The sequence below is a fragment of the Papaver somniferum genome, unplaced genomic scaffold (assembly GCF_003573695.1).
Source record: "Papaver somniferum cultivar HN1 unplaced genomic scaffold, ASM357369v1 unplaced-scaffold_21, whole genome shotgun sequence".
Classification (NCBI taxonomy): domain Eukaryota; kingdom Viridiplantae; phylum Streptophyta; class Magnoliopsida; order Ranunculales; family Papaveraceae; genus Papaver; species Papaver somniferum.
The window spans coordinates 11,441,856-11,502,803 of record NW_020631041.1 but is presented as its reverse complement, the minus strand read 5'-3'; the positions used below and the strand labels follow the sequence as shown (position 1 = coordinate 11,502,803).

At 36.5% G+C, this 60,948-nt stretch overlaps 2 protein-coding genes, 2 long non-coding RNA genes and 1 pseudogene across 5 annotated transcripts; 4 read left to right on the top strand and 1 right to left on the bottom strand.

Moving 5' to 3' along the window:
* Positions 1-5,133: 5,133 nt before the first annotated feature.
* Positions 5,134-7,292, top strand: LOC113340283 (zinc finger MYM-type protein 1-like). 2 transcript variants are annotated; one of them, XM_026585490.1, is made up of 3 exons: positions 5,134-5,281; positions 5,714-6,772; positions 7,019-7,292. In XM_026585490.1, the coding sequence occupies exons 2-3, from the start codon at positions 6,264-6,266 to the stop codon at positions 7,077-7,079; spliced, it is 570 nt and encodes a 189-aa protein (XP_026441275.1). In that variant the 5' UTR covers positions 5,134-5,281; positions 5,714-6,263; the 3' UTR covers positions 7,080-7,292. The 2 variants fall into 2 exon arrangements, with proteins under 2 accessions (XP_026441275.1, XP_026441273.1); XM_026585488.1 differs by having other exon boundaries at positions 5,714-7,292.
* Positions 7,293-10,533: 3,241 nt separating this feature from the next.
* LOC113340397 lies at positions 10,534-10,633 on the bottom strand (annotated as a pseudogene).
* Positions 10,634-22,219: 11,586 nt separating this feature from the next.
* On the top strand, positions 22,220-23,557 carry LOC113339396. Its single transcript, XR_003355069.1, has 6 exons — positions 22,220-22,353; positions 22,656-22,774; positions 22,882-22,887; positions 23,004-23,078; positions 23,217-23,339; positions 23,430-23,557. It is a non-coding gene; the product is annotated as an uncharacterized LOC113339396 (long non-coding RNA).
* A 908-nt stretch (positions 23,558-24,465) lies between these two features.
* LOC113339907 lies at positions 24,466-25,174 on the top strand. The gene is made up of 3 exons (XR_003355182.1): positions 24,466-24,575; positions 24,780-24,848; positions 24,954-25,174. It is a non-coding gene; the product is annotated as an uncharacterized LOC113339907 (long non-coding RNA).
* A 27,458-nt stretch (positions 25,175-52,632) lies between these two features.
* LOC113339592 (probable 2-oxoglutarate/Fe(II)-dependent dioxygenase) lies at positions 52,633-53,159 on the top strand. Its single transcript, XM_026584833.1, has 2 exons — positions 52,633-52,830; positions 52,929-53,159. The coding sequence occupies exons 1-2, from the start codon at positions 52,633-52,635 to the stop codon at positions 53,157-53,159; spliced, it is 429 nt and encodes a 142-aa protein (XP_026440618.1).
* Positions 53,160-60,948: the final 7,789 nt, after the last annotated feature.

The following is a 60,948-nucleotide window of genomic DNA, read 5'->3' as shown; positions in this document are numbered from 1 at the left end:
ACAAAATGGATCCCTTTGATTAGGTTCTCGAATATCAACAGTCCATTTTCACAAACACCAAACTATACCCAAAAATTGGAAAAAAAAATACCAACCATATACTATAGACAGAAATGATCATACTAATGAGTTTTACTATCATTAGTAGTATCTATTATTAAAACAATTATGGTCTTAAACATTAGCGTTACAAATTTAGCTAGCACCAGTCATTCTAAGTACTGGAAACCTCATGGCTAACCTGTCCCTCAATCAGAACCCAAACTTAAACAACACCTCTTAACTCGTAACTTATATAGTTATATTAGAACATTTTTTTCAAAGAAAACAAAATATATAAATGGCAAAGCATATCCATAAAACGGGGTTGTAGGGTCCATCCATAAGGAGACCACACTTCAAAAATTAAACTGAAATGATGAAATACTCTACATATTGTACCTTTTATAAAAAGCTTCAAGCTTACCATTCAAATTGTCGAAAGGAGTCTGGTGCGTGTTATAGTGAAGCAGTTATGTCTTCTTTGTGGGGGTAAAAATACTTTAGGAAAACATATAGGAGATTTGATTTTAGTGAAGTTGTTAGGCCTGCAGATTTTACCTCATTTTAGTTGAATCTTCTATAGACATTTAGATTTGAGTTCAAACACAGGACACACATGAAAGAACAGACATTGAGCAATCTCATTACCTTTAATATATGGAGAAACTTGAAACCTATGATCCAGCTACTACTTGGTTTCAAAAAAAAATGATATAATCTTCATGACTTCATCCACAGAGCGTTCATCTCAAAGATATTTTCAAATGTATCACCACCAATATCGAAGATAAAAATTATCTTCGGATTAAAGTATTATACCTTGATGCTACAACTCTGCCAATGACTTGATTAAGAGATGCATGAATGACTGGAAAGAGAAACTCAGAAGTTAGATGAGTTCCAAATAACAAAAAAAAATGCCTTTCCTCAAACACTTTGTGTGCATGATCTGATGTTACCGCGGCAAGTTGAGTGTGTTCTCCTCAAACCGTTGGCATCGCACAAACCCATCTCCGACTCCATGACAACCACACAAATTAGGGACTCCAACATCGTATTCTTCCTCTTCCATGATAATCACTTCATAATTTTCAAAAGTTGTATAACAACAAACACAAACCCCAAAATCTAACTAAGAAAATACGATAAATTTCATGAAAATTCTGCAGGGACTCCAACATCATATTCTTCCTCTTCCATGATAATCATTTCATAATTTTCAAAAGTTGTTTAACAACAAACACAAACCCCATAATCTAACTAAGCAAATACGATAAATTTCATGAAAATTCTGTGAATAATGATTCCAGAAACGAAAAATACATATCATCATAACGAAAAAAAGAGAGAACTGTTTAAAGTTTACTTTATACCAGTGATTGAGGTCGGAGATTAATCGATCCTCCAAAACCCGTCATCAACAGCACCTAAGATTGGAGCAAACTGAAGAATAACAGAGGGTGATGATTATTCTTCCGCCATCGCTAGGGATTCCTATTTCTCGATCTCAATCAGCTCATGGGTTTTGTCGGAGAAGAAAAGTATGGCAACAGGAGAGCCTTAGATTTCTTCACGGATGTACTGTACACTTAACGGACGTCAGTAACGTACAATAAGTTTTTGGTGTAAACCAAGTATAGGTTATTATTTAGCTGTAAATCCTCACATAAGTGTTGAATACCCACGTTTTTACTAACGGTGTTAAAAACGGTCAGTTAAATACAGGGTGTAAACGGAGCGTAATTCAAATTTTAATGCTCCGACCAATAGAGTTCCGACACTTGTCCTTTTCAGAATTGCTATAGTTCAAAGCTTTTATCTCATTTAATTCGAGAGGGATGTCACATTCACCGTGCGACGTGGGAGTTTAAGAAGGGGAGGTACCAAGTTTATTGATCACATTTTTAGTGTCAATTCACCGACAATATTGGCTAAATATGTTTAACCATATGTACATTTAAAGTTATAAGCTTTCCAGCATCTTGTGAAACTCTTATGAGTCCAATAACCCAATAAATGTATTTTATAACACTACGATACTATGCAGTGACAAAGCCAGGTATACTGATCTGAGGTCAGTAGCTCCAGCAATTCTCTACTGGCCGGAGTAAGTCCATTTCTCTATGTACATTCGTGATTTTTCATTGGAAGGTGCAACATGGGACTGGTGGCCTCCAAGAGTTTTATGCCTTTTTGATCTTATGTGCAGCCACACAACATGATCACATGGGCATTAATTGAATCTTTATCACTGATTAATACTTTTATAGTACTAATGTCATCAATTACAACACCCCACCACCAATAAAGCTAAAAGCTCTATCTCTTTTTTTTCCTATCTCAAATTTGTGCAGTTATATAGAACTTAGCTATGTGTCTACTAGTCTACCACCTGCCACTAGCTAGCTAGCACTCATCAAAGAGGGGGCCCTAACCCTAGTTAGTAAGTTCGCGAATGATTCGCGAATCATTCGCGAATTTTTCCGTATCACGAATTTTACCGTCTTATTCGCGTACGTTTGCAACTCCGAACCCAAGTCGCGTATTATGTGGCATTCCCGAATTATTCGCGAACCGTTCACGAATTTTACGTATCCCGAATAATACGTCCGCTTAATTCGCCATAAATTCTTTAGCTTTTACTTTTCAAAGACTCCATTTTTTGGGCTTTACTGCCTCCCGAGCATACACGACCGAATATTAGACGTGTTGTGATTTTTATGAAACAAAAACGACTGAAGAGATTTGAAGGTGAAGGTGAGAGAGATCTCAAACTCACTAACCAAGCATCTAAACCACCATACGACGTCCTCTTGGATAACTAATGTTGTATATATTATTAATATCATCATATTAAGTTTATTTTTTCTTTAAATAACTCACACATATGCATAAAAATTGGTCTATGACCTTATAAATACAAATTATTTGTTATATATAGATACCGAATTTTCAGAGCCGAACTCACATTTATAAATCGAATCATACACGTACGTATGCCGTTCCGAATTACTGACGAATCACGTCCCGTTGACCGAATTTTAGACCGAATCTGAATTTTACAAAACCGTATAATACTCGTACGTTTGTCGTTCCGTACGTTTGTCGAATCCCGAATTGCTAACTAGGGCCCTAACTAAATTAGCAACCAAATCCGGTGGCTAATTTGGGTTTTGATACTGTTGATACTTATTTTCAAAGTGTAAAGGCACAATCAGTACCGCCCAACCTTAAATCACGCCTTGATTTTTCTTTAAGCTTTTTACATTAATTAGATTCGAATTATCAAATTTCCTAGAGAACTCATTCATAGTTTTAATCATTTCGATGGTAAATTACAAAAGAAAATGTATCTGACTGCTACAGTAACTATAATGCCCTTTAGTGATAGATAAGCTGCCTGAATCCACTTCCCAGTACAATGGGGATCCGCAACCTTGTGGGACTGTTGCTGAGAAAGAGGGCTAGAGTTTGATTTCTCTCGTGGAAAGGTTCTACCGAATATCTCGTAACTCTGTGCTCAGGGGCATGCTGTAATGACCCGTTCCTCTATCGATATTGTCCCCACTTAGCGGCAGTGTAGGATTTTAAACGGGCATCGCTGCGGTAATCTAACAGAAATTTCCCGGATGGTCACTCATCCCCGGATTACTCACCAAAGACTAAAAAAAAAGATCAAATTTGGATTTAGTCCGTCGTGTGGCGTAGAGGGAGAAGAGTAAATTTGGTCGCGCGTTAATATAAAGTTCGCCTGGACATCGAGCGTTGATAAAGTTTACGCCTGGAATCAGGCGTTGGTAAAGATAACGCCTGAAATGGGGCGTTTGTAAAGATTACGCCTTAAATCAGGCGTTAATAAAGATTACGCTCGGGGGAATTCAAACAAAAAGAAAAAAAAAAAGAAAAAAAAATGGGGCGGAGGTATAAAGCCCGCCCCATGTGATGTATCATATATTGCATCAAAGTATATCAACGCCTGGTAGAGGATCAAAGAATATCAACGCCTAACTAAGGGGCGTTAACTTTATGTACGTCCGATGGGGCGTACATTTTACCTACGTCTAGTACAGGCGTAAGGTATACCAACGCCCCTGCATAAGGCGTTAAATTTACGAACGCGCGGCTACTAGCGGACATTATACCTACGCCCGTTAGGTAGGCGGACATTATATAAACGCCCGACTATATTTGGGTTTGGTCTTGGTCGCCGACCAAATTTAGTCAGGGTTTTTGTCATTGATCAAATTTTGATCGATGGTCCGTTCCACTACGCCTATCCACTGGACCAAATATTTGGTTTTAGTCGTCATTGTAGACGCTGTAAAGGAGGCTCTAGCCCATCCCTAAATTTGTTTCCAAATTTTTATGGTATGCATATTGATTTTATTTTTGGTATTATCCCAACACTGAGCCCATGCTTAATCCATATCAATAAGTGTGAGTGGGAACCAATTTACTTGATACGTGTGAGAAATGAGATTCTTGAGAGCATCCACAGTGGGCGAGTATAACCAAAAATTTGGGATGAGATCGTAACACAGTGGGATGGAGTAAAGATCAAATCCCAACCAAAGATCAAATTCCAGACCAAATATGGTCGCGACCAAATCCCAAATTCTAATATAGTCGGGCGTAAATTTAAAGTACGCTTGTTGCTGGGCGTAAATTTAAATTACGCTTGTTAACGGGCGGAGATTTAAATTACGCCCGATGAAATTTTAATTAAATAAAAAAAAAGAATGAGGCGGACTTTTAAAGTCCGCCTGTTAAAATTTACAAAGAATGGGGCGGACTTTTAAAGTCCGCCTGATGAAATTTTAATGGGGCGGACTTTTAAAATCCGCCTGATGAAATTTACAAAAAATGGGGCGGACTTTTAAAGTCCGCCTGATGAAATTTTACAAAATAAAAATGGGGCGGACTTTTAAAGTCCGCCTGACAAAATTTTAATCATGTACCGTTGCGTCACAACACGGACTAAACCCAAATTTTGGTCTTTTTTTTTATCTTTGATCTTTGGTTTTGATCGCACCAGTGCAGTTGCTCTGAGGGTAATATAGTGGAAGTCAGATGATACTTCTTCAATGTTAACTCGTTTCCTTGTTCGAACTTCGAAGTGTTAGGGATTGCTTGTTGTTCCTCTCCTCCTTGTTAGTGGTATCTTAGGCTTTTTGGTCTCTACTTCTGTGAAAGATTACAGGGAATCAGTAATTCCCAATAATAAATCCAATTACTCAAGGTATTTATACTAGTTATTGTTTTCAATTTTTGTTTTAGCTTATCGATTTAGGGTAGGGTTTTTGTATTGGGGGTATTTGTTTTAAAATTTAGGGCTTCAATTTGATTCTAATTTTGTTATCTTGATTAATTGGCTTGGTGGAATGAATTGTTGTTAGCCTGTGAGGGTACTCTACTTCTCTTAATGCGTTTAGAAATTAGGGAATTTTTTTTTTTTGATTTGCTGAATTTTAGCGGTTTTCAATTTAACCCTACTTTCACAGTGTTATTAGATTGCAATTGATAGGGAAAGTTGGTGTATATGTTAATTACCAATTATGTTATTTAAGATCAGTTTACACTTTATTGTTGTTGATTTCAGTTTTATGCTGGGTATTTTTTATCAAGTGGTAGATTGTTAGTGTTTAATCATGTATCAGCTAATTTTATTCAGGTTACAATGTCGCTCGACCATCTTCACCCAACAGCTAAGAAGCTAAAAACGATAGAGTCGTTTTTCAAGCCGAAGGTGAAGGGGGGTGACAAACCAAGTGGATTGTTTCCTTCTACCAACGACGTTAACATTCCGACATCATCACACCATGAGCCTGGTACTTCTCAGCAGAAAAAGAACCCATCATATACTCAACCAACTATATCTAGTAAATCCAAAGAAGTTGTAGTTCAAACAAATGTATGTACTGTCCCTACGGAAGCCAATACTGTTTCATATGAGCGCGATCCAGGTCTACGACCTCAAATTTGTGAATATCCGGTGAATCAACGAGATGAGGTACGTCGAGCATATTTAAAACAGGGACTTTTTAAACTCAAACTTTCCAAATATCCTCCTTATTGGGATGGAAAACAGAATCATTATTTCCAGTATAGTTGGTTGAAAAAGCACTCATGTCTAGAGTACTCTATCGAAAAGAACAAAGCATATTGCTTCCCCTGCTTTATTTTTGAAACAGATCCACCACAAAGTCCTGCATTTACAGCAGATGGTTTCACAGATTTCAAGAGGATTGGTTCCAAGAAGAAAGTATTTGAATGTTCATTTGTTAAGCGTGTTGGAGATCATGAATCTTTTCACATGGATGTTGTTAGAAGTTGTGAAAATCTTCGGATCTATTACTCAACAAAGAAAGGAGATAATAGCAAAGAACATGCTACGATTAAAGACAATAATTGAGACAGCTCGAGTGCTGGCTCTTTATGCATGTGCATTTAGAGGTAATGATGAATCACTAGATTCGAGAAACCGTGGCAAGTTTATTGGTTTGATAAAGTATGCAGCTATATTGAATGATAAAATTGATGAAGTTGTCTTACAAAATGCACCTGAAAATGCAATGTATACTTCACCGAAGATTCAAAAAGAAATTTTGCATATTCTCGTTGACAAGGTCAGAGATACTATTCGTGCAGAAATTGGAGATGCTAAATTATGTACTCTTGTAGATGAAGCACAAGATTCTTCAATTCAAGAACAAATGGCTATTGTTACAAGGTTTGTTGATAAGGATAGTTTCATTAGAGAGCGTTTCTTTGCAGTTAGAAGTGTTGAGGACACCACAACAGTAACTTTGAAGAGGGAGATTTCCAAGTCTCTTGCTTCATATGGCCTTTTAATAGAAAATATATGGGGTCAAGGATATGATGGTGCCAGTAATACGAGAGGAGCATGGAATTGGTTGCAGGCATTGTTTCGTAAAGATTATCCATATGCTTATTATGTCCATTGATTTGCTCACAGGTTACATCTAGCATTAATAGGAGCATCTGCAGATGAGCAAGATGTTTATCTTTTTTTTTGAGAAGTTGGCGGTTATTGTCAAGCTTGTTGGGGCTTTTCCTAAGCGTCACAGTCAGTTGAAATCTGCCACAACATTAAAGCGTCACAGTCAGTTGAAATCATCACACGTAATTAGTCCAGCTGTGTAGCAGATGTCCCTCTCATCTTTATCTCTCTCCTAATCTTATCCAGCTGTAAAGCAGCGGACGCATCTTACAATGTTTATCTAACTGTGTAGCGGATATCTCTTTATCTAGCAGTGTTGCGGATATGTCTCCCTTTTCTTCAGTCAGCTTTAGAGCTGACACCTTTAATTTCTCTGGCATTCTAGTTACTTGGAGATAGGTTGAGAATATTTATGTCCTCATAGCTCTTTGGATACTTGTGACCAATTAGAAGTAATGGTTTTGTGGGTACACCTATGGTAAACCCTCCCGAGATTAACTCGGTTTTATTTATTTATTATTAGTTTTGCTCGAGGACTAGCAAATAATAAGTTTGGGGGTATTTGATAGGCGCATTTATGTGTCTAATTTGTCCTCAATGTTTCGTATTGTTGGTACTCGTTTTCGTCCTTATTATGGTGTTTTGTGTATTTTTAGGTATTTTTGGAAAATAAATATTGTTGGAAAAATCGGCTCGAAAAATCACTCGGAACACCCCGGAGGACACTTGGTATACGGAGCCCAGATTTGGTTAAGGGGCACCTCAATTACTAAGGGGCACCCCAAAAAGGCAGCTGCTATTCGTACCCTACAGCTGGTTAGGGGGACACCATCTTCTTCGTTTGAAACTTAAAAATTGGCGGGAAAAATGTGGCAGCTCTCTGAGAATTTTCGATCGAAATTTGAAGATGTTATAGTGTGATTCAATGGCTAAAACTTCATGGGAACACTTGACTGAGATATACTGGCGTGGTATGGGCTTCAAAATCATCCGGATTTGGTTGGATAATCGGCAGTGAAGAAAACAAGGTTGCTCGGGTTTTGGTTGCTCCATCACGAGTTCTGTGTAGTTGGCGTGTGGATTGATAGAGTTTTACTTCTGGTGGAACGTGAAAACAATGCCCTGAGAGTATATCGACATCAGCAGGCGTGTGAAGAGGAGAGAAAGGAAAGAAAATTTCCTTTATTATTTTTTCTTTACTGTCGAGATATGGGAAGATTTTCTGGTGTAATGAGCCAAGATTTTTAGTCCAAAGGTGTATAAATAGGCTACTGGGGTCGAGCAGAAGAGGGACGGAGAGATTGGGAGAGAAAAAGAGCACCACAGAGCGAAAAATCAAATTTGCAGAGCTGCCATTTCTATTGCTGCAAAACTGAAGAACACGAAGAACGGACCTGCACCAGCAGTCGTTTTTGAACAGTGACAGCGACTCATTCTGTGGGTCGCAGTTTACAGGCAGACTTAAAAACGCAACAACAACAATAACGGCTCTTTGTAACGGCTTTTGCAATAGTTATAAGCGTTGAAAACCCGATTTTTATTATAATTCTCCCTTATTCATCATTTGTAACCCTTTGAGCATAAATGAAATCAACTTTTAAGCGTGTTTCCAACATGATGAGCGGCTAATTCTGTCGTAACCAAGGCAATGGATGAAGCTATTCACACATGAACAATGTGTAACTATTTCATTTTTTCCAATATTTAATTATAATTCACTCAATCACTGCTTTTGCAGAGTTCTTAAAAGTTTACATAATTTTCTTCATTAGTTGTGATTCAATTAAATAGGTTATGCTTTGGTTAGATAATCTATGCTTAAGGGATACAATTAATTTTTGAGAATATGTTTGATTATTTGTGGATTAAGAAATAAAGGATTAAAAGGATAATTAGAGTTATGAAATATTTGACATCATTCATGTGTAATAGTGGATTCTAGTGTCTTGGTTATTTTCCAATCACTTGAAATCAATTTTGAGTTAAGTTTTCTATATTTTTAAGTTCTATTAAGTCTAGAATTCATTGCCTTCACAAGCCTCAACGAACTCTTTACTACAACATCATTGAAAATATCATCAATTTTTGGCGCCGCCGACACGGGCTTGTCTTTAGGATAGAGTTTTTAGATTTTTTTTTTTTATTTTTTTTTGTTCTTCTTTACGTTTTTGGGTTTTTGTCTTTTCCTTTCAGATTTTGGGAATTTGGAGAGAAAAAATTTTTTGCCAAAGCTTTTGGCGAATATTTAAAGACTTGAAGTAAAAGGAAAAGCGAAAGGAGCTAAAGAAGAAGATTTTTTTTTTATTTTATAGAAAAAGAGAGAAAAAAAAAGAGAGTGTTATTTTATTAGATTGTATTAGGAATTATTTTTTATTTTGTATTTTTCTTTTTCTTTTTGCAGTTTATTTTTTGGACCTTTCTTTTGGACTTTGGACATTTGGACATTAATTTTTTTAAACCCTACGGAAGGGTAGATTAAATATTAAAATGTTTGCAGAGAAGGACGATGATTACGATATCACCTCGGCCCCTCGGGTTCGTACACAACATAGGAGTTGTGGCCCGAGTCCACGACAACGGTTCATCCCTCGTCTGGAACGGGAGGTAAGTTTGTCGAAACACTCGCGAATCCCCTGTCAGCGAGTTACTGTATTCCTTCGTTTGCATATATGCTGAGGAACTGAAAACGGCTGCTTTAAATTCCTAGTAAAGGGCAAGGACTGACCATATAAGATAAGGGTTCGGATTTCATCACCGTTCTCTTCTTGCCTGCCTTAGGAAAACGAAACTAAACGCGAACCTAAGCTTTAAAATTTGGAATAGAACGAGACCTATAGGGTAACGAGCTTAGTAGGAAAGTCGTTCGAAAAATATTGGTTACTCTTTTAGCATACTTCGAAGTTCATGATGGTTTCTGTGAGTTGAATGCGTGACTGCGCCGCCTTGTGATAGCGGTGAGGCCTTGGGTATGCCCGAGGTCATTAGAGAACGAGCTTGGAAAAGAAACACTCTAGGTCGTCTGATTAGTGATAAACCTAGTAGTTCTTCTTGTGAAGGCGGGGATCTTGAAGGCTCTTCTTTAGAGAGCCCCGTTTTTGGAAACTTCAGTTTTGAGAATCTGCTTCTTTGTGAAGAAAGTACTCCTGGTCCTTCGGTAGTGCCAGAAATGGCAACTTTAAAAGCTTTATTGAAACCAACTAGGACCCCTCGTCCGTCTTGTATCAAGTTAGCTGAAACCGAGGAAAATTTTGAACTCAAACCTGGGGCTTTACAGATGCTCCCAACCTTTTTAGGAAAAGAGAATGAGAACCTCTATTTTCATGTTAGGGAATTTGAGGAAGTATGTAGGACTCTGAAAATTAAAAACCTTAGTGATGATGCGCTGAAACTTAGGTTATTCCCCTTTTCCTTAAAAGATAAAGCCAAATCTTGGCTGTATAGTTTGGATTCTGAGTCAATTGAAACCTATGAACAACTTACATCTGCCTTTATACATAAGTTTTTCCCAAGGCACAAAACATCGTCTATTAGGACACAAATTTGTACTTTTTCTCAACAAGAGGGAGAATCTTTATATAGGTATTTAGAAAGGTTCAATGACTTAATATCTCAATGTCCTCATCATGGTTTAGAGAAGGTTAGGTTAGTTCAGATCCTCTACGAGGGTTTAGATTATTCAACAACAACCATGGTTGAGTCTTTATGCACAGGTGGGTTTGAGAATAAAACTGTTGATGAGGCGATGACATTTTTGAATGAAATCGCCAATAAGACCCAACAATGGGAAAATAAAAAGGAACCCCAGAAAACAATTCTTCTAAGTAGAGGAAATGTCAATATGGTAGAAGGATCCTATGAGTCAGATGCTAAAATAGCAGCCATAGCCAAAAGGTTAGAAGCGTTGTAATTAGGTCATTCTAGTGGTACTAGTGGTAAAATAAAGCCTTTTTGGGAAGGCCATACTGTTGAAGAGCAAGCCAATGCTCTTTATAACAACACTAGATTCGATAATCGTCAGAAGTTTGACCCTTATTCAGAAACCTATAACCCTGGATGGAGAAACCATCCCAACCTTTCTTGGTCTAAGGGCCAGAATCAAGGTCAGTATAGTAACTCTTATGCTCCCCCAGGTTTTGGATATCCTAAGAATCCTTCAGCCACGGCACAGTTTCAGAACCCTTCGGATAAGAAGATTATGAGTTTAGAAGAGTCTCTTGCTTTGTTATCTCGTAACACTATGCAGTTTGAACAATCTGTTGCTCAAGGTATAGAAGAAAATAAGAGAATAGGTCGGGCTAACTCTCAGGCTATTTCCGAGTTGAAAACCCAAGATAGTCATATAAATGAGTCTTTAAGAGAAAGAGGTAAGTTTCCTAGTCAAACTCAACCAAACCCTAGAGGAATTAATGGAATAGGAGAAAGACCATCCGATCATGTAAATGCTATTAAAACCCTTAGGAGCGGTAGAGAGATAGACAACAAGGTTTCCATGCCTAATAGTGAACATGCTGTAGTTCACCCTTCTGAGCCAGAGAATGAGAAAACTGATAGAGTCTTCAAAGAGACCAATGAGGGTCCTGCTGAGCCCGGTTTTGTTCCCATGGCCCCGTTTCCCCAGCTGCTAGTTCCGACTAAGAGGGAGTCCAACTTTAATGATATATTGGAGGTTTTTAAGCAAGTTACTATCAACCTACCGTTGTTGGATGCGATTAAGCAGATTCCGGCTTATGCCAAGTTCCTTAAGGACTTGTGTACACGAAAGCGTAAGCTTAGTTTCCAGAAGAAAGCCTTCCTAGCTAGTCACGTGAGTTCCATTATTCAGAATACCACTAATCCTAAGTATAAAGACCCAGGGTCCCCTACCATTTCTTGCACAATAGGTAAACACCGTGTTGATAAAGCTTTGCTTGACTTAGGAGACAGTGTGAATTTACTTCCATACCATGTGTACCTTAAGCTAGGACTTGGTGAGATGAAACCTACCCAGATGACACTCCAGTTAGCTGATAGGTCCGTTAAAATTCTTCGTGGTGTGATTGAGGATGTTCTCATTGAGGTCGACAAGTTTATTTATCTAGTGGATTTTGTTATCCTAGATACCCAACCTGTCCCTGACCCAGAGAACCAGATACCGGTGATTTTAGGTCGCCCATTTTTAGCAACATCCAATGCGATCATTAACTGTCGAACTGGTATTATGAGTTTGTCTTTTGGTAATATGACTATTGAGCTGAACATCTTTCACATTAGTAAGATACCCCATGAACTGGACGACTCGAGCGTAGAAGAGGTGAACATGATAGGCACCTTAGTAGAGGAGTCATTACCAAACACTTTGATAGAAGATCCTTTAGATAAATTCCTAGCTCACTTTGGGATTGATTTTGATGATGATGATGTGATTAATGAGGTGAATGCTTTGTTAGATTTAACCCCTTTGTTAGACACTAGTAATGGATGAAAATCTAAATTCGAACCTTTACCCGTTTCCGAGTCTACCCTAGTTCCTTCGTTGGAAAAGCCTCCCAAGTTGGACCTTAAACCATTACCAGATACCATGAAGTATGTGTTTTTAGGCCCCTCTGAAATTTTACCTGTGATTATAGCATCCGACTTGGATAGTGATCAGGAAAGTAGGCTAGTGATTGTCCTTCAGAATAACAAGGAAGCTTTAGGGTGGACCATAGCAGACATTAAGGGTATAAGTCCTATTGATTGTATGGATCATATCTATTTAGAGAGTGACACCAAACCTTCTAGGGAGATGCAACGTCGTCTGAACCCTAATATGAAAGAAGTTGTTCGAACCGAGGTTCTGAAGTTGTTAGATGCAGGCATTATCTACCCCATTTCAGACAGTAAGTGGCTCAGCCCCGTTCAGGTTGTTCCCAAGAAATCCGGTATTACTGTAGTCCAGAATGATAACAATGAGTTAATCCCAACCCGAATGACCACGAGTTGGCGTGTTTGTATTGACTATAGAAAATTGAACAAGGTCACTAGGAAGGACCACTTCCCCCTTCCCTTAATCGACCAAATGCTAGATAGATTAGCTGGACGTATCCATTATTGATTTTTAGATGGATACTGCGGTTATAATCAGGTTCTATTGCCCCAGAACACCAAGAGAAAACCACTTTTACATGTCCCTTTGGTACCTTTGCGTATAGACGCATGCCTTTCGGCCTATGTAATGCCTCTGCGACCTTTCAGCGTTGTATGATGAGCATATTTTCTGACATGGTAGAACGGTTCTTAGAGGTCTTTATGGATGATTTTTCAGTGTTTGGTTCGTCTTTCGATGAGTGCTTGCATCATTTGTCATTAGTTTTGACTAGGTGTAAGGAAAAGAATTTAGTGCTTAATTGGGAGAAATGTCACTTCATGGTTCGTTTAGGAATTGTTCTAGGGAATATCGTATCTTCAAAGGGTATAAAGGTAGATAGAGCCAAAGTTGAACTTATTAAAACTTTACCGGTCCCAAAACCGTAAAAGGTATTAGGTCATTCTTAGGGCATGCTGGTTTTTATCGTAGATTCATTAAGGATTTTAACTTGATTTCTAGACCTTTTTGCAATTTTCTTGCGAAAGATGTTAAGTTTGTCTTTGATGATGCTTGTTTAGAGGCCTTCGAAAAGCTTAAAACTTTACTCACTACCGCCCCCATAGTCCAGGCACCCAACTGGAACCTACCCTTTGAAATCATGTGCAATGCTTCAGATTATGCTATTGGTGTTGTGCTAGGTCAGCGAGAAAACAAGTTACTTCATGTAATTTACTATGCTAGCAAAACTCTGAATGATGCGCAGTTGAACTATACCACTACGGAGAAGGAACTGTTAGCCATTGTGTTTTCCTTAGACAAGTTTAGACCCTATCTCTTAGGATCTAAGATCGTAATATATACTGATCATGCTGCTTTGAAATATCTTTTCTCTAAGAAGGATACGAAACCTAGATTGATTAGGTGGATCCTGTTGTTACAAGAGTTTTCTCCGGACATTAGAGACAAAAAGGGTGTAGAAAATGTAGTAGCAGACCACCTGTCTAGACTTGTTGTGGATACCCTTAATGATTCCCTTCCTATAAGGGACAACTTTCCTGATGAACAATTGTTCTTTGTTACCCAATTACCTTGGTATGCGAATATAGTGAACTATCTTGTTACTGGTCGAATGCCCCAACATTGGTGTAAACAAGAGCGTTCTAGATTTTTAGCTGAGGTTAAGCACTTCTTTTGGGATGATCCTTATTTGTTTAAGTATTTTCCAAACCAGATTATTAGGAGATGTATACCTGAGAGTGACCAGTACAGTATTATTTCCTTTTGTCATGATCATGCGTGTGGGGGTCACTTTAGTGCTAAGAAGACTGCTGCTAAGATATTGCAGTGTGGATTCTATTGGCCTTCGTTGTTTAAAGACTCCCACAGTTACTGTGTTACTTGTGAACGTTGCCAGAAATTAGGAACCATTTCCCGTAGGAACATGATGCCCTTGAACCCTATTTTAGTTGTCGAGGTCTTTGATGTGTGGGGTATTGACTTTATGGGTCCGTTTCCTAATTCTTTTGGTAACCTATACATCCTTGTTGCTGTAGACTATGTCTCTAAGTGGATTGAGGCGATTGCGTGTAAAACCAATGACCATAGGGTTGTGATTGATTTCTTGAAAAATAATATTCTTACACGTTTTGGTACACCGCGAGCTATAATTAGTGATGGTGGGTCGCACTTTTGTAATGGACCTTTTAGGCTTTTGATGAAGAAATATGGTATTACACATAAGGTAGCTACCCCGTATCATCCACAGACTAGTGGTCAGGTTGAGGTTTCCAATAGGGAGATAAAACGTATATTAGAGAAAACAGTTAATCCTAATCGGAAAGACTGGTCGTGTAGGCTTACTGATGCCTTATGGGCTTACCGTACTGTGTTTAAGACCCCCATTGGAATGTCGCCTTATCGGCTTGTGTATGGAAAGGCATGTCATTTACCTGTTGAGTTAGAACATAGAGCTTATTGGGCTGTTAAGCAACTAAATTTTTCACTTGACAAGGCAGGAGCCCATAGGAAACTCTAGCTCAATGAGTTGGACGAGATTCGTATAGATGCTTACGATAGTGCGAAGGAGTATAAGAACAAAATGAAACTTGTGCATGATAGAAATATTTTACGGAAGTCATTTTCTCCAGGTCAAAAAGTTCTTCTGTATGATACCCGTTTACATCTTTTCCCTGGGAAGTTACTTTCTCGGTGGACGGGTCCTTTTATTGTTCGCATTATCTTTCCTCATGGAGCTGTTGAAATTGAGACACAGGATGGTAGTAGTTCTTGGAAGGTTAACGGTCAGAGATTGAAACCCTTTTTAGAGCCCTTTCCTACAGGTGATGTTGAGGAGGTCCCTCTGGAGGACCCTGTTTACCCTTAATTGACCATCGAGGAAGTTGTATGTTGTATATTAGTTTTTGATTTTCTTCACCCAGGTACTATCTTTCCAACTTCTCCTCGTGTTATTTTATTTTTGGTATTGCTCTTTCATTAGAAACATTGAAGACAATGTTAGATTTAAGTTTGGGGGTGGGGAAGAACTTTTTAGTTGCACTTTTGAAACTTCTAGCGTCACTTGGTACCCGGTTAGTTAAGTTTACATATTGTTTCTCACCGAAAAGATAGAAATTGGAATGCTAGAGATAACAACCTTTTGAGACATCAGAGAAAAAGACATTGAGATCCTTGAAATTCAGGAGAGAACTTGTTCCTTTTAGAGGGTAACCGTGATGGACCTAACCATACATGATGGAAAGGCAAGTAGGTCAGGAAATGCCAGAAAGACAAAGCAACCTCACAATGTAGTCTTATTTACTGGATTGCGACTCTCTCTCAGTAGAAACTTATCATCATCAACAAGCGGAGCGACATCAAAATCTATGAAGAAAGTTGAAGACGTTTTAGGTTTAGAAGCAACAATAGAAGAGAATAATTCAAAAATCAAAGTTGAAGTTATAAGAGCAAATGATATAAGTTGTTAGAATCCATGATACCAAGACATCACAAGTTGCGAAGATCCAAGTTTTGAAAGTCTTTCTCTCATGTCCATGTAAATTGTTGTCTAGTAATTTTTGTTTCAAAAAACAAAAAAAAAAAAAATGAAAAAAAAAATGAAAAATGAAAAAAATCATCGTTACGTTTTGTTCAATAAGGCCAAAGGGAAGTAGAAATTTATAAGTCAAGCAAGAAATCGAAGAGAAGAGTTAATTCACTACACCAAAACCAGGATTTTGTAACAGTGCAACCTGTCACAGTTTATTTTTCAGTCACAGATACACCTGTGATAAGTCCTGCAACAGTTATAACTGTTATTAAATTTTGTATTTGTGATAATAATTAGGAATATTAAATTCTTTTATTAGTCACAATAATATTTGTTGACAATTTTACAGACGATCACAATTATAATTCAAAGTGATGATTCCACCCAAATATTTCACCACATCTAAAACAACCCCAAAATTATAACACTTTGAATTTTACTTGTCACTAGTTTTCCCACATTTATACAAACTAACAATTATATTTCATTTCTATAAATCAAAATACAATTTTCTTTTTCTTTTTAATTTTCTTAATATTAGAAAACAGGATCAAGACCAAGTCAACAAGTCATGACTTTATAGAAATTTGACTTGACATATCTGCTTCTTCCGAAGACGGTGAAAATTACCAGACTACCCTTATCGGAATAAGTGCAATAAAAATTCCGAAGAATGTGAAAATGACCAGACTACCCTTATCGGAAATAAGTAAAGTAAATATTACAAAATATTACCCTTAATGGAAAAAAGTGCAACAAAATATTATGCAGAATGTGAAAATAACCAGACTACCCTTATCAGAAATAAGTGAAGTAAATATTACAGACTATGAAAATGACCATATTACCCTTAATGGAAATTAGTGCAATAAATATTATGGAAAATGTGAAAATGACCGGACTATCCTTATCGGAAATAAGTAAAGTAAGTATTACAGACTGTGAAAATAACCATACAACCCTTATAAGAAATAAGTAAAGTAAATATTACAGAATGTGAAAATGACTATTTTACCCTTACTAGAAATAAGTGCAATAAATATTATGGAGACTGTGAAAATGACCAGACTACCCTTATCGGAAATAAGTAAAGGAAATATTACACATTTTGAAAATGACCGTATTATCCTTACTAGAAATAAGTGCAATAAATATCATGGAGATGATGAAAATTACTATATTACCCTTACTATAAATAAGTGCAATAAATATCATGAAAATGACCAAACTACCCTAATCAAAAATAAGTAAAGTAAATATTACATACTCTGAAAATGACTATTTTACCCTTACTGGAAATAAGTGTAATACATATTCTGGAGACTATGAAAATGACCAGACTACCCTTATCAGAATTAAGTAAAGTAAATATTACAGACATGAAAATGACTATATTACCCTTACTGGAAATAAATGCAATAAATATCATGGAGACTATGAAAATGACCAAACTACCCTTATCAAAAATAAGTAAAGTAAATATTACAGACTGAAAATGACCATATTACCCTTACTGGAAATAAGTGCAATAATTATCTTGGAAACTATAAAATTACCAAACTACCCTTATCAAAAATAAGTAAAGTAAATATTACAGACAATGAAAATGACCACTTTACCCTTATTGGAAACATATGCAATAAATATTATGGAGACTGTGAAAATGACCAGACTACCCTTATTGGAAATAAGTAAAGTAAATATTACAGACTGTAAAAATGACCATATTACAGTTACTGGAAATTAGTGCAATAAATATTATTGAGTGTGAAAATGACCAGACTACCCTTATTAAAAATAAGTAAAGTTGATATTTCAGACTGTGAAAATGACCATATTACCCTTACTATAAATTAATGCAATAAACATCATGGAGACTATAAAATGACCAAACTGCCCTTATCAACAATAAGTCAAGTAAATATTACAGTATGTGAAAATGCCCATTGTACCCTTACTGGAAATAAGGTTAATAAATATTATGGAGACTGTGAAAATGACCAAACTACCCTTGTCGGAAATAAGTAAGATAAATATTACAAATTATGAAAATTACCATATTACCCTTAATGGAAATTAGTGCAATAAATATTATGGAGATTGTTACCCTTAATGACCAAACTACCATATCACCATATTACCCTTAATGCACAGTCTCCATAATATTTATTGCACTTATTTCCAGTAAGGGTAGTATAGTCATTTTCACGTATGTGTGATATTTATTGCACTTATTTCTAATAAGGGTAGTTTGGTCATTTTGATAGTCTTCATAATATTTATTGCATTTACTTCCAGTAAGGGTAAAATAGTCATTTTGACAGTCTATAATATTTACTTTACTTATTTTTGATAAGGGTAGTTTGGTCATTTTTATTGTCTCTGTGATATTTGTTAACTTATTTCTAGTAAGGGTAATATGGTCATTTTCACAATCTGTAATATTTACTTTACTTATTTCTGATAGTAGTATGGTCATTTTAACTGTATCCATGATATTTATTGCACTAATTCCTAGTAAGGGTAATATGGTCATTTTTACTATCTATGTGATATTTATTGTACTTATTTCCAGTAAGGGTAATCTGGTCATTTTCACAATCTGTAATATTTATTTCACTTATTTCCGATAAGAGTAGTATGGTCATTTTCACTATCTCCATGATATTTATTGCACTAATTTCTAATAAGGGTAATATGGTCATTTTCACTGTTTTGTACTATTTATTTTACTTATTTCCGATAAGGGTAATATGGTCATTTTCTTAAAGTGTAATATTTACTTTACTTATTTCCGATAAGGGTAGTCTGGTCATTTTCACTCTAGTAATCTTTGAACATGTGATGTTCGAATCCGATATATTTCGTCTGCAGATCATCCAAACGGGAAACTCAAGTCTAACTCTAGTAATCTTTGAACCTGTGATGTTCAAATATGATATATTCTGTTTCCAGTTCATCCGAACGAGAAACTCAGGTCTAACACTAGTAATCTTTGAACCTGTGATTTTTCAATTCTGATATATTTCATCTTCAGTTCATCCAAATGAGAAGCTCAAGTCTAACTCTAGTAATCTTTGAACCTGTGATGTTCAAAGATGATGTATTTTGTTTCTAGTTCATCCGAACGACAAACTCAGGTCTAACGCTAGTAATCTCTAAACCTGTGATGTTCAATTCTCATATATTTCGTCTTCAGTTCATCCGAACGAGAAACTCAGGTCTAACTCTACTAATTTTTGAACCTGTGATGTTCATTTCTGATATATTTCGTCTTCAGTTCATCCGAACAAGAAACTCATGTCTAACTCTAGTAATATTTGAACCTGTGATGTTTAATTCTGATATATATTTCGTCTCCAGTTCATCCGAACGAGAAACTCAAGTCTAAATCTAGTAGTCTTTGAACCTATGTTGTTCAATACTGATATATTTCTTCTTCAGTTCATCCGAACGAGAAACACAAGTCTAACTCTAGTCTCTTAACCTGTGTTGTTGAATTCTGATATATTTCGTCTTCAGTTCAATCGAACGAGAAACTCAATTCTAACTCTAGTAGTCTTTGAACCTGTGTTTTTCAATTCTGATATATTTCATCTTCAATTCATCCGAACGAGAAACTCAATTCTAACTCTAGTAGTCTTTGAAACTGTGACGTTCAATTCTGATATATTTCGTCTTCAGATCACCCGAACGAGAAACTCAGGTCTAACTCCAGTAATCTTTGGACATGTGATGTTCAATTCTGATATATTTCGTCTCCAGTTCATCCGAACGAGAAACTCAAGTCTAACTCTAGTAATCTTTGGACCTGGGATGTTCAATTCTGATATATTTCGTCTTCAGTTCATCCGAATCAGAAACTCAGGTCTAACTCTATTAATCTACGAACTCGAGATGTTCAATTCTGATATATTTCATCTTTAGTTCATTCTAACGAGAAACTCAGATCTAACTCTAGTAATTTTTGAACCTATGATGTTGAATTCTGATATATTTCGTCTTCAGTTTATCCAAACGAGAAACTCAGGTCTAAATCTAATAATTTTTGAACTTGTGATGTTTTCGAACCTGATATATTTCTTCTCCAGTTCACCTGAATTAGAAACTCAAGTCTAAATTTAGTAATCTTAACCTGGGATGTTTTCGAATCTGATATATTTCTTCTTCGGTTCACCCGAATGAGAAACTCAGGTCTATATTTAGTAATCTTCGAACCTGGGATGTTCGAATCTGATATATTTTGCTCCAGTTCATCCAAATGAGAAACTTGGGTCTAACTCCAGTAATCTTTGAACCTGGGATGTTCAAATATAATATATTTCTTCTCCAGTTCACTTGAATGAGAAACTCAGGTCTAACTTTAGTTATCTTAACCTGGGATGTTTTCGAATCTGATATATTTCTTCTCCAGTTCACCCGAATGAGAAACTCAAGTCTAACTTTAGTAATCTTCGAACCTAGGATGTTTGAATCTGATATATTTTGTGTCCAATTCATCTAAGTGAGAAGCTTGGGTCTAACTCCAGTAATCTTTGTACCTGGGATGTTCAAATATAACATATTTCTTCTCGAGTTCACCCGAATGAGAAACTCAGGTCTAACTTTAGTAATCTTAACCTGTGATGTTTTCGAATATGATATATTTTTTCTCCAGTTCTTCCGAATGAGAAACTCAGGTTTAACTCCAGTAATCTTTGAACATGAGATGTTCGAATCTGATATATTTCTTCTCTAGTTCTTCCAAATTAGATCGTATGTCAATCATAATAGGGGTAAGTCTTCAATCATCATCATTTGTATGTTTTCGATTTAGGGTTTCATCATCTTTTTCTTTTTTGTCGATTTTTAGGGTTTCGTCATCTGTTAAGTCATTCATCTAATACCTTTTTTTCTTAAAATTTAATTTTAGGGTTCGCCAGAGTTGGAATTTTGAAGAACTGATCTTAAATATGAGCTTAGTAGTTATAGTGGACTTTGCAATAAGTTTTAGGTATAATGGATTTTGCACCTATTATTAAAACCATTTGAACCATTCAATAATTTTTCTCTTTGACACATAGCAAGAACCTAACCATCATGAGAGAAAATTCGGCCTATATATAATATTAAATTAATAAGTATTTTCAGACTTTACCGACATACGTGTATAAGTCGTTTTATATATTTGAATACAGGAGAGAAAATTCGACCTATATAAAAAATTAAATTAATATGTATTTTTAGAATTTACCGAGAAAAAATAGCATTTTACGAGGAGTCTTTGGGTGGGTATAAGAATTCTATGTTATATGGTAATATAGAAAATATATGAGCTCCTAACCGAAAATCAGCTTGTGGCACTTTGGTTAGATTCCCGTATGGGTAGCCTGACCTCTCAGGTTCGACCCCTTCCCTTCATTAATTTTTTTTGAGTATAAAAATCCAGTGGCGTGCAGCTCTACCACTACCCCACTTTAATCGAGTTACAATACATGTACATGTGCGAAATACGCAAACAAAAAATCGTGTCCCTATATTTATTAGGTTTTCTTTTATGAAGTGAAGTTATAGAAGAGAGAGAAAATCAGTCAACCTTATCTCTTTTTCATTCTCCCCCGCCTCTTACTCTCTCCATTTTCTCTGTGAACATGTAACCCTAACCTATTATATGTGTTTTGTGTCTATCTTACATCTTCTAATGTTTCTGCAATAAATCGAAACGCGATCTGATCGAAGAAGAAGAACTTTTGTTTTTCTATTTCTGTTTATACTTACTCGGAACAACAGCTAAGTGAATCTATGAACTGATTTCAGTTTCAATTGTTTTTTGTTTGATCGATTATGAGTTACTTTTGATGACATATTTCTAATCTTGTTTTTCTGTGTGATTTATTAGGTTTTTTCGAAGGAGAACGAGTAGAGGAGAAACCATAAATTTATCAGCAAGAAGAGAAGAAATCCTAACCTCTATTTTGGAACCAAAGTGAGTTCTTTTTCGGTTTTCTTGGTGAAGTCAATCTTTGAACTCAGGTAATGTTTTCTCAAAACCCAATTTTTTTTTTTTAACAATTTGATTTGGCTTATTGATTTGATTTTGTGTTATTAGTAATAAAGTGTTTTCTGATGGGGTTTTTATTTTTCAAGGTTGTTGTGAATGTTATATATAAATCTGAAGGAGGAGTATAGATTTTCTGAGTAGTATTTTTTTTGGGGGGTTTGCCGAATCATTAAGATGAAGCTATAGAATGTTGGACTCATAGATCTAAATAACTACGGGTCTGAACTCATAAATTTTGTGTTGTGTTGTTTTGATCTTTATTTATATTTAGTAACCAATTTAAAATGATTTTGATTATTATTGTATGGGTTTATTTGTATGTATGTGGTTGATAATGGTACTGAATCTGGGATTTTTTTGAGTTTTCGATAGTCGTTATAAGGATATGTTTTTATTTTTATGATTTCGGTTGGCTATTGGAACTGAATGAGGGATCTAGGTAAAGTTTTCCAGGGGAAAGAATCAATTTAGGGTGTGAATATGTGATTTTTGCAGTTTTAATGTTGGTTTTACTTTGCAGCAAGCAGAAGTTTTAAGGATCAACAAACTTTAAAATGGAGGAAAACTATGGAGCTAAGGTGGGGCATGTGTGGACTGCAGAACATTGGGAGAACGAAAGACAAAGAATGACGTAACTCGGTAGTTCTTTTATCTCGTAGCTTGGTTCTGTTTATAACTTAGCTCTGTCTTTAAATATGTAATTCCTTTCGCCAGTATTTTATAATTTCCCTTTAAATGTATTGCAGGTAATGGTAATGACCTCCCAGATTCTATTGGATGCTATGAGGAAAGCATTTTTCAGTTTAGATAATGTGTCTACTGGTGTTTGATAATGGTCATAAGATTAACCATTGATGGGCTTTCACAGGAAGGAGCTATCTTTGCTTCTATTCCAACAACATTATTTTGGATGGCTTATATTGCTTGTTCGTTGCTTACATGGGTATGTATATTGAAGAACCAAGATATACCTTTTACTCTGAACTGTGTGTCATCTTGCTCTTCTAACACTAAATCTTGTTTTATCTTAGCCTGTTAGAGACATCTTACAATAATATTTTGTATTGTCTTTTTTTTTCAGAGTTGATGGGGTCAGTTATCTCTCATTACAAGGAATCAGTAACACCTCCAAGGAATCAACCTGTCTAATTTTAGGCCATTTGGAAGGCTTTGGCAGGACTACTTTTAATTCTTTACCAATCAGGTGAATCTACTTCTATTTTTACGCAAATTTATTATTATTGGATGGTGTGTTTTAAACTTAGTAATATTAACATTGCTTGATTTATGACAGTGAATGACGGAAGTTAATGGTTGCATGAGATTGGAACAATCTATACTTTGGTCTAAAATTGATTCCGGTGTTTAGAAATTTTGCGAACATGTCAATGGTTAAGTACTATGACAAACAGACAACTTTAACACCTTATGCTCCGTTGAGCCCATAGTATGTGAAGTTTCTATGACTATGGGTGTTACAAAACGTAATATCATCTTAGATATATAAGGAACAATGTTTTTCTGTTAGTATGAGTTAGCTGTAAAGGTTTTGCAGCTAGTTTGACCTTGTTTTGTGTAATTTACTATTTTGGCAGGCTCCTAAAAGAGGGGTGAAGGCACCAGTGGCGGCAAAGAAGAAGACCGTAAGTTTTAGTTTCTTGTGAACATGTTCACCAAAGAAGCTATTTTACTAAATATGTAGCTTTCCCTGCTGAAGATGAAATTTTCATCTTGCAGGATAAGGTTGTGAACCCTTTATTTGAAAAGCGTCTAAAACAGTTTGGTATTGGTGGTGCATTGCCTCCAAAAAGGATTTGCATAGGTTCGTGAAATGGCCAAAAGTTGTCCGCATTCAACGCCAAAGGAGGATTTTAAGCAACGTTCGACGGTTCCACCTGCTTTGAACCAGTTCACAAAGACCTTAGATAAAAACCTTGGTATGTATGTCGAGTTTCGTATATGTATTACATTTATTATGTCTCTGTGATGCTATTAGAACGATACAGTTGATTATTTCTTAGTAGGACCTAACCCAATTGCATTTTCTTTTCCAGGAAAACGACAAAGTTGGAGGACGATTTATATAGTTCGGTTACATATTACTTGGAATGCTTGTTGGACCTGCAACTGCTGGAAGAGGAGAATCATATTTGTTGAACAAAAGAGAAGGTCAATTCATTGCCTGGCATATCGCCTATTTTACTACCGATCATCTAATTTACTGCTGGGGTATTGAATTTTTAAACAAATTTCTCAAGTATAAGTCGGAAGTGTCTAATTTACTACTGATTAGTGCAATTCATTTCCTTGCAGATCGGATGATGGTGGATGCTTGCCTTACAGAAGGTGCTCACTACCAGGACCTTGTTCAGGTGCATAACTCATAAGTGTTGCAGATCTGAAAGACAATCGGCACGCAAGACAAGGCAAAGACTGTTATGTGAGTTCTATCTTTTAGTCTACTTATATGTTATCTATTTAAGTTTCTAAACATATGTTATATTCCCTCAAACTTAGGAATATGAATTCTCTCCAAGTATCAAACTTCATGAAGAGATATCAATAATAATGTAGTTCTTTACATTTCTTTATTCTGTTTTTATCAAAACTTGTCATTAACATGTTCAATTTTTATTATATGTAGCTCATGCGTGTTTGATGCCAATGCTGGAATTAATTGAAATGATTAATTTGTCTATGCTCGCGTTAAATGGTATGATAAAAAATCTTATTGGTTCATTTGTATATTTTTATTCTCTTGCAACTTCTTATCTCATTGTGTATTAATTAAGTAAAGCTTGTTTTTTCTTGGTTGCAGCTCACAAAGTGTTGGCTCTGAATTGTGCTTGGTTAAATAAAACAATTTTTTGGTTGCAAGTATCATAATGAATAGACCTTTGTGCTTGTATTTCCACAATGTATGTATGAGTGTTGAAATGTGTGTCGCAGCCTGTGTTTCAGGATAAATTGTGTCGCAGGCCTGTAAACTGGAAGCCCAGGTCCGTTATAATGGATCTGGACTATCCATTTTTTTTAATTGTAATTTAAAGAATTGTCACGGAAATAATTGTTACAAAAAGTGTTAGTTAAAAAGAACACGTGTCATCATCTGGGTGCTGATATAGGACGATGACACGTGTTACTAAAAGATTTGTTACAAGCAATAGGTAACACTTATAAGTGTTACTGTAACCGTTACTACAAGAACACACGTGTTCATAAAGGGATCGTTGCAATAGTATACTCACACCTAAACTGTGACAGTTTTCGTGACAAATGAGCCACGTGTCGCTTTCCTAAAATTAGGTCAATTGTGGCTAACAATTAGTGTAACGCTTTTTATATGTGACTGTCTCTGGATCTTGTCACAGATAAAACCGTTACAAAACACGATCACAATTATTAATAACGGACTATTTAGTACAGTTATAACCGTTACAAATTCAATAAGTAACAGGTATAGCCTGTGACAAAATCCTGGAAATGGTGTAGTGATTGTCAAGGTTCTATGAGGTTCGATAGTTTATCATCAACAGTTGAAGAACGAAGAAGACGTTGTTTCTACTGAGCACTATGGGAGAGTCGAAGAAAGATACATTTGGTTGCTTTGTTAGTCCGCTTTCAATCTGGCACAAGATCTTTCTAGCACTGGTTTAACTCATCACACGTAATTAGTCCAGCTGTGTAGCAGATGTCCCTCTCATCTTTATCTCTCTCCTAATCTTATCCAGCTGTAAAGCAGCGGACGCATCTTACAATGTTTATCTAGCTGTGTAGCGGATATCTCTTTATCTAGCAGTGTTGCGGATGTGTCTCCCTTTTCTTCAGTCAGCTTTAGAGCTGACACCTTTAATTTCTCTGGCATTCTAGTTACTTGGAGATAGGTTGAGAATATGTATGTCCTCATAGCTCTTTGGATACTTGTAACCAATTAGAAGTAATGGTTTTGTGGGTACACCTCTGGTAAACCCTCCCGAGATTAACTCAGTTTTATTTATTTTTTATTAGTTTTACTCGAGGACTAGCAAATAATAAGTTTGGGGGTATTTGATAGACGCATTTATGTGTCTAATTTGTCCTCAATGTTTCGTATTGTTGGTACTTGTTTTCGTCCTTATTATGGTGTTTTGTGTATTTTTAGGTATTTTTGGAAAATAAATATTGTTGGAAAAATCGGCTCGAAAAATCACTCGGAACACCCCCGGAGGACACTTGATATACGGAGTCCAGATTTGGTTAAGGGGCACCTCAATTACTAAGGGGCACCCCAAAAAGGCAGCTGCTATTCGCACCCTATAGCTGGTTAGGGGTCACCATCTTCTTCGTTTGAAACTTAAAAATTGGCGGGAAAAATGTGGCAGCTCTCTGAGAATTTTCGATCGAAATTTGAAGATGTTATAATGTGATTCAATGGCTAAAACTTCACGGGAACACTTGACTGGGATATACAGGCGTGGTATGGGCTTCAAAATCATCCGGATTTGGTTGGATAATCGGCAGTGAAGAAAACAGGGTTGCTCGGGTTTTGGTTTCTCCATCACGAGTTCTGTGTAGTTGGCGTGTGGATTGATAGAGTTTTACTTCTGGTGGAACGTGAAAACAATGCCCTGAGAGTATCTCGACATCAACAGGCGTGTGAAGAGGCGAGAAAGGAAAGAAAATTTCCTTTATTATTTTTCTTTACTGTCGAGATATGGGAAGATTTTCTGGAGTAATGAGCCAAGATTCTTAGTCCAAAGGTGTATAAATAGGCTACTGGGGTCGAGCAGAAGAGGGACGGAGAGATTGGGAGAGAGAAAAGAGCACCACAGAGCGAAAAATCAAATTTGCAGAGCTTCCATTTCTGTTGCAGCAAAACTGTAGAACACGAAGAACGGACCTGCACCAGCAGTCGTTTTTGAACAGTCACAGCGACTCATTCTGTGGGTCGCAGTTTACAGGCAGACTTAAAAACACAACAACAACACTAATGGCTCTTTGTAACGGCTTTTGCAACAATTATAAGCGTTGAAAACCCAATTTTTATTATAATTCTCCCTTATTCATCATTTGTAACCCTTTGAGCATAAATGAAATCAAATTTTGAGCGTGTTTCCAACATGATGAGCGGCTAATTCTGTCGTAACCAAGGCAATGGATGAATCTATTCACACATGAACAATGGGTAACTATTTCATTTGTTCTAATATTTAATTATAATTCACTCAATCACTGCTTTAGCAGAGTTCTTAAAAGTTTACATAATTTTTTTCATTAGTTGTGATTCAATTAGATGCTTTGGTTAGATAATCTATGCTTAAGGGGTACAATTAATTTTTGAGAATATGTTTTATTATTTGTGGATTAAGAAATAAAGGATGAAAAGGATAATTAGAGTTATGAAATATTTGACATCATTCATGTGTAATAGTAGATTCTAGTGTCTTGGTTATTTTCCAATCACTTGAAATCAATTTTGAGTTAAGTTTTCTATATTTTTAAGTTCTATTAAGTCTAGAATTCATTGCCTTCACAAGCCTCAACGAACTCTTTACTACAACATCATTGAAAATATCATCAACAACCGAAGTGCTTCTTCAAGAGTTAAGAGTCAAAAATTGGGTTACTTTTTTTTGAAAGTGCTAAAGTATTTTGTGATGAACATGACATTGTCCTTCCGGAATTTTCAGATCAATATATGATTGGAACCAGTCGTTCTTGTTAGCAGAAATACCATATTACCATTGAACATCATTACCGCTTAGATATATTTAATGTTGTCATATATTTTCACATAATGGAGCCAAGCAATGGATTCGCGGAGGAATCAATGGAGCTACTTGTGCTATGTTCAGCTTTCAGTCCTGATGAAAGTTATAAATCTTTTGACATTGATTCCCTTTACACTCTAGCGGAAAAGATTTATCCTGAAGATTTCACAGTACAAGAAGTATGTATTTTAAGAAGCCAACTAAAACATTAAAAATGTGACGTTGTCGACAATCCAGATTTTGGAAACATGACTTATGTCGCTGAATTATGTCGGAGATTGGTTGAAAATGGTAAGTCAAATGTCTATGATTTGATATATAGATTAATTCGCCTTGTCTTGACTCTTCCCGTTTCAACAACTACTACAAAAAGGGTATTTTCATGTATGAATATTGTGAAACCAGTTGCTCGTAACAAGATGGGTGATAAGTTTCTTGCAGATTGTATGGTAAATCATGTTGAATGAGAAATTGCTGAAGAAGTGAAATGTGACTATAATAGGTACTTTCGCTTCATTGAAAAATTGAAAGGTTCAATTCTAGTACCCAAGTCGGTATATATGGGTGTATCTCTTTTTTTATAGATAGTTATTATACGTGTATATATATATATGTATCGTGGGACCGAAAATCTTCAAATTTATGGTCAAACGTTATACTTGTACTTATAAAGTCTTAACGTATTACAACTTTTTTGTTATAAACTATGCTATCTTTTGTACTAAACTACTTATCCAAACTTAATGGAATATAATATTTTGCTATATTTGGTTTGCTGATGGTTTTTGTTCATTTTATGGAGTTAACCTCTTAAGATTTTGTAAGGTTTTAGTGATTCCCATTGCAGCCTTGCAGGTGCGGTGATGTATAGTTCACCGGTTGCTATATAGATTAGGAAACGGTTACGATTTCGTTGTTGGACAAGCGACGTTGACTCTTCTCGGTGAAGTATTACATAAATCACACCGAGTCTTTATTAGATCTTACTTGTCGTCCATATGTCGTCCGTGCTAGATATCAGATTACAACATTTTTTGAGACCCTATTGCCTGTTCAGACCCTTCAACATGGTGAGGAAATCAACTGATGTCTCTCATATACACGCTCCAACAACATCAATTAGGTATATATGGTCTATTACTACTAATAAAATGGTGCAGATGTGATTCTTTTGATCAGTGTGGGTGGGAAAACAATATTCATCAGCAATTAGGTATTAAATCCTTTTGCAAAAACATAATTATTTTCTATGAATTTAGAGTTAAATGGAGTGTTTAATTTCTATGAAACTCTGGTAGGTAACAATCTCTTTATCATTTCTGTCGATGTCTTGAATAATAGGAATATTTAACTGTTACAAGTATGACTACCTTTTTATCTCTATATATCTGCCATATCACTTGTATCTTTTTTCTTCTGTAAGAAATTGCGTTTTGCGTAGATCGGTATGTACGGATTTGAGAAAATGCTAAACTGTGTCATTGCTTAGGTTTAACCCATCAATGGCATGGAAACAACTTTCATTCTTTACTAAAAAATGTGAGTCTCTGTTAAATTTTTGGAGTGTAGGTGCAAAATTCAGCCATTTGAATATTGGATATACATTTATATTTTCTTTTTCGAATCCAAACCATCTTGGTCTAATTCTATTATAAAGTGGATAAGTAACATGAAACATATAGAGTTGAAATTTGTTCTCTTTTAACAAATCAAATCACCAAAAACAAAAACAAAATCAAAATCGGTAAACGTTCTCATGTACGACTATGGTTCAGTTTTGCATTGAATGTATGGCTTTCACCATTGCCCCCAGATCATCTATTTATGTTCTTTTGTCTGGACTTGTCGTAGTATAAAAGTACTCAATTATGCTACTATTTGTGCCAGGTTTTACAGTATAGGCAGATATGTATTGTTAGTATTTGAGGCTTCATGCTCTTTTCTTGGTATTTTATGCTTAGTTGATACTACTAGTATGTAGCAGTACTATAACAAGCGTTGCGACATATTTAGTTTTATTGTTGCAGACCATTTTTATGATAAAAAGTTATGAGTTTAAGTTTTCGTTTTCTTATATGCGCCAGATTTTACATGCAGATATGTATTGCATGTATCAAGGCTTCATAATCTTTTTCCAGTTTTTCATACTGACTAGTATGTTATAATACTATATATGTATACTAACAATGTAAAACAACATTACAATCTAAAAATAAAATAAACTGACAACTAGAGTAAAAACATAACAATAGGAATTTATATGTACTGCCAACTAAAATCTAACCCAATTAAGCAGCAAATATTAATATGTACTATCAGTTCTGATCATAAAGCATTACATAATGTACAAAACTAATATTCATATTGTCGGGATGCAGAATCACAACAGTATTGTACAAGAGACAACATTAACTATCATAGAATCACAACTGTACAATACAAGATACAACATTAACCACCAGTTTCCACTCCCAAACTGCTACGAGATAATTTATCAATCCATACCCAACCACAATTCGCTTAGAAACACTATGTATATGCTAACATCTCCATATCCACCAGTGTCATTGCATACAGAGTTAAAACCATCACCAGACTAATCACATATCTAGATCCTCATTCGGTCATCTCTCACCACAATATCAACCAACGCTTCCCAATTCACATGCTCTTGCACCATATCCATGATCACGGACGAAACTAGTTTCGCAGGTGCTTCGGTAATCTTTTTTATATTCTTCACATTACCTACATAATCAACAAGGTAATTTTTTCAGTACAAATAGATATATATTGTAAGACAAGAGAACTTATCAAGTTTTTTAGTTAGATATTTTCCTTCAAGAACATGTTGTTGGCATTCTATCATCAGAAATATGTTTTTATCCATCACTACATATCAATATATACTGCCAAAAACAAATTTTTGGTATTCAAGCATGAGAAACCTATGACATATCAATATGTACTGCAGGATCATATTCAAGCATAAACTAGGGCTAAGGATCTATGCGATACATAATTATATGTAATGCATCAACGAATCATTTTTGGATAAGTACATATTGATATATAATGATGCTTATGGGGAGCATAAAAGAGGTTTTAGTACAACAAAACATATTGATATGCACTGATTCTTACGGAGAACTAAAAAAGAGTTTTACATAGTACAACATAACGTATTGATAAGTACAAATGCATACACAAAACAATAAAGAAAACTAAAAAAAGGTCATGATCATAATGCACAAGAAAGCTACAACAACATCCATGAACATCGTGTCTCCATCTTTGTGCATCAAGTATATGGGAATCTAAGTTAAGAGCCTGGATCATCCGTCTCAAAAAGCCTATCGAAAAAATGTTGCAACATTATACCTAAGAAAAAAGTTTGTAAATATTACTCCCCCAGTTTCAAAAAGACTGTCCGCTTTGACTTTGTCAAAATATTAAGGAGACCACGGTATTTTACTTGACTATCCTTAGTTACTTACCTATTTAATTTTAATAAAAATGCTAGCAATAAATGCTATATAAAATTGTTTGGAAGATTATAAATACAAAATATAAAACGAAAATTAAAAGATATCGAATATGTGGAGTATAAACTTTATTAGGAATTTAATTTTTGGAGCCAAATACATATTCTCTTAAAAGGAATGAAGGATATATTTGTTTCCTTAGTTATAAAAATTTCTTTAATATTTTAGATCGTGTCTCGTTAAAAACAAATTTATGAAATAAAAAATTAAGGGTAATATTAGAGAGTTCACTATAAAAATATGACTATAAACAAAAGTTGGACACAATTTTGAAACAGACGAAAATAGAATAGAGGACAGTCTTTGTGAAACGGAGGGAGCAGATTAAATGAATAAGGAGAACAATAGTTCTCAAACCTATAAGAAAGATATTGTTACCCAATAATGCATCACTACATATTCATAACAAACACAACAATGCATATTCACTACAATCAATATGAATCTCGTTAATAAGAATTACTAATATTGATATGTAATTCAAGAAACACAACAATGATATGATATGTATCCTACAATTTCATGACAAACACAAAAAAACACAACAGAATTTCCACTGCATCTCCAGATATGTAGTGGTAGATAAACAAGATGTATTGTTTATGTATCAATAAGCACATCTCTAGATATTAACAGCATATCCAAACACTACATATTGGTATGTAGTTGTGTATACCAATATGTATAACTATTGATAGTATATGTAGTTTATCTAACACTATATATTGATAGTATATCTAACACTACATATTGCTATGTAGTTTGTGCATACCAATATGTAGGCATAAAAACAACATCTGGATATGTAAGTGGTGAATGAAAAACATGCAGTACATACCAATATGTGGGTATAAAAAAACACATGAGGATATGTACTACATACGAATATAAGTGTGGTGGTTAGAAGATTTACCTTTTTTTGGTGTTGTTGTTGGAGTAACAGCTTTAGTCATACTTCTTGTTGTTGGTGAATTAGCAGCAGGTTTTTTTTTTTGGTTGGTGTTGTTGGTGAATCATCGGCAGTTGTTCTTCTTGTTTTTGATGGTGAATCACTTTATTTTGTAATTTATTATGTAATTGTTCGTTTAATTTTTCGATTAGTAATTATTTTTTCTCTTCAACGAAAAAAAGATCTGGCCGGGTTTAGTTTTGATTTTGTTTTTCGATTTGAAAATGATTATTGAGATGAAATTGACCTAGATTTTGATTTAGTTTTTCGATCTGGTTTTGGGGATTTTGTTTTCTCTGAAAAACTAAAGAGGAACAAGAGAAGAATGAAAACTGGAAAAAAGTCGATGAAAACAAGAAGAAACATGCGTTAATTCTTCTCTGCGTTTTCTGGTTGTGACTCTGACACGCGTGATGTTAGGGATATCTTGGTAATTTACTCTTTTCAAATATTTTTTGGACCAGCGATTAAATGTGATATCCCGCTGGACTACAGGGTAACCTGGGTCGGGTTTTGTGGACCAAACAACAAAATTCTCAAAGTACTTTCTCAATGGCTGAAAAGTCAGGTTTTAACATGAACTCTTTAATTGGGCTTTGATCTGATCCGAAGCCAAAAGAAAAGTCCAACTCGATAGGACCAACTTCTACTAGTGATATGAATCTGACTTGTCTCGAATGAGATATCAGATTATTTGTCTTTTCATTTTATTGATGCTTGACTCGAGGTCTGACTCCGCTCAAGCATCAATAAAACGAAAAGACAAATAATCTGATATCTGACCCGAGGTCTGACTCGGCACATCCGAGGTCTGAGCCATTTGAGTCGGAAACCATTTTGTACCTAACTTGTTGAGCACATATTTTAATGGATTAAAAAGTTTTTGGTAACTCTATTGACTAATAAATTTTGAGAAAGATATAATGAGTCATTTTCATATATAAAGAGTCAGTTTTAGATGATTCAGATTTAGACGAGTCAGTTGAGTCTAAATATGCAAGCAACCTGTAGTGCTTTTATATGTCAATTTTTTTTTTTATTATTGATCATCAAAGGAAAAAGTTGTTAACTGATCAACGAGTCTAAAACAATGACAAAAAGATACAAGTAAAAACGAAACAAACCAATGGGCTAACTGAATGAGACATCATCCTAGTTACAAATGATAGTTGAAAGCGAAATATCTTTGAACAAATCAGTATGAATAAACCAGTTGAAAAGAAAACACTTCAGGCAATTGTGATTTTCTTCGCATACTAGCTCTATTGTTAAGAAGAACTCTATGATTCCTCTCCTTCAACACATTCCACCAGATTGCAAAAGGAACCACACCCAATTATCTTCTAGCTCTTGTACTACTCTTCTTTGGACTTTATTCCCATATAGCATTTGTTACACTATTCGGATGCAACCACCTAAAACCAAAACTATCTGAAAAAATAATCACATACTTATTTTGTGTAAGTGCAATGAAGAAAAAAGTGTTCATTAGATTCAGTCTTAATTAGACTGACATTTGCAGACATCCAACGTAAATGTGATCCAAAGTTGGAGCACCTTAAAAGCATATGGTCCATACTAGAAACGAGACTTTTAGAGGTATCTTTGGGTTCCAAATATATTTACGAGGGAATCTAAGATATCCATCAATATGTAAGATTTTATAAACATTGGTTACAATAAAATTCTCACATGAATTCTAAATCTCCTCCTTCCGAGATCACCGTAGAACGGTCTCCCAATAGTTGTAGTAGCTTTATATGTAAACTTTTTAATGGGAATACCAATGCATGGATCAAACAGCTCGAATATTATAATTTGTATGAATTATTAGTATTTTCCGAAACGTTTGATATCCCCTTTTAGATCCAGCTCAATTTAATGACAGAGTTCCTCCGAGCCAAAGTTTGAACCAATTAAAGCATCCAGAATGAGCAGTTACTTACCAAAACTAGCATTAATTAACACTCGCTGGAATGGGGTACGCTAATTCTTTAGGAAATAAAACCCATACCCCTTAATTAGCCATATACTTTGCAGGAGAATATGATAGCTGAAGATGAAAGTATGCAGTAGGATGTTTGGATGTAGAACAAGTTGCAGTAAGAACAACTTTTAGAGTGCATTAATGGTGGATTTGTTTGCAGAATTCACGATTTCGAGGATTTATATTCATATGGGATTACAAATTTTTGGATTTATGTAAGGGAGTTTGGTAACTCATTTAAAATTTCTAGAATTCATAGAGTTATCTTGTTTTAAAGTCCATATACTATTTGGTATTACCCTCACAATCATAAAATTGTATATATATGAGATTTAAAGTTAAAAAAATGTGTCCATAAATCCCTTGATAAGCTTCCCAGCAAATCTAGGGGAGGGGTCGGACTCCATATGGAGGATTTGTTGGAAAACTGAATCATATAGGAAACATGATTCCAGGGGTTTGGGTAACCAAATGTACCGAAGAAAAACGTAGTTCCACCAGATCTCATGGACCCACAAATTCCACCTTTAAAATTCTACATCCAAAGGCACCGTACACTAATAGGGCGTTCGAAAATTTGTCAAGTCAACTTGGCTCAAGTTCACTGGTCAACGGTACTCAACTTTCGTACACCCTTTAGTACCGTTGGGTCTAGTAGGAGCGCACCAGCGTACACCCTTATTCAATATGACGTGGAGTCCTCGTACCTCGTTTGACAAAAATCGTTGCAAAAAATCTACTATACAGGGTAAAAAAAGGTGTGGTAAACCGTTGCCAAAAATCCAAAACGTCTTTTCTTGAGTTTTTGAGCCGAAACAGTATATGCCAGAATATCACCCTTTTATAAGTCATGTTCCGGCCAACAGCTCTAAGTACACACTTCCTTTACCCATGTGAGCAAAAGCCACGAGGGGGGCAGTTGGCTCATACCCATGTGCAAAATGTCTGAATAATAATCTATGAAAATGCAAAACAACAATTTGTCTTGCCAATTTGTTCAATCCTAAAACGCACTGCAGACTCGCAATATAACTTTTTCGTGGAAAATTAATGTATACACCAAAAATACCTTGACACATGGACGGCTATTATGAACTGAAGCTGGACACAAGCATACAACGGCACACACTGGATCAGCTTTAAGAGTACTTAGAAACTAAGCTAATGGCACTTTAGTAATAAACAAGTTTCTCTTCCCTATAAAGCAGCAGGGAGAAGAGGGAGAAGGGGACGGGTCGGTGGACTGATGGGAAGAGGAGATGAAGGTTGAAGAACCTTCGTTCCTCCTCTTAAATCATTGAACACCTTCCTTCCTTCTCTTTCTCAGTAATAGAACTCATCATACTTTGTAACACCCACAAATAATAAAACTCATCTTTCATTTTTCCGTGGATGTAGACACACCGTTGTCGAACCACGTTAATTCGTTTGTGTTATTACCTCTTTATTTCTCTGCATATTTTGCTCTTGATTTATAGTTTCATCTGATGTTATCTATTGCTTTGTATTTTTAATCAATTGGATGTGAACTCAAATAAAAAGGTGTTCACAATTTGGCGCTAGAAAAATGTAGCTGAACCTGTGTGAGATCTATCACCATTCAAGTTTTTATTTCTAAAACTGGTTTTCATTTTTATAAAATTTTCAATTTACTGTTCTTAAAGACAATTCAATGGTGGCTTTGCTTTTCGGAATCCGTACCCACTTCTATTAAGTTTCAATTTACTATTCTTGAAAATTAAGCTTTCTGAAATTGATTTTACATATTTTTATGTCTTTCTTTTGTCAGAAAATATTGTCAGAAAATACTACCTTATCCTAATGCTAGTTTGTACCAGCATCACAAGGATGGAGTTTAGAAGAAGCTTGGATCCAAGGTTCGATGCCAAATGCATAAAGCAACGTAGCAGGGGAAATGGTGAAGCCAAAAGGTCACTCTACCTGCTTGGATCTTCATCACTTGCATGAGTAGTCATCGACTGATGACAAAAGCTTAAAAATACGAAGCTAATCACGAAGCTTTAAATCACGAAGATTCAAAACACGAAGCTGCTGACAAAAGCTTCAAATACGAAGCTAATGATGAAGCTTTAAATCACGAAGCTGATAACAAAAAGCTTCAAAATACGAAGCTTCAAAACACGAAGCTGGTGACAAAAGCTTCAGAATACGAAGCTAATGATGAAGCTTTAAATCACGAAGCTGATAACAAAAAGCTTCAAAATACGAAGCTAATGACGTATTTTCACATGGTATAACTCAAGTGTGACGTCGACGATGGCATGAAGATGTCATCGTCGTTCTTTTCACATGTATTTTAACATGATACATCCTTGATGTATATCATAAATCATGCTAACGATGAGACAAAGCTTTACAACGATGATTCAAAATCCGGTGGGGGTGCCCAAAGAGGATGATTGTTGCTAGCCAAAGAGGCTAGCTAAAGATGATCTTTAGCACATGTCTTTGTATCTTCGCCTACGCACCAATCTCTACTGCCATGTGAAGTTGTATGATGATAGAGGCATATCTTCATGAATAAGAGATCGATATATGAAGATATCTCTTTCAGATCATCAGTTCATGAAGATATTCCTAACCAATGAGATAAAGATATCTCTCTCACTGATCTTCATTCCTATGATAGCTCTAGCCTAGTCCGAGGTTTCTAAAAGAGCCAGCTGACTTATAGTCGACGATGAGCCGAAGTCTTGCTACGATACCAAAAATTCGAAGAGTTCGAGCTGAAGCTCAAAGCAACAGAGTTACACGAAAGTTCCAAGTATCAATTTTTACGATGGCACAGAGTATTAATACTTTGATCTTTCATCTCTTCAATGATCTCTGTGCTTTCAACTTCTTATACTTTGGTCCAACGATGGCACGAAGATGACACATGATTCTTATGCTTTGGTCCAACTATCTTTGTGTTTTCAACTTTGTGCTTTAATTGCAAATTAATACGACGAATGAAAGCACAGTTTAATTGCAAGAAGGAAAGCACGAAGCTTCCCAAAGAAGTACTGTAAATATAGTTCAGTAATGCCGAAAAAGACGACGTCTGACTCAACATATCACCTAATCAATACTTCTTATTACGTCAGGCCTCTTACCGAAGAATGCTGCGGGAATTATTACCGGAGGCTATATTTCCAGGCACAAATGAGCCAAAGTCCGATGCTCGTAGTGTTTGCCAAAGCACTAAGCTGGTGCTTGCTGGAGCAATCCAGTCCGACTCCGGTGATATGTACCTGCGATCTCAACAATGATGCAGCTCCCATCCTATCACGATGATATGTACACACCCAACTAGCTAAAAGAATAACGGGGCACGATTAAAGAGGAGTTGAAGTTTAACTCAAAAATCTTCCAAAGAGGATCCCGCGGGTCAAGCTTTCTCCCATTCTTGTGTGGATAAATGGCATGGCTGGATTGAATACTTCCAAAGTAACGGAAGACGCCATGCCAGTGCTTCAATTCTACCTTTGGTTCTACGTCCGACAATGTCCAACAATTATGATGTACCAACGTGCCAAGACGATAATGGTAAAGATGCCAAGTCGATGCCTAGTCTGACGTCGACGATGGCATGAAAATGCCAAGTCGATGCCTAGTCTGATGTCGGCGATGGCATGAAGATGCCAAGTCTGATGTCGACGACGATGGGTTAACCTAGTTTCTACACGAGGAGTTAATTACGAAGCATACTTCAAGAAGGTCTGTGACTGGAACGATCGTAATGAACGAGGTTGCTGCAGTCTAGTTCAGTCCCAAGTCCTAAGCTTATATATGACGATCAACAAATGAAGCAGATAATAACTCTATTCTAGTGCGCAAAGTGATGCTGATGCCTAAGAAGTACAAAATTCACCCAAGTACAAGTCCAGTGACGACGATGCAAGGTCTACCAGTGTACAACTCAAGCCCGATGACTCTTCTTCCACCCCGATGATACAGAGCACCAGCCGAAGTCCGATGCTGGTAATGCTTGCCAAAACCCGAAGCCGACCGCAGATGCACCAAAGAACGCCAGCAACGATGAACCAGAGTCCGAAGATAAGGACGAAAATGACTCCAACGACGGTGGTCCAACGTACCAAGACGATGATGATGCAGGCTTCCACCATTCAGGTTCCAACAACGAAGGCTATGCTATTCATCGAAGACTCAGTTGACGAAGGTTCCACCAACGCAGGCTCTGCTGACGAGGAACCAACAATGAAGGTTCTTCAACGGTGATATGCACCCGCTATTCTTCGACCATACTTCATGAAGAAACGAAGATGATCTACACCAAAGAACAAAGTGAACCCGCACACTACGACAACACTGATGACAAGGAAGATTCTAGGCTTCCCACAACAATCCGAAGTCTCTCCACGATGATTCATAGCCCAAAAATGATGAGCACATACAGCTCAGCTCAAGTTCAAGAAAGCTGCTTCACAACAATCCGAAGACACAAAGCCCCTTGATTAATCCAAAGATGGTTTCATATCACTGGTGTGATATGAATGATGCAGCTCCAAATATCCATTCCAACAACCATACAGCTCCAATGATTGCTATTCGTTATCATTGCTCACCTGGTGCTCATACTATAGGCACGATGCTACAAGGTTGATGTGATGACCAATTGATCGACGAAATCCATCATTGTAGTCTCTGCTACTACAGTGATGTGCTTGCCGCAAAGAATTCGTTGAAGCAATCCTGAAGCTATTGGATGTTACGGTTGTTGCTGCAAAAATATTGCGGCCCCAAACGAAGTCCCTCCGCGGATACAAGAATGGGAAATGTCGTGAAAGCGTGTCCATGCAAGCTGAGAAAAACGAGGCACAGTTGCTGAGATTTCTTTGCTATGGAAAACATGTCGCTGACGATGTTATGTGGTAAAGAGGGAAGGCTGAAGAGCCTTCGTTCTCCATATAACTTCTATTCTTTGGAAAATTGTACAAAGTACGATGTAGAAAATGCGAAGACAGTTTTCCCTCTAACTTCAACTGGCGCCACAGTCAGAAGAAAAGGGGCAAATTGTATGTGTATTCTTTTGGCGAATAAATTGTATGACGACGAAGTAGTTACTCCGGTGTTCTTTTGGTATACTTCTATTCTTTGGCGAATTTTGCAAGGATATATCAATAACCCGAAGGACAAATTCAATGAAGGTGATGCAATGTTTTGATACGATGCAACACCAGACAAAGATCCAAGGTCTGATGACAGCCAGAGTCTTCTGATGAGTGCCAAATATTGTATATATTTGCACCTTTTTATTGGCATTTAACTCTTCATTTGTGCACTAACGCTCCATTTTATCCCATATTCTGTGTTTTCGTTGTTTTCAAGAATAAATACTTTTCTCAATTAATTTTGCATTTTTAGGTACTAAATAAAGCCTGGTTAACTCACGGAGCGAAAAGAGAAAAGACACGGGAAAAAGCCGAAGGAAACTCTAGCGGAAAAGAAGTGAAGAATGCGGTATGGAAGACTCAAGGATGAAAATGGGCTTAACAAGGAAGAAATTGTTCTTAAAGAAGAAGTGGGCTCAAAATTACCTAAACCCAAAATCCAAACCCAAACCTGCTTCTCTCCTTAGCCGTCAGATTGGATCCATTCCATCATCTAACGGTCGCTTCATCAGAGTACATCGAGCTTTGATGTTCCTGTCTAACACTATAGCACCTAACTCCATCTTGGACCGTCAGTTTTGATTATTCCATATCCAACGGTCACTCCACATCCACTTCCATCGTGTCGTTGGATCATTCTCTCATCTTTTCATCCAACATCTTCCCTTCGCTGACATCAAAATTTGATGAGCCCGCTCAACACCATAACCTAGAATACCTATACCCCAAAACAAACAGCCCCTAACCCATTCTTCTCTCAAGCTCTTCTTCCCAAAAATTGCAGAGCCTGCAAATCCCTCTCCCCGACACCACCAGCGTCTGCTCCACCATCTCTCATCCCTCGAGTTCCACCACCACAACCACCCGAAAAAAACCCATCTCCCTAGTTTCCCTCTCTCTCATTCCTAGCATCATTCCTGGATGCAATGAATTAGGTAGTGAGAAGCTAGGGTTAACTAGGAGCGCAGAGAATACCAAGAAGGCATGGGTTCGTAGGAGAAGAGGAAAGGAAGGACGAGCAAGAGAGCAGAGGAGATAAATTCAGAGAATCAGTGAGTGAATTCTCGATTTTCAAAATTCAGGTTCTTTCAAAATTAGGGTTTAGAAATTAGGGATTTCATGTAAAACTATAAATAGAAGATGGTATTGTGTGTGTGTGTGGGTATGCCCGGGATATCCGGAGCACCAAGCTCTTAGTGTTTTGTAATTTTACTATTTCATCTGTTTCATCCAGTAGTATAATTTGATCATGTTTTAGTTCACTAAGCTAAGGTTGAGATGAAACCATAGCTTTGTACTATGTTATTTATGCTGTTTGTGTGATTCTTGAATGCTTAAAATGTTGTATGATAGATTTAATCTCAGTGCATCAATACTCTGCTCTCACAATGTATGTCAAGCATCCATTGTAGTTAGGATAACATTGTGTTGATTGAACTGCAACTCATGTTTGATAGATTATTGTTAATACTTTGACTAGTTGTGCTTGATTAGACAATTAGTGCTCCGGGTTAATACTTTAGTTGCGATTGAACTATCTATTGGTGAAACACCTTAGGTAAGTGATGGACTTGACACTTCTTCCTTATCTGTTACAAGGACAAGAGTATCATACTCAGTTGAATGCTTAGTATAGGGTTAGAGGTGGATTCAAAGCCTAGCAGTCCCTCCCATATCCCAAATTCCTTAGTCATTGTCACTGTAGGTTAGAAATTAGTTAGGAAAATATTAGAAAAACAACATCAGTTCCCTCCTTGTCCCTGAGGACTTACCCTGCTTATTTACTAGCTATAAAAGCCCTGTATACTTGTAGGAAAATTAGAACATAGTTTTAGGTATAATTCCCTTGCTATCATCTTCCACGATGTCCAGAGTCCACGGATAAAAAGTTACAGGTGATGATGGTGCAGAGCTTGATTCAAAGCCCAGTTGATCCGGAGATGCAGTCCATCACTCCACATACTTCTTACATGTTTTTCAACACAATTCACACCGACGACAATGACGAAGCATGGTCCGTCCGCCGCCCATCTCAACTACGAAGATTCAAGCAACCCGAAGTGAGGGTATTATGACAAGTTTTTCCAAGTGAGGGTATTACGACAAGTTTTTCCCGTTCATATCTTTGCAGGTATACGACCAACAACCAAGTATCTTCGGAGGTGCGGCGAAGATAAAAATATGTTCCTCCAACCCTACGATAAAAGGTTCACAAAACCACTGTCCAGTTTAAACAAAAGATCAAGCAACAATCTTTTACAAAGACTCAAAGATCTTCCATGTCATGAAGGGGCATGGCCGACGAAGATGCAAAGCCATGTCACGAAGGGGCATGGCCGACGAAGAAGCTATGCCATGTCACGAGGATGCATGGCGGACGACCATGCAAAGCAATGTCAAGAAGGGGCATGGCTGACGTTGATGCCAAGCCATGACAAATATCGCTGCTTGGTCTAAGCCGTAATAGACTTATCTTCGACAGATAACCTGTTGAGGGAAGGACCACTCTACGACTCACATTATTGACATAGTCGAGTAATCCGAAGCTCAGAGCTCACCTTCAGCCAACGTGCAAATTACGATGAGTTTGATTCTGCTGGATCGAAGTACAACACTAAGGTGCAAAGTAAATAAAAACTCAAAGCTGAAGTACCAAAGTTGATGTCCAGATCAAGCTTAAAGATGAGACAAGAACAAAATGGACGAGTCCCAGGGAAGCATAGCTCAAGATATTGTAGAGTCCGGTGAGGATGATCTCCAAAGACCGATGAGCCAAAGTCTTGCATGGATGATGATCCCCGAAAACGACGATGTCAAACCCGAAGATAAAGCTTTTCACTTTCGTTTCTCCACTCCAATGATGTAACTCCCGTTTGTGCTAGGATGCCAAAGTTCGGTTGTGAAGTAGTTTGAAGCTCTCACCCCCATGAATGCAAAGCACTTGCAGTAGCTCAAGTTCAAGTAATGATTGCTCCCAACAACATAGCCAAGGTCATAGTTTTTATAATGATATATGGCTACAGTGTAGCACCATTCGTCGATGCTAAAGTACCAGAGAGGCTATGTCGCAGAGACACACGATCAGTGGGGCAACAAAGTTCGAAGAATCAAACGACAAGATTCAGTACCTTCCCTAAGAAACAATGATGATGGCTTACCTCAGACACAACCAATGTCTCGGAAGTCAATTAGAAGATATGGGAAGACGAAACAGTTCATTTCAAAGGCCATACCAGTAGCAGAAGCAGTAGCCACGCCATGCGACAAACCTCATTCAATGTATCAGCAAAGATTTTGCAAGAACAAATACTTTTGCTTCCACAAGCTTCAACAATCAACTTCTGAAACCAAAAGGGGGCATACATACATCACACCTAACTACAGAGTTTGCAAATACCGAATACTCCTTACATTCCTTATATTTTATTTATACTGGCATACATTATCACGCACACAGCACACATTTTGCGTACTTGGTACATGTCTTACATTTTTGTAAATTACATTTTTACAAATCTCAAAACACCAGCGGTCTCATATCTTCATACTGGGTAAAGCGTTCACACGCAATCTCTCCGGACTCCCCCATAAGCGTCTATGAGTGTACGACCAGGGGGGAAGGCTTCCAAAAGAAAGAGATGCCCAACATGACATGCCTTTGGCAGCTCAGCAGAACGGGTGTTTGCAAAACATTCAGTTTTACATCACGTCTCCGGGAGATTTTCAACCCCCACCGTTCGGTAATCTCCTGGACCGAGATTGGCCAACGGGGTGACAGGTTCAAACACTCATCTTACCTCTGCGACAATGGATTTACGATTCCCCACAATGCAGGGGCAAGATCAAACCATACAAATACTTAATAAATTTGTTACTGCTCATATGATGAATTTAGTTTATTTATTATAATACAAAAAACTCTTACGAAATGTCGTCCACTTACATTTTTGTGCCAGATAAATTTGAGTAATCCTACGAGGCCCATGTATGATCCTTGGCTCAAGCAAAGAGCCACATGAGCATGAAGACGAACATAAGCAAATTGTGGGAGCTGTAAGGAGGAAGGCAAGCAAATCAATAAAGTTGGATGTAGACAAGACCAAGAAGCTACGAACAGGTACTGGTACGTATCAACAAAAGAGATATTGCTTGACCGACGCCGGAGCTGCTATGTGAATAAAGCAATGTTGCTGCCCGAAGTTTTGTCGCTGCTGTCAACAATCATGATGTGCCAACAAAGCGATATTGCTACAAGCTGAGATTCACTTATGCTGCGTCTCATTCTCAGAATATGATGGATGAAGATCCACTTATGCTGTTGAGACGCACCTGTGTTGCTGTTGCTGTGGCAAACCCAACTCTACTGTAAGAATGAAGGCACGGCTGCTACGATGCTGCGATCAAGATGCTGCGATCAAGATGTTGCCTCTAAGTGATGGACGTAGCTATTACCACCCGCTGGAATCATTAATCCATGTCGCTGCTCATTCGATTACCCGAAATGAGACTCACAAGCGACGACGATGATGGTGCATAGTGCGACGATGATAACAGTAGCAACCTGACGATAACTCATGCCGTGAAACAAAGGCGATATGTCCAATGACAGTGATGAAAGCAAAACGAAGCATAGTTCACCTAGAACTCAGCACCAATCCGAACGATAAGGAGCAATTGAAGGAAATAACGGAAGCATGGACAAACGCGGCAAGGGTGATTTTTCTTGAGGATCGCTCATCATCAATCCTCAAGAAAATGGGAAAATTGTATACAACAAAAATACCTTGACACGTGGACTGCTATTATGAGCTGAAGCTGGACACAAGCCTACAACGACACACACTGGATCAACTCTAAGAGTGCTTAGAAATTAAGTTAATGTCACTTTAGTAATAAACAAGTTTCTCTTCCCTATAAAGCAGCAAGGAGAAGAGGGAGAAGGGGACGGGTCGGTGGACTGATGGGAAGAGGAGATGAAGGTTGAAGAACCTTCGTTCCTCCTCTTAAATCATTGAACACCTTCCTGCCTTCTCTTTCTCAGTAATAGAACTCATCATACTTTGTAATACCCACAAATAATAAAACCCATCTTTCATTTTTCCGTGGATGTAGACACATCGTTGTCGAACCACGTTAATTCGTTTGTGATATTACCTCTTTATTTCTCCGCATCTTATATTTTGCTCTTGATTTATAGTTTCATCTGATGTTCTCTATTGCTTTGTATTTTTAATCAATTGGATGTGAACTCAAATAAAAAGGTGTTCACAATTAACACGGTACCTTTTAGGCTTTCACAATCACAACCGACAACTCTAAACAAGAACTTGATCATCTTAATTTTGTTGTTGATTATCTTTGACCACTAGGTAAAATCATCGATATCAAATGGTCAAAACTGGTACTAGTAGCTCTGACCCTTCGTTTAGTGAAAAGATAAATGACTCATAAAAATGGAGCGCAATACTTTTAAGTATATATATATACAGTAGAGAGAAAGAAATACAAGGACTTCACATTCTGAATTTGTGTTAGGAAATTGATTCATTAATTAATTTAGAGAAATCATGGAGACTGCAAAACTTATGAATCTAGGTAATGGTATGTCAATACCAAGTGTTCAAGAATTGGCTAAACTCAGGCTTTTAGAAATCCCATCTCGATATGTGTGCACCGAAGAGAACCTTCTGTTGCCTATGGGTGCATCTGTAATAGATGATAATGAAACAGTTCCTATCATCAATATAGAAAATTTAATATCTCCAGAACCCTTAATTGGAAAGTTAGAATTGGATAGGCTTCATTCTGCACTACGGGAAAAATATACATCTACAACTGGAGATTTACAACTCTTCGCTAAACATCGTAGAAAGTCATATGTTTTACAACTGGTTTCAAAGGAAGAGTTGTCGTATATCATCACTGCCAACCCTTAGAAACAAGGGGTTGCGCTAAGAAAACAAACGACAACTCCTTAAGCAAAAACGTTGTGACGACATTTAGCTATAACAACTCTGTTCCATAAAGCGAGTGACTAAGCCTATCACAATTTTCACAAGAGTTATTGAAGAACACCAAAATATGATGATGAAAAATAGTGTTAGAGGGGAGATTCGAACATGAACCTACTGCATGGAAGTCTGGCTCATCAACCATCCTTACAATTCACAAGTTTTGTTTTTTTTTTCTTTTTTTTTAATAAAATCGTATAACAACACTTATAAGTGTTGTTGAAGTAAAACTATAGAATGTTGGAAAAAATGAGATTAGAAGGGAGATTCGAACATGAATCTATTGCATGGAAGTCTAGCTCATCAACCATCCTTACCGTTCACAAGTTTTGGTTGTTTTTTTTCTTAATAAAAATGCATAAAAACACTTATAAGTGTTGTTGAAGTAAAAATATAGAACGTTGGTAGAAATGAGGATGGGGGGATTTGATCCTCAGCCTCCTGCATGAAAGTCTACACCACTAACCATTCCTACACTATCACAAGTTCTGTCAAGTTTGTGGTTCTTTAATATACTAATTTTAAGACAACCCTTTATAAGAGTTGTGAAACAAATATAATGTCCAAAAAAATGCTCAGGTGACAAAGCCGCAAAATATTCTGAAGGAATCTTACTGTAAATGGATGGATTCGTCGTTCTTACCAAGTTTCTACTTAGAATAGTCCACTCACGGCCAGGTTTCGATCTCGGAGCCTGGTTTGCATACAATATGCAGAAATAGGGTTTGTTTAAGGTTTCGTAGAATATTCCGAAGGAATCTTACCTGTAAATGATGGATTCGTCGTTCTTACCAAGTTTCTGACTTAGTAGTCCACTCGCGGCCATTTCGATCTCGGAGCCTGGTTTGCATCAATATATAAATAGGGTTTTTTAAGGTTTCGTAGAATATTCCAAAGGAATCTTACCTGTAAATGGATGGTCGTTCTTACCAAGTTTCTGACTTAGAGTAGTCCACTCCGGCCAGGTTTCGATCTCGGAGCCTGTATGCATACAATATGAGAAATAGGTTTGTTTAAGGTTTCGTAGAATATTCCGAAAATCTTACCTGTAAATGGATGGATTCGTCGTTCTTACCAAGTTTCTGACTTAGAGTAGTCCACTCGCCAGGTTTCGATCTCGGAGTCTGGTTTGCATAAATGCAGAAATAGGTTTGTTTAAGGTTTCGTAGAATATTCCGAAGGAATCTTACCTGTAAATGGATGGATTCGTCGTTCTTACCAAGTTTCTGACTTAGAGTAGTCAACTCGCGGCCAGGTTTCGATCTCGGAGCCTTGTTGCATCAATATGTAGAAATAGGTTTGTTTAAGGTTTCGTAGAATATTCCGAAGGAATCTTACCTGTAAATGGATGGATTCGTCGTTCTTACCAAGTTTCTGACTTAGAGTAGTCCACTCGCGCCAGGTTTCGATCTCGGAGCCTGGTTTGCATACAATATGGAGAAATAGGTTTGTTTAAGGTTTCGTAGAATATTCCGAAGGAATCTTACCTGTAAATGGATGGATTCGTCGTTCTTACCAAGTTTCTGACTTAGTAGTCAACTCACGGTGGTTTCGATCTCGGAGCCTTGTATGCATACAATATGTAGAAATAGGTTTGTTTAATTCGTAGAATATTTCGAAGGAATCTTACCTGTAAATTGATGGATTCGTCGTTCTTACCAAGTTTCTGACTTAGAGTAGTCCACTCGCTGCCAGGTTTCGATCTCGGAGTCTGGTTTGCATCCAATGTGCAAAAATATGGTTTGTTTAAGGTTTCGTAGAATATTCCGAAGGAATCTTACCTGTAAATGGATGGATTCATCGTTCTTACCAAGTTTTGTGTGTGTTTAAGGTTTCGTAGAATATTTCCATGGAATCTTACCAGTAAATGGTTGGATTCATCGTTTTTGTGGACTTTCAGACTTCTTGTTCATAGTTTGTAAGTCGTTATACCGAACTTGAAGTTTGGATCGACACTGAGCTTCATATTCATCAATTTTGATGATGTATCATGCTAATTTTGAAGTCAGAACCCTCTCAGAGCTTCGTGGTTCATAGATTATAGGCCATTATACCAAGTTTGAAGTTCGAATTGACATTGAGGTTCATATTTATCGATTTTGATGATGTATCATGCTAAGTTTGAAGTCAGAACCCTCTCAGAGCTTCTTGGTTCATAGTTTGTATGTCGTTATACCACATTTGAAGTTTGAATCGACATTGAGCTTCATATTTATCGATTTAGATGATATATCATGCTATTAATGTGACCTAAAGCTACTTCATGACATGTATGACTAGTCAAAATTACTTCATGACCTATGTAACTAGTCGAAATTCAAACCGGAAGCACAAAGAGAAAGCACAAAAGCACAAAGAAACACACCAATTATCGGATTGATTTCTAATTTTTCAACTTTATTCTTATACATTTTTTGGATTTTTTTATATCAAAATGTCGATAAGAATGTGCTACATTTATTCATATTTTTTTTGGATTTTTTTCGTGTCGAAGGTTGATAATCAAACCGAATACATGAGCCCGTATTAGCACAAAATGAAACACATACTTCTCAATCCGCATGAGCATCCTAAATACAATCTCAACCGTCAAGATCTTTTCTTAATCCGTATGAGCATCTCAAATACAATCTCAACCGTCCATCATTTTCATTCGGATTCACTCTTTTCTTCTTTTTTTTTTTTCCGAAGCATAACCCTCCTTCAACCACTAGAACCCAATTCCTATCTGTTTTTCTCTCAATCACCACCGCTGAAGAACACCTCTACTCCACAGATAACGGAGGCGCTCCATCACCACCACTGCTCTTCTCTCGACCCCTCTTCTTCATCATCTTCTCTCAATCTCTCTCTTTAACTCCCCCTTTCTCTCATCCGCAGCAGTCAATAGTAGCAGCTCATCAAATCCAGATCTGAACCAAATTCTAATCAACCCCATCACTGATTCAAGTTACACAAAACCCCTTATTTCTTCTCGGTAACAATCAACAACAACAACTTCTCCATCTCTGATTAAGAATATCGGTACCTATTAGCTCACCGTCTCTAACCATAGAGAAATTCAGCCCTAACCCAAATTGCACCTTAAATCTACCGGATTTCAAAACTAAGGATTGATATCAAGACGAGATGTAAATCGTTGCTGCAGTTGCTGTTAAGAAGATGAGATGGATTCGAATTCAGAGAAGGAGATTTGGGATATGAGGTATCGAGAATGAATGGGTTTGTAATGAATTGGAAGGTGGGTTTGTGTTGGTGGTGATATAGATGGATTTTGTCAAAGAAATGAAGCTGAAATGAAGAGAAAAGAGAGGTGGCGTTGTTTCTGTTAATTGCAGATGAAGAAGATGATTAGGGAGAAGAAATGGAAGAGAAACAGTGGATTAAGAAGCTTATTTCTGTTGAATAAAGAATTCACGATTTGAGGTAGTTAGGGTTTCGATTAGGGTTTGAATTGATTCTGAAATCAGCAGTCAGGGACCGAAAGTGGTTGGATTTTATGATGTTTTGGGGCTTATTGAATCTCAGAAGAGATGAAGAACTGAAATAGATCTGGTATCAGTTGGGTTCGATATTTACCATGGGTTTGAATAGATAAGATGGGGTATCAGTAGTTTGATGATCACCAGAAGCATACACTGATACCCCATCTTCTCATGATTCAATTGCAATGCTAGGGTTCAGCACAATAGTAATTGTGCTCTCAGTTATCCCTTGATGTAAGTTTGATTTTTTTTTTCTTTTCTTTTTAAAGTTTATTATTGATTTTAGATGAACTGATTGATAATTGGATTTCTACTACTTCAATTTTCACAGGGGTTTCTACCTTCTGAAGCAACAATTTTCACAAGGGATTTATAAATGATACCAAATCAAATAAGCTGAAGATGTGAAGTATGTGCTTGTGTAGTTTTTAGAAGTGCTGACCAAGGGTGTTTGATATCCAGCCTATAATTGCGCGACTTTAACGCAGGAACTGAGAAGGTTATGGTGAGTATCTCATCCATATGAATGAGATAAAACTGTTTGAATTTGGTAGATGGTAAACGATACCAGTTATAAATATAATGTCACTTCAGATTTTACATTGTCGAATGAATTGAATTGTGAAATTTTCCATTCCCTGAATTTTCCTTAATAGGGCCAAGTGTGAAAGTGTGGGAACAATAGGAAGTATGCTTACAGTACTTCCAAATATATGTTGGAAATCTTGAGATTATTACAAGTTGTCTCATGTTTTAGTCAAGTTACTGTGCTTTGTTGAAGATTTTATCCAGCATTTAGAAGGGATTTACTTACCATCTTGTTCTGCGGCCATTTGTGAATCATGTTAAACTTGTATTTTGTATGGATATGCGTGATTTCAACAATAATGGAGAGAGTGAAGGCACTGCCTGTTTTTTAATTGAATCGCAGTTGCTCTTTTCTACCATGTCGTTTGTTGCTCCTCTCATATTGCTAGCCCTGACTCTCTGAAATTGTCGCGTTTCATTCCATATTATCATGGTTGGTTTTAAAGCTGAACATGATCTTAATCGTATGGTTATGATCTGCAAGAAACATGTGCAATAACCTGTGGTGGGAGATTTTTGCTAGCATAGTATTTTTGTCCATAAGTTAATTTGGTCATCACGTACTACTGACTGTTATCAAGACCAGTAGAAGTCCTCCGTTTGCCAAATGCTTCTTTGATTGATGATCATTGTATGAATTATGCAGAAAATAATTCCTCGTTGATGCACTTATCTTTCTTGCATGTTTTGTATCGTAGGGTTATAGTTAACATCTACAACAAAGTATATGTTGCTGCTGGTTTTTATATGTTTTGATTGTTCTCCAACTGTTGCATGTTCACTTGCAGGATGAAGAAACAACAAACTTTCAATGGAAGGAAACTGGTGTTGATCAGTCCTCTCCTATCGAGGAGGGGCACCATGAGGTGATTTATTTCTCCCATGAAACTAGCTCTTTTATGCACTCACTAAACACACTTACTCATGGCGGAAATGAAATATCTCCTACTCCACAGGAAGAGTCAGAAATGTCGAACCCTTCAGGTGTCGTTTCAGTCCAACAGCATGACCAAACTAAACTTGATGCTAGAGCATAGGGGCAGATTCAGAGAGATGTAGAGTCAAATGAAGAACACAGCAATCAGAGGAAGTCTTACCCAAACCATAGAGGAGGTGGCTATGGTGGTAGGAGGGGTGGTTATCCCAATGGCCGAGGAGGTCGAAACGACAGAGGCGGAGGTGGTGGAGGTTACCAGAACGGGCGCAGCCAGTATTAAGAACAACCTGGAAACTATTATCCAAGAAACTACAACACAAGAGGTGGTAGGGGCAGTAGAGGTGGTAACGGTGGATACACTTCAAACAGTCACGGTTCAACTGCTTATGGCAGCCATGCTCAGGATGATTCACCAAGTTCGTAATCAGTGGGTAGTGCCAGTGGGTCTTCTTTTGGGTGGTAAAATTAATCAGACTAAAAGAGGAGGGGAGAAAGATTTACTTTTAACTTGATGATTATCTCAAAGATTTACTTTGAGATTTATTATGGAAAGTGGTGCCTAACTTTGAAGAGGGGAGAAAGATTTACTTATAGAAAGATTTACTTGGAGTGTGGTTAGAAAATTTAACTTTTGTATCACTGCCATTTTCTTGAATGTATGAGGTTAACACTAGTAGGTTAACTTGAATGAATGTAAGTGTATTACACTGGCAGGTTAATGTGAATGTGAAATACTTTCGGCAATCCAGTTTCAGTTATAATTTTTTTTTTCAAAATAGTTTTAAGCACACAACTTCTAATAAAAGTTGTAGTTACACATCCATTTACAGAAAACAGAAGTTGTTACTTCAAATATTACAACTGTTAAGGGTATTGTAAAAACAAATCTTGCAACATAAGTAGGAGTTGTTCAGTATAGTTGTGCAACTCTAGGAAGTGTAATGATAGTAGTATTCACAATACTAATCGATGTTGTCTTCCAGTTTTCGACTACAAAACAGTTACTTTACAACATAAGTTTGTGTTGTCCAAGATAGTTCGACAATTCATACAAGTGTTGTGCAAATATTATTCATAATACTGGTAATTGTTGTTACATATTTTTCTACGATATGCTACTTATGTTGTCCACGATTGTTTTACAATACAAGCAAGAGTTGTGTTAGGTTATCAAAAAAAATCGAAAGAGAATCACAACATTGACAAACTATTGTCGAACCATGAATCACATCACCCTATACAACACTTATCAATCATTGTAGAAAAACTTGGACTTTCTACAATACCCCCGTTCCACAATGCATGAAATGGAGTTGTCGTAGGGGTACTGCAACTCTTATCTTGTGTCGTCAATGATGATTTTTCCCGTAGTGATGCTTGCAAAGAATGGGGTTTCTTTCAGGTATATATATGTCGTATACATACATGCGTTGTGATCGCGTCCAGTAGTTGTGTTTTGTTACACTAACTAGTTATTGGCTAGTGCTAATCTGCCATTTTTGGTGTTTTTTTTTTCCTTTTTACAAAACCCAAATGAAAGTAAATTTGAAACTAATTTTTTTTTTGTAACATTTCTTTTTATAAACCTCTTACAAAGATCAACATTTCTACCAAAAATAAGTGCATTCTGTGACGTATAAGACCGCAATATGTCATTTTAAAACTTTATTGTAGGTTTTGTACCTCAGTAGGAAAGTATAGACGTATAAAAAGAACATGCCACCAAAAAAATATTAATTTATAATTCATTTTAGTTTTGGTTTTTGAAAAAAATTACAAATCACGCCAAAATACGGAGAATGTGTCATTCTAACTATGTTGTCGATCCTTCCCCATCAAATAACATGCAAAATTAACACTCTTTAAAGAAGTAACATCATGCATTCACTATAACATTATATGGAAAATATGGAGTTGCATATACTATGATCATCCTAATATATGTACCTACTATGATTTTATATATATATACAGGGAGACGTTGGAATCCTACTCATCAGAGATGAAAAAATTATCCATAGTTCTCTTTGAAAATATGGAAAAAGCTCTACAAGTACAAAAGTCTGAGACCAAGGGTATATCATAGGTGTTTAAATAAGGGACACAAGTAATGAGGATGAACTATTATCCCCCTTGTCCTCAACCAGAGCTCGCCATCGGTCTTACGCCACACTCGGATTTTGGCGGTTTGACAATCCTCCTTCAAATCAACAAAGTGGAAGGATTGCAGATAAACAAAGAAGAGAGGTGGATTTCAGTCAAACCTCTACCTAATGCGTTCGTAGTGAATGTTGGAGACGTTTTGGAGGTACTTAGTCGAGGGCAAAATGGCCTAGCTACTGGTCCTTGTCTTGAATTCTGGTATTGACTATACCTAAAAATTGCTTATTGTTTTTTCTTTTACAGATAATGACTAATGGAATTTACCGTAGCGTCGATCACCGTGCAGTAGTAAACTCAACAAAGAAGAGGCTCTCAATCGCAACATTTCATGACCCTAGGTCTAGAGTCGGTAATAGGCCCAATATCGAGCTTGATCACTCCACAGACACCTGCTTTGTTCAAAAGTGGATCTACGTATGGGGAACTTGTGGAGGAATTTCATTCAAGGAAGCTCGATGGAAAACCATTTCTTGACTCCATGAGGGTGTGATAACCGGAGAACATAATAATACTACGTGACTGTATACCAGTATCAACTTTCCTTTTCTCAAGAACTCTCATGTAATATTATGTACCTTTACTGCCAAAAATACAACATATTTTCTATGATATGAAACCTCAAGATGAAACTCTCATTACAAGAAAAAAAATAAAAAAAAAATACAATAACTTAGGTACTAGAAACACTTTTCTTAGATTCAGCTAGCATAATCAGATTATTGTCATAATCTCATCACTTAAAGTTGGTGTAATATGATCTGAGCTCCATGTTGCGGTGCAAGATCCAATACCACACAAGGAGCATGGGTATATGAAGGTGAGAGCTGGAAAGAGAAGTTCTGCAGAATCATAGTCAAAGCCATTTTAGCTTCAATCAAAGCAAAGTTTTGGCCTATACAGACCTTACGACCCCGTGAGAAAGGAAAGTATGCGAGTTTATCCTTGGACGCGTTCGGAGCTCCCTCAGAAAATCTTTCTGGCTTGAATTCCTGTGAATCGTTACCCAATTTTTTTTGCTAAGTCAAAAGTTTATTAAGACAAAAAAAAACGTAATTACAAGAATGAGCCCCCCACCCCCATAAACCAAAGGGGTTTAGAAATAACTTCAAAAAGATCTTTAAGATCTCTTAAATAGCCAAAAATAAATAACAACAAGAGAAAAACCCAAGTAAATCAATAACGTCTATATCCTACTCCACTCAAGTTTCCCCGATTTCCAACTATAAAGTTTTTCTTCTTAGACTGAGAGCCCGAGAAAATAAAATCCAGGTCTCCATAATCCTCATAACCTTCAAAGAAATCAATATGCTCATCTTCATCCGAAGCGTAATTGCGAGGAACAAGCTTAATAGGAGTTTGAGCTTGGCTAGATTGAGGAGGCCTAGGCGACCTTCCCTTTTGAACCTTGAGACCCAAACTACTAATATTTGGAGAAGCATCCAATATTCCCCTCCAAATCAGTCCTACCTATGGGTGAGCATGGGGCGGCATGGACCGGTTTTTCACCTCATCCGCATCCAATCCATTACACTACGGATTTCAAATTTAGCATCCGCATCCAATCCAATATCCAAAGGATTCGCATCCAATGGATGGACGGATAGATGGATTGGATACGGATAATCCAATGGGTTTGTTTTAGTTAAAATAGTAGGAATTACCTATAGATCCTATTATAGTGTTCTTAGTTAGTGGCATGTCCACCCACTAAAGCCCAATAACCAGAGGTCCATAATTAAAAGAAAGAAGAAAAATGGACCCATTTTTTATCACTTGGTCATGTACACGTGCGAAACTAGGAAGATATTTTCGGTAAATGTCTGGATTACCCTTCATACATAATAACGATAAGACTAAATCAGTCACATAGATTTTCATTTTTATTTTCGTTTTCTCTTTCCACGACTCGAGCTCTGCGTTGAAGATCGAAGAAACCACATTTGAAAGCATCGCCGACGAGTTTTATTGAATGAATCATCAATAAAATCCAACAAACAAGATATATTCATCTATTTTGATTGTTTAATTCGGTCGTAATCCTTGATTTATCAGTTTGGATAGGAATTTACAGAAAAATCTATGGTTTCAAAAACCCTAATAGCACTAAATTCACTTTGAATTCCTAACTCGATTCACAATTAGTTTTTAGAACTGTAATCTTATTTCCTTTCTCGGTGATTTTAGCTAAAGATTGGTTGTATAGATATGAGTTGTTGATGTTTGATTGCAGATCCGTAATTACAGGATCCGGTAGTACATATATGTTGTACTGATGGTATTATAATTGTTGTATATGTTTAAGATGTGTAAAATCCATCTCTTTGTTTTGAATTTTTCTTGTTTATGAATCTGTTTTTGTAATTGATATTATTTTGATTGGGTGGATTGTCAGTTTGAGATAATTTTCCGTTTTTGGTAGATTATTTTTTTTCCAGTTAAAATCATACTTTTCTTGTTGTTTTAATTTCATAATCAGGAATATATATGTGATGTACTGAATATAATACGGTCGTTGTATGTCTGTAAAATGTGTAACATCTAGATTTTGTGTATATGTGTCTGCTTTGTATAAAAAAAATAAGTATCAGTTTGATAATCTAATGAATCAGCATTGGTATATGTCTTTCTTTTAATTTGGTGCAGGCCTTTGTCGTTGGATTCATGCTCTGTTCTTATTCGGATCTAGAGACTAACATAATTCAGATAGGTAGCTCTTAAGTTTTTTATTCTGATTATTCTTTTATAGTTGATTCTATTTTCAGTTGATTTTGGGTGTGATCCAGCAGTGCATATATGATGTATTGTTTATATCAGTATGCCATATATGTACTGCTGGAAAATAATCCAGCAGTGCATTTATGGCGTACTGAAAAAGAATTGTTTTGGTTTTTTTATATTCATTACTTGTTTTGATATGAAATTTTCTTTTAGTTTTTGAATCCATCTGGTGGATATAGGTCGAAGAAGAACGATTTGTCTGTTGGTAGTTTAGTTTGGGTTAGGCGTAGAAATGGATCGTGGTGGCCGGGGCGTATAATGGGATTGCATGAATTTCCTGATGGTTGTGTCCTTTCTCTGAAGGATCAAACTCCGGTGAAGTTCTTGGGACGATATAATGCAAACATGTAAGTGTTTCGATATTCTTGTTTATGTACTCTTGTTTAGTATGAAGTGTGTTTTAATGGGTGTGCATAATGTATGTACTACATTCTCATGCATTTTTAATGTGTTTTAATGAGAGTGTGTAATGCATGTATTGCATTCTCATTCATTTTTAGTGAGTTTGATGGAGTCCATAACGAATGTACTGTATTATTCCCAGATAAGTATTGTAGAAGGTTTTTGGAGCTTTATTTGGTATAATTTGGCAGTGCATATATGCTGCACTGCTGAAAATTCAGTTTATATACGCTACACTGACGAGAAATCAGTGTATAAATTTTGCACTCTGTAAAAACCACAGTCTACACTTCATAGAACATCACAGTAGTTGCTGGTTTTTTTGCTCCATAAATATTATTCTGCACTAAGCATAACCAAGTAATCCTCTTGCAGTTTTTATACATTTTCTGATCATCTCAGTTGGTCTCTTAGTAGGGGGCTCGAACAAGTCGTGCTGGTTGATATGGTTGCATGAAGTCATTCTTACAAGCAGAGATTGGTACACTTTATCAACACAACTACGTAAGACTCTTGCTTAAGTTTCTTTTTTCGCATAGAGGAATACCAAAAGAAAAAAAAATAAACATTTTATTTCCTTGCTATACCTTTTTCAAGGATGATTTTTGTAGATGTAAAACATGAACTGAGTGTAGGTATACTGTCAATAAATTCGGTGTATAAGTACTGTCAAGATAGTTATTTTTTTCCTTCGAAAAAGAAAGGACTGAATAAATTGAGTGTAGATGTACTGTGAAGAAATTGAGTACATCATTTATAGAATGGAAAACATTTTGCAGGATTATTACTCTTCGTTAGTTGGTATGTTTTGCTAAACGCCTACACGTCTTAAGAGTTTTCATTAGTAATGGGAAGTCAAAGTCAGTACTTGTGGGATGGTATTGAATGTTACATAGCATATATCACTAATTTCATGAGTAATGGCATCTGTTTGGTAGTTAATGGGATGTATGAATTCTCTAAACTAGTTTTCATTGTGGCTACTTATGATGCCAAAATTGAAGTATGTATTATTCTGTCTAGTTTTGACATATAGGTTCATTTCTGAATGTGTGAACTCTAGGTAATGTGCAAAATTATGTTTTTATATTACATTGTGGATGCAAAATTTAGAAATGAAGTTCAGTATATGGATCTTGGTGAGTATATATTTCATGTACTGAGACTTCTCACTTCTCAGTATTATAATAATGATACAAAATCAGTGAATTAATACGATTTTGACTATCAAAATGGTAACTTGTGCATAGATAGCCATTGTAGATGGTCGATTAGAATCATCGGAATGTGGTTGTAAAGTAATTTTGTCAGTGTATAATCGTTGCACTTCATAAAAATCAATGTATAAACGACGTACAATGTTTCAGGGTATAAAGGCTACACTTCAGAAAACGTCAGTTTATAAGCGCTGCAGTCCAGGAAAATTCAGTGTATAAACGTTGTACTGCGTTATTTGTCAATGCAATTTTGATAATTTGGTGATTTGGTAACCTTGCATTCTGAATTTGTTTTGTGTTTATTTTTTGTTACTAGATTTGATCGTTTTAGTTTCATATTATCGGTTTTAGGTTTGGTTCTGAGATGATATTACAATGGATGGCTGTATCAGGCAGGAACGTTACAAATGGAGTTGGTTTCTACAAGTGAAGATTCAAACTAGCTTTTGGTAGGATCTTTCTTCCTTCTTTTTGAAGCCATTGGCGAATCAGAAGACTTCAGCATCCATCCAATATTGAGTAATTTAGGTACTCAACTAGCAGTGCGGCAGATATGTACTCAAATTTGTAAGCAGTGTAGCGAATATGTACTCAATATTGCACCTGAAATCCAGTGTTGAAGTCTCTACAGACCCGTTTAGTTGCTTATCAAAGATCCTTTTGGTTGCTAACACAGGCTTGAACTTGGCATATTGAATTTCCATTTTGATTTTCTTCTTTTGAAACATGTCATTTTTTATTTATCCTAAACACTTTGAATTAGTAAGGGAAAGGGAAAAGTCTGGGGAGTTCCCTCGATGTTCCAAGCCGTCAAGTAGAAATACCAATATGTTCAGGCAGTTGATAATGGCGATTTTAGTTTGTTTGTTTTTTCCCAGTATAGCCATTATGTACTCGACAAGTTTATAATAAATTTATTAATTATTTTCAGTTGATAATGTATTAAAAGTTGATAATATTAAATTTGATCTAGTTTTTATCAACATTAATCTTTGTTTTCTTTTTCCTGATCAGTTCATAATGTCAAGTTCAATTTTTTTATAGTACAACCAATATGTACTGACATTTGGTCATGTGAAAGTTGATAATATTTTTTTAGTACAGCCGATATGTAGTTCCAGTACAACATAGTAAGTATCGTAGTTTTTATTTATGTTAACATGCCAATAGAACCAAAATCCATAGATATGTTAACATGCCAATAGAACAAAAATCCATAGACTTGTTATTGAACTAATTATTTTTCAGTACATCACATATGTACTGTTGAATCGTACTCTAAAATTCAACCATAATGTCAATGAAGTGATGAATTTATGAACATAACAAGATCGGACCAGTTGTGTTTAGTACAACATAAATACTGCTGGATCATATCCACGAAAACCATATTTGTTGCTTGTGATTCTTCATAATGGTCTTCTTCTACTGATTTAGCAATTCGTTCTTTTTTCCTAGATTTTTTTTGCTTTTTCTTCTTTAGATCTATGATTGGTTTTCTTAATTGGTTTACAGTTTCAATTCGAATATCTAGGGTTTCTTGGTTTTTTAGTATTCAGTATATGTTCAACGAAAAAGTTACGATGGATCTAAAGACGAATATGTAACATTGACAGATCTAAAGATGTTTGCAGTACCCGTTCACTTTCTGCTACGTATTCGTTACGTTCAATCCTCCATTACTGGTCTGCAACACCAAGAGGAAGAAAGAAAGACGAGAGAGATAGTGGAGATTGTTATGCCGCACGTATGAAGCCAGGGATAATTAGGTAAATGACCACGTATTAAACAAATTTGGACTCTAGATTAACATATATTTCTGGTTGGACCCTACTATAACTATTTATTTGGGCTTAGGACCAAATAACAAAATTTCCAAAAATTTATAATAAAGAAATAAAGCCAACATAAGTGACTTCTTATAAAACCTACATATCTTTTATATGTATATACAAATATATAAGTGCATCCCAAACAAACACATTAAAAATTCTTAATTCATCTATAGTATTTTCTAAAACTATATAATTGCCCTTAATTTAACAGATATGGATGTCCACCGGATTTTCAAGGTTGCATCCGGACCCAATCCATCATCCGTAGGATTTCAATAATTCCATCCGTGTCCAACCCATTAGAGAACGGTCCGGGCATCCATCCGCAAAAATACGGTTCGTCCCAGTTAAATCCGCGGATTACGGACCACATGCTCACCCCTAGTCCAACCCTCCAATATTGCATGGCCCAGGAGAGAAAGTTCTCGCTGGGTTTTTATAGCATCCAAACTAGCACGAAAAGCCTCCGAGCTCTTTTTTATGAATGATTTTCTAGGGACCATGGTTTTTTTGAGGGGACCATGCTTTTATTAGGCCACCTTCCCTATAGTGATAAGGGGTGTCCTAAAACGTTGAAATGACTAACCTACCCTTAACCTAATTTAATTTAAAACCAACCTAATAACCACCTATATATATAACCACCACCTCCTCCCACCACCTCCGATTACCACCACCACCACCTCCGATTATCACCACCACCAACCAACGATTACCACCACCACCTCCTCCCACCACCACCGCCACTGCCTATTTAAGAAATGTAACAACATCAATGCAATCACAATTAAGTTCGGTTACATAGTAATTTTATCGAGTATAAAAGACGCCAGTCGCAACCTGATTCTGCCATGGGACCACTCCGGAGGTATTTTCCAACAAACCCTTCACTTTAATTTGATTTTGATTGCTTCAATCAAATAGAAATCATCAATATAAGGTTTTAATAGGAGTTACAAAGCCATGTTCGGTTAGGCCGATTTTCCAAAAACCCCTAGTTTACTAACCGAACTTCTTGAAAATGAAGAACATGAAGAATAGTTCGGTTCTATTGGATTTAAAACTAAGTCACCGAACTCTCTGTTCGGTTGTTTTGCAAAAAATTTTAAATCTACAAAGTAATCGAACTCCACCCTTAGAACCAAAAAAAAACAAATCCAGTCTAACCGAACTGTGTTGTTGTGGCCACTATGTTGAGTTCCAAAATAACCGAACTTAGCTAATAGAGTTCGGTTTGTTCGCAAAAACTTTTAAAACTACAAAGTAACCGAACTTAGCCAATAGACGCTGGAACTTCACATTTTTTTTGTTTGTTAAGTTCGATAACTTCACAATTTTATCGCAGAAACCGAACTCAGAGTTCGGTTGGTTAGCTGTTAGGTTCAAGTTTCCGAAAGAACCGAATTTTGTAAACTTATATACTCTTATATTACGTAAAGTTCGGTTAGATCAAAAGTGCATGAAGTTTGCGAACCAACCGAACTTTGTATACCAAAGTTCGATTAGTTAAGAACCAACCGAACATAACGCTGTAACTCCTAGAAATTCTATTATTTGAGAGTTCGGTAACCTGCGTGTTTCGAACAAGTAACCGAACTACACTTTCAGATGAGTTCGGTTACTTGTTCTTCACATAAAATAACCGAACTGTTCAAAATCCAGTTCAAATCTGGATCATTTTGAAGATTAACAAATATTCTAGGAGAGGATGGAGATGAAGAATCAGATGAGTTTTCATCATTTGAATACTCAAACTTAGTGAATTGGAAAAAAAATTTATTTTCCATGTTTTTCTCCTTCATCTTCTCTAACTCTACTCTCTCAATAATTCGACTCAACTAATAATAAACCCATCTTTTAATTTAATCTCACTAATTCTTTTTAACTAAATCATTCACTAATCATAACCTACAATTAATTAAAAGGATAGATTAGATATTAAATAAATAACTAGATATGGGGTGGCCTAAAATTACTTCTAATGCCTTTACCCAAAATAAAACCATGGTCCCCAAAAAAATCATGGTCCCA

Excerpts from the sequence above, each read along its gene's own strand:
- LOC113340283 (XM_026585488.1), top strand. The coding sequence starts at position 6,264 with ATGGTTTCACAGATTTCAAGAGGATTGGTTCCAAGAAGAAAGTATTTG.
- LOC113339592 (XM_026584833.1), top strand. The coding sequence starts at position 52,633 with ATGAGGATGAACTATTATCCCCCTTGTCCTCAACCAGAGCTCGCCATC. Across the intron at positions 52,831-52,928 it reads ATGTTGGAGACGTTTTGGAG|ATAATGACTAATGGAATTTA; the intron begins GTACTTAGTCGA and ends TTTCTTTTACAG.